A 64,883-nucleotide genomic window follows, 5' to 3' on the forward strand; every position below is an offset into this window, starting at 1 on the left:
GTATAACAGCTTTCCGTGATCAGGTATCAATTCTGTAATTATTCAAGAAATGAAAAAAAAAAAAAAAAAAACAGACAGAATGAGTATTTTCTTGCTTTTTCCATATGCGTGTTTTGCGTTTAGCTTCGTGGTCATAGTGATGAAGAACTGAATATTTATTTTGGATCTTCTTGTTGATCGATTGAATGAAAAACCGTTAAAGATCTGCAATTTTAGTATCAAGATCATACACCAAATTTCATTTATTTTGCTTGTTGTATTTTTGAATGATATTGTTCTCATGCACACCAGCTGGTGTGTTTAGACCAAAATTAAACAATTATAATGTTAGCGCAAAAATCATATACTGTTATTAATTCATCTAATTGTTGCCTTTCTGAATCATCGCAATCATTTACAACAGAACATACAGAATAATAGATAGTCAACCGCTAGGTGGGATTAGGTCTATAATTCTATTAATAAGGCAATATAGAAAAAATTCATGCATCTAACTCTTTGCATTTTCGAGTTATTGAAAGAAGGAACAGAAATTTTCCGAAGAAAGGTGTGATCAAAAATTTGTTAGAAATCTATAATTTAGGTATAAAAGAAAACCAATTTTTACTTGTCTAACTTGTTGAGTTTTTGAAATATTGTATTCGAAACCAGACAGACACAATTCTGAAAATGACATTTTTCGGACTCAAAGAGTTCTGAAACGTAGGGATCAATTCAAATAACGTGATCAAATTTTTTTGACATTAACAAAACTTTCTTATTGTGTTCTTCGTAGATGAGCGAGTTTAAAAAATAATGTTATTATAGTTGAAAGATTTCACAAGTGCAAACTTAGCTTCAAATTCAATTGTGGAGCCTAAAATTAAAAATGATCGTTGCAGACATGCAACTTTTAGACAATTTTTTATTGGTGAATTTTTTGGTACGTTATCAATGAATTTACATGTTAATTTTTTAAATTGAATTACGAAATATTTGTAAAATATTGCATATGTATACCTGTAAATCCTGAAAAATACCTACAAAAGGCTACGAGTACATACATCAAAGTACTTTTCATTTTGTTTGATTCTAAAGCTATCGTCTCACCACAGTTCTCATTTGCAATATTGGATAATAATGCTCCTAAAAACTGAAAACAAACAATATGTTACAAGAGTTTCAAAAATATTATCTTGATGATAAAATGTTGAAATGAGGTTTGTGACTCTGTTGAATGACTAAAAAAAATGCTACTGTTTTTCTAAATGTTCACCAACCTGACTCATCTAAATAAAAGCACACTCTTTGGAAAACAGCAGTAAAAAATTAGTTACAAAGACTAGACATATTTCGTCTCTAGCATCTAACAGAGTTCAGGTCTGGAAAACATGACGACAAAGTGCATACCCATTATAAATAGCCCACCACTAGAATATAATTGAATTTAACATGTGCCTTGGAAACCCTAACGTTCATAAGCCATACTATTTAGCATGATGAGTAAAACACTCCAGCAGATTTGGCACCAAATACTTCAATTGCGCATAATACACGACGTCCACTAATCGTTCAAACAAAAAGCAAAATCATTCTAAAAACTCATGTTTACAATCAAAATCATATCAGTAAATGAATTGATTTACATATTGTGTTTCTGGCACTATGAATGAAATTTAAATTGAAATTCTTGGACAAATATTGTGCATCTTGTCTGTTATTCTTGTCACCACCTTCATCTGCTGCAAAAATTTGCCGACATCCTATATAATACTCAAGCTCTTATTTATGACTCTTATTTACAAACACGTAACTTTTTATGAACAGATTTGTTATAGTAGTAGAATAATATAAGAATTAGAGTTATATTCAGCTACGGTGATCGGTAAGCATTCAAAAAATCAAAAAAGAAGGAAAGTGAATCAGCTTATTAAAAAGTTATTTTTCTGAGACATAAAACGGAATCCTCGGAAATGGTTGATTGTCTCCATTTAAAAATTGTAGGGCTGCTACAAAAAATTCTACGGACCAACTAGTACAACTATTTTAAGAAGATAAATTGGTAAATCTTATATTTTGAATGTTATAAATTAGTACATAAATATAATATTGTGCTATTTTTTAATATTTAAAATTACATAATTACAGATTTAATTTAAATTAATGAGGAAATTCTGTAACTAATTTATCTGTAATACTCAAGAATGGTTTTTATTACAAACAGAAAGTATAACAATCAATGTGATAAGGCACCATTATTCGTAAAAATGCTAACAGGATTACAAATAGCGGTAAAAAATAATGCAAAAATAATTGCATTTCCATAAAATATTTAATTATTCTTTACTGATATAGCAGAATGATTTCTCACAAAATTCTTTCATTACTAATTCTCACTATTTACTTGAAAGCACGGTCACTTTCGGCAGTTTCAAAAAGGAACTGTTATGTATAGCGTTTTTCAAGCTTTCATATAAAGCCTTTTCTTAAAACCTTTCTTTTGGATGTTTTTTTTTTTTTTTTTTTGGATGTGTTTGGAAGTATGCTTAAGATGCAAGCATACTTTTTCTATCATATCTGCAAGTCACGCAGTATCCTGCGGGAAATAAACTGCTTTGAATTTGATTATAAAATCTAAAGCTCGCTAAAACATGAAGATAAGTATCTTTTAAACTCAGGATCGTGACTTCATCGGCTTCATACAGAATAATATTAAAGTCCTGAAAATTTTAAAGCAACTTATTTCAAATTCTGTATTATTTATAAACTAAAACAGTTAAGGAAATCACCATGACCTAAATTATTTCGTTTAAACTCATTGAATAATTGTTTTTAATTTATTTTTACTTATCATTAATCATTGCTTAATTTTTGGACTCATTTTCCAGTTTCAGATTTCAATTCACCCCCCCCCCCCACACACACACACACACACACTTGAAAAAGATTTTGAAAAAGAAAAAAAGAAGCAAAGGAAAGGGGAAAAGTTTAAGAACCTATGATCTTTGAAATTTTTGGGACTTTGCATATCGAAATGAAAACCCACCACAAAAAATTAAAGCAAAATACTAAAACGTATAAAGGTCTCAAATAAAACTCTTTCAGTTAAATATTAACAGTAAAAACGGACAGTTTCAAAATAATAAAACAATATTAATGTGTTAGCCCTGATATTGATTTATTCTGCCTTACTTTCTTTAATTCTACTTAGAGGTAAGTCGTTGGAAACTAATGAATCCGTCGTTTTAAATGCCCACCGATTAGTATGGTGTGGAAGTTTATCATCTCAAGTTTCGTCCTCAAATTCTGACCAAGGTTTAAATGTACGAGCTCCATCTCAAATCACCAAGCTCCTGCATAACTTCGAAATTATACGGTTTTCTATCTATATTTATATATATATATATATATATTTAAGAATTTTCAATATATATATATATATATATATATATATATATATATATATATATATATATATATATATATATATATATATATATATATATATATATATATATATATATATATTCGAATCTCCTTGGTAAATCTTTATAAAATTCAGTTATTCCAGCTATGAATTTTGTCTTCCAGTCAGAATCGCACCAGATTTTGATTGTTACTCTTACATGTGATTAGATATAAATTGCTTATTTCTTGAGAAGATTGAAAAAAGCATGCTCAATAAACATTATTTCAAATTCGGTTATTTTTTATTAAAAATTTTAATGTACTATTATATCAAAGATCGCAAAGAGTCTCGTTAAGGACCTCTATTTTGATATGCACGGTTTCGACCAAACTCTCACTTTCTAGTTAAAAATTCACTACAAAGCTACTAAGTCTGCAATAATCTGTTAACGAGATATACAGCATGTATTTGTACATCATTATTCACAAAAATACCAATCTTCTTCAGATTGACTATCCCATACCTACTTTGCACTACAGTAAGTCATTTAAACGATTTTTTTCCCCGGTGTTAGCATCTACTATCCAGTAACAATAGTTTTCAACTCTTAACTATTTAAAAAATATCGAAAGTAACCTTTTTTCACTAGATAAACAAAAAATTAAAAAAAATTATTTCCTATTTCGAAAAATATATTTATTTCCATTTTATTCTAAAAATAAAATTTTTCACTTTTTATAGCAACAATTTTTACTGATCCCAAAGATAGAAAATGTAACTTTATTTTGCTTTATTACTATTTTTTATCATAAACTTTAGGTACTAAATTTCTTAGAATTTTAAAAATAATGGCATGTGATTTACGGTGTACCACGTTGTGAACTAATTTACAACATAAATTGAAGTAGAGGATATAATTTGTAGTTTGCCAAGGAAAAAAAAAAGAAAAAAAGATTAATTTGGATCAATTTTAAGTGAAAGATTTGAGCTGAAATTTTGAAAAGAATAATTGTAATGAATTTTTAAATTTTAATGCGATAGTTCTTGCCTTAACCTTCTTCTGGGAATTATTGATCTACTTACTATTTCATTTTTGGTAGAGTTCCCAGATGTCAGATACGATTTGCTTTCAAGGGCATAATTTGGAAAAATGTAATTGTTTTCGGATTGGAATAGGCAGTAATTATTGTGCATCTTTATAAAGACGAAATATGTGATTACATGATTTTGTATTGCCCCCCCCCCTTTTTTTTTCTTTTCCTTGAGCTGGAAAATAAGATAATAGTTGTAAGAATTCATTGCGTATCTGAAGTAATTTTTACAAGATATTATCAAAGAAGAAAAAACATAGAATTAGGAAGTTTCAGCTTTTCACTTTCGTCTCTGATTTAACGTCACCTGCCTATAGTGTCCTCTAATGAATATAGCCAGATCAGTGGCATACCGAGGGTAAGTAGCGCCCGGGGTACAATATTTTTTCACCTAAAATCGTCAGCAGGGACTTTCCAAGCGTAAATAGTGTATAGGAAGTGATATAATATTTTCATCTTTTCCTCATATTTTTTTAATGACGTTAATATACAAATGCTTTGTCTCCTTGGCGTCCCCTTAAGATTAACGCCCGACACATCTATAACTCCTGGTCACTATGCCACTGAGTCTAGTTATTGCAAAGATATAGGATATTAATTAAGTTCATCCTTTTTTTAAAGTAAATTAATATAATTCAAAATCAGAACTTTTTATGAATAAAAATATTTCTGAACCAATAACTCTTCCATAGGCGAGCTTGTTAAAACATTTTCTGTAAACTTATACGGCTTACGTGTAATGGAACAGTTTGTGGATCGTGTAGCTCAAAGAAATCACACAAGATAAATTCAAAAAACACCAAAAAGAAAACAGGAAAAAGTGTTTCGAGCAGTATGACTGCATTCCCGTTATCTTCATCTTAGATTTCGTCCATCACTATCGGTCATCTTTCCGAGGTAAATAGTAATATTACGTAATCAGCAATATTACGATAGAAATAAATAGTGATTGTGAAAATATACTGTCTTAAGTTGAGAAGCATAACAAAGAACAACTAAATATAATAATCGTAATTTTGAACAGAGGTCTTATGGCAAGGACGACATCTGTGACAGAGCCCTCCTTTCCAAACTTCCATTTTACATTAATAGAAGGACATTTGGCACCAACGGAATTAATAAGCATCAAATCGGTTTTCCAATCTAAATTCCTCTGGTCGCAAAGATCATAAATTGAAGGTTTTAAAATTATAACACGTCTGACAAAAAACAAAAATAATCTTACAAACAACGAAATCACGACAGCGGCTTCATATGCAAGTTTTTAGTCTAGCAGCGTGGAAAGCTAATAATATCCATAAAGTATTAAAATACCAGTAGCACGTAAGTAACCTAAATTATTCTTCATCTTGCTCCGGTTATTTCCGTATAAGAACTCATCTGATTATTGACTGTGGAGTAACAGTCTGTGTTTGTTTGATAGCCGATTCAAAAAAGCAACTAAACTTCCGAGTTTAATGATTGTAAATGTAGCTTTGGATAGGCTTTCTTTATCATGACTATTAAAGGATAATTTAGAATCTATAAACAGCATAAATATGTGTATTCACTTATTCAGGTACAAAGTGGCCGAAAATTTTTATTTAGGGTAAAGTAAACAAACTGAAATTCTTAGTAAAGAAAAAAGCGAGGTTTACTCAATTTTCTAATCAAAGAATCACAGTTCAAACTAGGATACGTAGCGAAGATTTTTACTTCCAATACAAAGAAAAGAAAAATGGAGAAGAAAATGGATACGGCACCAATTGTAATGTGACTCCAGTTTATCTCTACTGGCCAATTTTTATTAACCGAAAATTTATTTCTGTACTCATTTTTCAATTGTTTAACTGTATATAACGAATATTTTTTCTTTTGAAAATAACCCAAACGCTATTACTATTAAAGATACAATAATAAAGAAAATAAGTAGCAAAGATGAAATAATAAAGAAAATACTTCATTATAAATTAAATCTTCATATGAAATGCTTGGTGAATGCAGATAAAATCTACGATTTTAAATGAGTTTGATTTTTTTGTTTCGAACAGAAACGGATGCTTTAAGAAAGTAAAATACATTTTTTAAAAAATTTTACGGTGATTTGGTATATTCCTTGTACGGATACTAAATATTGCAGAGGTTCTAATGATACGACTGAAGGAAAATATTGTCACATTTCATCCTATCATAGTCCCTAGATTTTCATACCATTACCTTACTACTGATCAAAGGAAAAATAATTCAAATTAGACGAACACTTACCTCCTTCACGGCGAATAAGTTTTATACTACAAGTTTTTTTATAACTGCGATCCCTAAGAAGTTAACCTCAGAAGTAATTTTCAACCACTAACTACGAGTGCTTTTTAATCTAACCGTGTGACATCTCGTTGGATGCTTTTATAATTTACGTTTTCTTCCACTCTTATAGTTTCAACGTTTAAGAAATTAGAAGAGAAATGGCATTGGAGAAATTTTTCCTTATACAGACGAAGGGAATCTACCTCCACCTTCAGGTTTGCTGACAAGAATTTTTTCCGTCGTGATTTTCTTTTTTCAATAACTTTCTTTTAAGTTTCGACACTAACTAGTGATCACATAATAAGGACATTCGTTCGAACAGCTACCGCACATTTCAGATTACTTAATATGCCAATATGAGTGCAGCATTTGAAGGTGGACTTTATTTGTATCAGTTCAAATGCAAAATAGATCTTAGGGGAAGGAGCGTCTCAAATCTACGGTCTTTCAATCGTAAAGTCGAGATTCTACTGCCAAGCCACATAAGAAAATAAATTAAACAAATAAAATCTTTAATAAATAATAAATAAAAGAATAATTTATGCAATATAGTTTCTATTATATTTAAGAAAATATTTTAAATGAAGGTTCTCATTATTTGTGTTACTTTTGAAAGAATAAAAAAGTTGCCGACAAAAATTTAAGATCAATAATTTAGAATTTTCAACAAAATTTTTCCATAAGTCGATGTCAACCAAATTAATAATATCTTACATTGTAAAGATGGTAACGTACAGCCCTAGCTAATATTACAAAAGATCATTAACATATCACAAAATTCGATAAATTAACCACACTAACATCGTTGAACCTAAAAGTCGCTCTTCAAACTTCAGCATCGTAAGTTCAATCGACATTACAAACAACAACAGGTATTTTCTCTATTTTAAAAAGAAGTTTTAAATAACAATCCTACTTTAATAATAAAACAGCAGCTTGAAATTCATTTAAAAGGAAAGCGAAACAAACTGAAATCGTTTCCCTTCTTTGAATTCCTTTAGTAAAGCTAACATAATTTAACTTTCCGATTTCAAACAAATTCCTATATATTTTTCTTTATAGTTTTTCGAATAGCTAAATGATCAAGAAATAGAAATCTTCATTTCTATTCATTAAACATATTTTGATAAATTGACATGAAGCGATATGCAGTTTCCATTATTACTTTAAGAGTAAACCTTGTAACTCACAGCAAACACAATGTGGAGTATTTCTAAACTCAAGTGAAAGTCTTTTCCTAAGACGCTAGTTTTCTTTAAAACATCTTCAAAATTTTTAGCTCATTGCGAAATAGAAGAAAATACCTTTACACCAACTTTAAGAAATCTAAAGCAGTTTATTCGCATACATTAATGATAATACAGCTTCTTCGTTATACACTAAGAAAGTTATTTTATTGATATTCTTGTTGCCCTCTCATAATTTAAACTTTATGAGTGTGATGCCAGAACAATACTGAAAAAACTTTCAGTAGTTTATTTTGCATTTTAATGAAGCATTCAAAAAGTTATTTTGAACAAATATATATTTAAAATAAAAAAGGCACTTTATTTCCCAAATAAATGTAAATTTCCCAAATCATTTCAAAATAAACACATAATGGAATCATTTTAAAATGAACACATAATGGAATCATTTTAAAATGAACACATAATGGAATCATTTTTAGACTGCAATGTCTTCAACTCATTATTCTCACAGGAATATTAAAAACATGATTAAAATATGATTCATTAAACAATTCCTTTTAGATAAATTTATTTTCTGCAATAAAGCAAAATCGATTCAAAAATATAATTAAATTAAGAAAAAGTAAAATATAAGGATCTTGCACTTTAAATAGAATAGATAAAAGGAAAAATTTTATTTTGTATAAACTTTTTAAATAAAAAGAATTTTTTAAAAATTGATACAATGCTTCCTACAGTAAGTTACAATTGGATTTCAAATATAACAATAGACTTTTTTAAATGCAATTACATGAAATATGAAGTAGAAATGTACACAAATAGCCGGATTTTTTCCAGAAGCAAATGGAGAATATACTTTTTTATATTTAAAATATAGCTCATGTCTTAATATTTTAAACTGATGAATTCTATACAATGAAGCATTTCATTCAGCTGCCACTTAGGTTTTTTTTTACTGCACTTTACACATCTTAAAAAAATATCACAAGTTAAAAATAGAAAAATAAATCCGAACTTTATGGAAGAATATAGCACAAAAATGACATACAAGAAAACTTTGAAAATAAGATGACTTCACTCAAATATGCATGTACATAGTATGAAAGCTTGATTAATAAGGGAGTGGTTATGACAGCAACAAATATGAAGTGTCAAAAATAACGCACATAATTTTGAACATAATTTTTTTTTAAATGCAATGAATGCTAATATGAAATGGAAAAGAAAATATTGCCAATTTACTACTTTTCGACATAACCGCTATTCACACTGAAACATTTATTCCAGCGCTGGTCAATTGAAAAAACTGGGTCACACAATAACCATTGGCTGCGAGTAGAGCCACTATCGCAAGGCCCGCTTGAAGTCATAGTTGGAATCAAATTTCCGATCGCGATGGAATTTCTTCAAGAATCCAAACAGATGAAAACCTGAATCCTCCACCCCTCAGATGCTTTACGGCAAGTTTCGGAGAAGCCCCACGCTTTCGATTTTCAAACTATTTGTTTGAAAATCCAAGTTATAAATGTGTTATCACGAATGGCAGTTATGTCGAAAAGTAATAATTTGGTAATACTTTCATCTCACTTTCATTATGTCATTCACTGCATTCTTTTTTAATACGTTCAAAATTATGAGCGTTACTTAATGATACACCCTCATATTATGAATTAAAATAATGTAATAATTCATATTTTATTTTACATTAGTTGAATAGTAAAACACGGAAATTTAATATGTAATCATTTGCACATATTTCTTTCATAATTTTTGGTCCAAGTAAATGTAATAAAAGTGGAATTATACTTTAAAATTTCTCAGAAAAACTAAATGGATAAATGCTAGTTCAATACCACTTACATGCTTTAAATATTTGCATTTAGCAGAAAATTCAACAAGTTTAGGCAAGATTAAAGTCATAAGTATATACAAGCAATGAGCTGCAAGAAACAATCATAAGTAAATCCAAATGAAAATTCATGAGATATTTCATACATATATGAATAAGCAACAAATTATGCTTTGTACATTCATAAAAAGATGTTTTTAAATTCTTAACAATCCTCTTAGTACATTACTTTGCATTTTTTAACTTTACACTCCAATGTTTCCCGGACAAACAGCAATACCTTTTCAGGCGTACTTAAAAAAAAAAAACTACCAAATGCAGGAACACCAGAAGGACAATGGCAAATACTGTCTGTGCGAGAGGGAACATGAAGTGTCAAAGGACAATAAAAGATTCATATAACTCTATACTACACACATTTTCAATCTTACAAAAAGAATAAATCAATGCTTAAAAAACAGCACACAAGTCATTAAAAATTATTTTTAAAAAAATACCCAAAAGAGAAAAACAATCTGAAAAATTAAGATATTTACAAAAATTTTATGCAGAGTTCCATAGCTGAAAATCCATTAATGGCGAAATTTGTACTCTCTCTCTCCACAAATATCTTTTTTTTAAAATGCGGAAGGACGATGAAGCTTGAGCAAAAGCACTGCACCTTTAAAATATCTTATCTTAACAATGAAACTGCATCTTTAAAATGCCATAAGGTCATCAACAGTTGTTATTTCAAGCGTAACTGTGCCTGGTTTCTGCACTCCTTTTTCCTGAAGTCGACCAAACAATTCAACTTCTCTTGTTATTGTTGCAGGATTCAAAGGTGCTTCAACAGATGCTTTTCCTAAACATGTGTCCATAACAACATTGCTGTTCCAGACCTAAAATACAAAATGTTAATAGAAACATTTATCATAATTTCAGGTACAGCTATTTATATAAAAATGAACAAAACTTCAATACCAAACAGAACTAATCTGAAAAGGTTTACAAGCGAAATAAATTACTACAGTAAATCAATATCATAATGATGCAGACATATAATACCCAAAAGAAGCCAATATGTGGTCAGTTAAAAACTTTTATAAAACAAAAAATAAGCTTTCAATACCTGAATTTTGATTAAAGAATCGGCATGCTTTCGATAAAATAAGGCTGTCAAATTCCACTCAGGATCTAGAGTCTCACGACACACTGGACTGCGCACTCGCTCACTTTCACATTTAATAATGCAATAAGGATCAGCACCTACATAGAAAACAAGGGGAAATATATGTCATACTTAGCAAATAAAAATAAGTACATAAATAAATGACTAAATGATAAATTAAACTTTAAAACTAATCTTAACTTTTTATTTTAAAAAAAGAATAAAAACTACAGAGAATTTCATTTTTTACAGCATCACTTTGATTTTGAATAAAAATTTAATGAGTTTCACTGAGGGAATAATCTACATTGCCATAAACAGCTCTGGAGCAAATAAATAGCAATTCAAATGTTTTATAAAATGAAAGCCAAGTAACTCTTGTCAAAATTTTTTGTTTCATATTAGATAATGTTTTTATGATAAAGAAAAATTGAAACTTTAACTCCCCTTTCCCTAATACTTCGAAGGTATTGTTCATTTACTGAATGTACCACTTTCTGCAGACAAATACTATATTATATATACACTCAAGAGCCAAAACATTATGACCACCCCTACATTTTGCAATGAACTCGCCTGGATGACGTGCAAAGCACGTGATCAGGTGGAAGTGGTATTTAACTGCTGCTGGAGAGTCTGAAGAATCATTCTTTCACTTAATTCTGTGTGTGATGGGAAAGGCTGCGGATCTAAGCGACTTTGATAGAGGGCAGATTGTAATGGCTCGAAGGCTCGGAACAAGTATTTCCGAAACTGCACGACTCGTGGGTTGTGCGCGATCTACAGTTGTTAGTACTTATGCAAAGTGGGTAAATGACGGTGAAAGCAACAGTAGACGACATGGTGGTGGACGTCCACACGCTATCAAAGAAAAAAGTCGTCGGAGACTGTCTCGCATGGTGAAGCAAAACCGGAGCCAGACAGTGGGTCAGCTGACAGCCCAATACAATGCAGGGCCAAGTAGAATAGTATCGGAGCACACTGTTCAGCGAAAACTGTTGGATATAGGGCTACGCAGCAAACGTCCCACTCGTGTGCCTTTGCTGACCAAGCGTCATCGCCAACTGCGCCTGCGCTGGGTCCGGGAACATCGCGACTGGTCCATGGATAAGTGGGAGAGAGTTGCCTGGTCAGATGAATCACGGTTTGTCATGCATCACGCCGATGGCCGTGTCAGGATACGCCGTCTTCCAGGTGAACAGTTGCTCCCTCAATGTACAGTAGATCATACACAGACCTTTGGTGGCGGTATTATGCTTTGGGGGACATTCTCTTGGGCGTCTCTGGGACCCGTGGTTGTGGTAGAGCATACCATGAATGCTACAGGGTATCTGAACATCATTGCGGACCAGTTGCACCCTTACATGGCCTCTGTTTTTCCAGCTGGAAATGGGATGTTCCAACAGGACAACGCCCCGTGTCACAAAGCTAAAATTGTGTTGGAGTGGTTCCAGGAACATGATTCCGCATTCCAGTTAATGTCCTGCTGGCCGCCTAACTCACTGGGTCTCAATCCGATAGAACACCTTTGGGATGACATGGGACGGCAGCTCAGAGTTCAAAGACCACCAATTCGCAATATCTCGGATTTGCGTGCCCGTTGCTTAAACATTTGGTACAATCTGTCTCCGGCCATCTACCAAGAACTTGTGGCATCCATGCCAAGGCGAGTTGAAGCTGTGTTGCGCGCCAAAGTTGGGCCAACTCGTTATTGACAGGTGGTCATCATATTTTGGCTCTTGAGTGTATATACGCGTCGTAAAGCTCTACCACCATATTGTGTGTGAGGGGAGGTATAATTTTGGCAGATGCGTGGCCGAAAAGAAACTTTTGGAATAAAATGAAACATATTTCTTCATGGGAACCATAATTTATACAATGGACCGAAAGGCAAAACGCATTCATTCGCCCCAGGACACAAGAGCAAAGTTACGGAAATTTTTCCCTTGTTGATTTTAATAAAAGATTCTATTAGGAATTTCTTTGACACATGTCGATTTAGGAAAGAGAAACTTGGGCGTCAATGAAATTTTGTCGTAGGAACTTTTATTCCAGAGTGTGGGAAGTCCAGAATCAGCAATTTTTTAGAGAGCGTGTTTGAGTAATTAATAAAAAAAAAAAGTGGGATTTGGATAATGAAATAAGAGAAAATTTTAGAAAAAAAGGAGCATGGGCTAATTCAAGATAAAAATTAAGAAAGTAATTAGGATTTAAATGAAATTTAGAAATATCATTACATAATATTACACTAAATTCAAAGTGGAACAAAAAAATTGAACTTCATGAATAATGAAATGTGCCAAAGAAACATCGAAAAATGATTCATTGAATAATAAAATGAATACAAATAAAAAGATTTTTTATACAAAAAAAAATCTCTTAAATGTTAAAAATATTATAAAATTATAATATAAAAGAAAATTAATTGATATCAAGAATGATAAAATTCAATTCGGATAACGCGGAAATGTCTTGTGTCTGGAGACGACAAAGAAGGAAAATATAATATAATCTAAAGTAGGGAATAGAAATGCAATTAGTCAAAAGTGTGGATAAGGTAAAGTGTTGAGATCGGCATAGATCATGGCTTTTACTGTTAAGAATAAAACACAAGCCATGTAATTGAGAATATTATTCAAAGCAAAATTATGTTTAATTCTAAAAATATTGCGTTCTATTTATTTCCTGTCGGAATAAATCAAGTAAAGGCCCAGATATTTTTTAGTTACCAGTAGTCAATAGTAAAAAGAAGTAGATAAGAAAGAAGAAAGAAATATACTTCACATAACACCAAAAATGTAAGCAAACAGGATTAACAGGAAAATAATTTCAATTCACTACATGAAGCTAATATCATTGAACTAACATTGCATTGCATTCTTTATTGCTCTTCCCTACATTAGTAAAGCTACAACACAATATTATTTCCTACAGAAACAAATCAAATTAATTAAAGACAAATCAAAAAACAGAATCAATTAGCAGCAATAAATTATATAAGACATGCACATACACGATCATTAGAAACAATCCCCTCAAAACATCAGTTTTACATATTTAATTGACAAAACTATATTTATAAATGAAATCATAAAGAACTAAATGCTTGGTTACTAGTTAATTCTAAAAATATTCTTCATAAAAGGTGACATATTGTATTATATTTTTATACTATATATAATATACAAAAATGAATATCATGAAACAACTATGCTTGAAAAGCACGAATTGAAATATAGTATAAAAATTTTGAAAAGGAAACAAGCAATTCAAATAATTTTTTCTTTTAAAAAAACAGCATATTCTAATGACATTCTAACAATAGGCTAATTTAATGGATGTTTTAAAATAATTCAAAGAATTTCCTCATGACAAATTTATTTCTAAACATTAAAAAACGAACAATAACTGAAATTCTATCCAACTTGCTTTATACAGATTGAAAATGCACATATCTGCGTCACTATTTTATATTCACTTAAATAATGATTTTTTATTCGCGAAATTTTTATAATCTTTTCTATTATTTAATTTCCTACAAATATAACTTTTGAAAGTTAGTAATGACACAGGCGACCTAGAAACTGACCACAAAAATGACGTTCTTGTGAAGGATATGCACACATTATTTCTTAATTTATGTTTTATACCATATTATATTAATTAAATCTCTCTTCTCTTTTAATTATAGAATTTTATTATTCCAATTTACTCGGATTTTATTGCGCAATTTTTTGTTACTTTAGTATAGGGTTAGGCAAAATAAGTTATTTCAATCGAAATTTATATCGTTTATTTCATTTTTTTTTTTTTTTTTCATACTTCTGTTAATGTTCAGATCATTTTATTAGAATTTACGATTATTATCTTAGCTCTTTTGCAACAACTTTTTTCATTTTTATTTGTGTATGGATGAAGATGAAATGTTAGATTTTGTTTGTCTCTTGGGTGTATTTTACTTTATTCTTGCTTTCAACTTTCTCTCTCGATTATATATAATTCTAAAAGTGGAAATATAACGTAATACAAAATGCGAAACAAGGCGATAATTGCATTAATTACTCATCAGAAGATAAAATTAATGTAGGCCACAAAAGGAATTATAGCATTTTCTACAAAGAGTATCAAACAATTAAATGAAAAAATATTTTCACCCCAAATACGATTATAGCCAGATGCAGAAAGATGGAAATAGCAGTGTAAAATTGAGATATAATATAAATAATTTAAAAGAAAATTGCATAACAGACCAAGGAAAATGATATATGGACATATATTTAAAAAATTAAAAGAAAACGTATGTTACAAAAGAAAAGAAAGAGAACAATATGAAGGAACAAGCCTCTTTCTGCACCGGATGAAATCCCGGATGCATCAAACTACAAGAATCATAGTCTTTTTGTGAGTGTTGCCAGGTGAAGGCTATAAATTTTGGGTGTATTGAATGAAGACAGAAAAATCACACTGAAAATAAAAAGGTATAAAAAGGAAAATTAAACTGTCCAAATAAATGAAATATTGCAAAAAAATTTAATTATTTGCGACTCATAAATTCTAAAAGATGTATTTTCAAGTTTTGTTGATTTAAAACCATTTAAAATTGCACCAACATCGCTTTAATACGTAATCCTTTACTTACATCTTAAAGCCCTTAAATGTTCGGAAGATTAAAAAAAAGGGGGGGAGGATATTACTGACAGTAGTCTATTAAAGCTTGATTTGATTTTTGACTGAGTTAGTTTCATTGAATATTTTATTAATTCTTAAAAGTTGTAAATTTTGTAAGATATTAGATTTTCAAAAAATATATCGATTATCATTAAACTTGAATTCGTTCCTTTTATCAGAAGAATCAATTTTTTTGTCCAGTAACAGTCACATCTAAAAATACTGTAGGATGTAGGGATAATTACTAGTTTTAATTAGTTTTAGTGCATGTGGTAGTCCTTTCAAAGAAGAAATGCATTAATTATGATTTTTTTTTCACCATCTTTTAGTTTAAAAAGTTTTTCATTTTATATATTCCTTTGAAACCACTATCAATCAAGTATAACTTTTCTGTTTAGGTTCTATAAATACACCCAAAGCACAACCTTCACCTACCAATGCTCATAAAAAAGCGCCTAAGTCTGGCAGTTTGATTCATCATAAACATCCGGTATTTCGCCAGGTGCAAACAAAAAACATGTGCTTTGTACTGTTCTTTTTCTTTCTTTTGTGATACACATTAGCTTGTAATTTCTCTAATATATATCCATATTTGATTTACTTCAGCCCATTTTGCGCTTTTCATTCAAATTATTTATATTGTATCTCAGTTTCGCATCTCCTTTTCATCTTTCCGTATGAGACTATTATAGCGTTTGGACTGAAAAGAGCATGTTTTCACTTAACTGCTCGATACTCTTTGCAGAAAATGTTATAATTCCGTTTTGAGGTTCACATTAATTTCATCCCCTGATGAGCAATTAATTCGTCGATCGTCTTGCTTCACATTCTGCTTGTTTTATTTCCACCTTTAATATTGATTCATGATTTACTTCCACACGGTTCTGTGAACTGGTTCTGTAAATGCTCAACAGAAACTTGAGCATTAGTTTTATATCTTTTTAATCCCCCCCCCTTTTTTTTTAACTTTTAAATACGTTTCCTCTTTACTCCGGTATGTTTTCGATTTTCACTTCGTTGTTATTTTTATTTTTATATTTTTATTTATAGGATAATATAATAAACATGAAAAAGAGAAAATAGATTAGAAAAATCAAAAATGAACTCAGAAGAAACTCGCACCGAACCCAACTGAGAATCCTACAAGAACGCCATCAAGCGAACACATTTATGCAACAATAACCAACTTCGATATACGAGCCCAAAACTAACAATTCATATAATAAACGCAGAATTCACAAGGGATATCAGGTAGTATTTAATAGTCAATGGATTCAAATAATGCTGAAAGAATAAAAAGATTCTTAAATGTTACATAATATATTCGTAAATATGAACATACTGCAAGAAATTCGTATGCACAGATATTTTCACCAATTTAAATATTTGAAAGCAATAAAAATTTTCCCTTTTCTTATTGTATTTTTATAAGAAACTTATTACAATACATTTCTTCTATTAGCAGACAGTAGCAAAAAAAAAAGCACACGTAAACAATATCAACATTAACTAATAATTTATAAAACTTTTAGTAAAAGTTTTTAAAAAAAAGGATTACTTCCAAATCTGTCTTGCTTTTCTAAACCAGTTGCACCTTTCACAAAAACCTTAGTCAAAAGGCAAGGATATGACACACATGGCCACATACTCTGAGTTGGAACATCATGCACTAGTTCCCTAAGAATACAAAATCATTATCTTTACCTCATGTTTGAAAAAAATCATTATCTTATGCATAATCAATAAACATTGGTTATCTAATAACAAAGAAACAATTTGACTTGAAAATATTTCAGAATACCGCAATGCATTTATTGAATATAAAAAAATGATTTAAAGAAAGACTTATTGGAAAATGTTTAAAGCCAAAAATCTTTTTAAATTTACAAAATATCAATCTAAATTAATTTTAAAGGAACAAAAAATATTGATTTTAAATTTTTAAAAATGATAAATAATATTTCAAACTTCTTACTTTCCATTATTAGCCTTGCTTGTAAAAACTCTAAGGAGAAACTCCCCTTCCTGATTAGGCTCAAACGTAGTGGGTACAATTACATAACGACCAGCTTTTAAAGTGCAACGCTGAAAGACATTCCTGGACATTGCATACTCTGATCCAGCAGCCTTTTCTTTAACAGCATGCAATCTGTAACGGCGATTCGCTTCAACCTATTGAATTAAATCCACAGACAAAAGATCAAACATTTTTAATACTTAAAAAAGGGGGGGGTATATTTAATGAAAATAATATCTTAAGATTCAAAAAAGACTCACTTTCATAACATGAAATCCAATCACAAGATGTTGTATTCCCTTGCATCTCAAGGCTCTCCTGTCACGTTGCATTAAAAATATCATTACTGTGTCATCGTCCGCTTCAACATCAAAACGATACTACAACGATGACAAAAAAAAAACCATCAAAGATATGAAAACTACAAGTTATTAGTAAAGTACATTTCAGCTGAATGAAAAATAGGGAGGAGGGGATAAAATTCACTCCATATTAAAAAAAAAGTTAAGTATGTGTTCAGTAACAGATTATATAAAATGAGGAAATAAATGAACCCACAAAAACAAAGTACTTTAAGAAAATGACGCAGATAAAATGTTTATGCAGAATTAGCGTCCAATTCTTAATACTACTGCAAAACATACTTATAGCAATTACGAATATTTGAATAAACATATCTAAAGCATTTGAAATGCATCATAAGAGATATTTAAAAAATTCATATTGTCTTCTCCTTTGTACAATTTAAAGATACGAATTAAAAATCGCTTGATAACATCTACTAATCACAAATTAAATCTATAATTTTTAAAATGTTTAACTGAAGAATTTGTATTCAAAATTACTGTTTTCCCCAAAAAGTGCAGAAACTTCGCATTTACTAGATCGTAACATTATATCTTAATAAAACTACAAACAATTTATTCTGCAATGATAGCAATCTGACGCAAATTCACAGCACAAGAGCTGCAAAATGTTTCAATCAAACATCATGAAATTATTTCACCTCATAAATTAAAAAGACGAAGACAAATGTTAATGGATTATGAGAGTCCACTTTCTAATAAAATTAATTAAATATATCAAAAGTTTATACAAAGAACATACTTGAGGATTTCGAAGAAAAGTATCTTTGTGGTTGTAACATCCTCCAGCACGATCCGTTTCAGAATTCTGCGGCCCTGTCGTCCATTTGCCTTGAAATATTGCTTCATTCCAAGTTTTATTGAAACTGAACCAAGATGTATTTACCAAACGGCAGATAGATAAATCAGTAAAATACTGGCAAAAATCATCAAAAGTCATCCTAGTAAAGTATAACAGTCAGTTATAAAGTCATCTTCTAACAAATCAAATTTGCCATAAAAAAAATCAGTTCATCAAAATAAGAAGTAACGATGATAATTTATGATAATTCACTCTTTTTATATCGATAAATTAACTTATTCACAAAATCATTAGTGTTATTTAAATTAATTTTAAAAGGAAATTACAAATTTGAAACAATAAAAAATAATTTCCCAATTCAATAACATAAATCACAAAATATAATATACCATGCTGAAAAGACAGTTGCTTGAAAATGAACAAGGCATTCAATGTAACTTCACATACGAAAAATAAACACATTAAACTGGTGTGACGGTACCTTTCATCAACAACGAAGACAATCACAAAAGAATTTGCTTTGGATATTGGCGTAAAAATTAATTTTATATAATAATCATCAATTCACAGATTTTTAAATGGTTTGCTTGATTCAAAGTCAGATACAGAAGCAATATGAGAGCTATTTTAGAATGGATCTCACAATTTTGAACTTTATCAGATGATGAGAATGACAAATGAACCAGCATCTACCTCTCCAAACTTCATGTCACATCAGCAGGACACCTATATACCTGGTAGATTGTTGGTACAGAAGATTTTTAAAAACTGAACAACATACTAAAATTTAAAAGCATTTTAATTAACAAGTAAATCACAATAACGGTTTTGAAAGGAAAATCACAATAACTTCATTTTATGAGGGTTTTCTTTTAACTGAATATAAAAGCAGTTGCAAATTAAGTTAAACTTAAACAGTGATTTTGAATAATAGCAAAGAGTTAAAAATCCCATTTAATTTTGCCGTCTTACAGTCTAATAAAAACTAAAGCAAACTAAAGATTTTTAAGATTGTTTAATAAAACTGCAAAGTATTTAACGAAGAATATTAATGCATGATAAAAAATAATCATTATGAGATATTGAACAACAAATATACAATGCAATCTTTTGAATACCATAATAAAGATTTTAATGTGCATTTCTTTGGAAAATATACAAATAATTCTTTTCAATATTACAAGGAAAATTAATTTTAACTAACACGTATTCTATAAAAAAAAAAAAAAAAAAAAAAAAAAGGTCTAAAAAATAAACAGTAAAACTGTGAAAATATAAAATTTACCGCAAGAACAAAATCGCATAAAAACAATAAAATTTTTCAAAGAAATGAAGAACAAAGTTATTGAAAAAAAATTTAATTACCAAAATTCGCCATCTTCTTCAAACGTTAATCCTATTCGTTCCCTCTCGCTCGCAGAAATTTGCTCCCATTCCGCTGAACTTTGAAAATGAAATATCAAAATTGAAAATGAATTTAAATCCTTGAAGGAATTTGCTAAAATAAAATGATCTACTGCTTAAAATAAGTTAAACGTATTTTTTTAAACTAAATCAGTTGTTAAGGAAAATTGTGTGACAAATAAGGTTTGTAAAAATTGGTAAAATATATTTAAGTTGCGTCTGAAACAAAATGAAATAAAAAAAGAAAGAAAATTTGAGAAAAATCTGTTGTAACTGTATGTTTTATATGTCTGGTGTATATACTGAATCCTTATATTTAATTACAAAATTTAAAAATATAAATTGTGCTTGAATCTATGATTAAGCAATCTGAATTTTCCTGGTTAAATATATACACTTTAAAAAGTATTTCAGAGTTATAAAATTATCATGAACTTTACATGTTTATTTTATTATTTATTAATGCATCAAAAACACTGAGAAAAAAATATGCATCAAAAGATGAAACAGATTGCATTTCTGTTTCATCCTTTGATGCATAATTTTACCCTTCCTATTACAAAAATCAAAACATACAACCAATTTGATTTACTTAAATAATGATAACAATTTTAATACAAATTCAATTCATTAAATAAACTAAAATTAACTAAACAGTAAATTCAAACTAATATATTACTCAGCAATAATACTTTTATACTGATTTAATTCTAAATCCCAACCAACTAAGGAGATGAATATATCTTTTATTTTCCTCACAAGAAGAGCCAAGCAATAATTAAAAGAATGTTAACTTCATTTCATACATTTTCAAAATGACACTGGAAATTTTAACACTAAGTTTTATAAAATTAAAAAATATATATATCATTTTTTTTTTAATTCTAAACACATTGTGAAAACCCGATAGGCAAAATATTTTGAAAAATAATTCAACATTCTTTTCAAGAATTTTAATTTAATCACTGACAAATGAATGCACTTATGAAAAGAAGTTTTAAAATCAATGTTTAATTAATCTTTTCTATACAGGGAGCCTAAATTTTAATAACGTCTGCAAAGCGCCTTGTCTAAACGAACAGGGGTGAGATAATTGTAAAAGAACATCGAACATCCTTCACAATCTTGATAAAAGTATGTATTACATTCTTCCAAATTTGGAAATGATCTACAAATGAGGCATTTTCGACTGGCGTAAGATTACAACGTTTGGCGAAAAATACGTCCACAAAACTGCAGATTCCAGGGATTTGCACTGAAGTCCAGACTATTCTTTCTGATCCCATGGGCTTCTCATTCAAATCATGCAGATCTTTCATTTTGAGCAAATAAGGTTATCAAAGATGTTTCACCATTATGGTATTATACCTTTTTGACAGCTATAATACTATAAGAATGACCTTTTACTAGTCCCACTTTATAGTAAGGGAAATGCTTAGTCAAGAAACTTATCAAGAAAACAGTTTGTAGATAGGCAATGCCGACTGAAAGATATTATCCTAAAAGAATAGTCAACATGCAAGGGAAATTTCTTTTAAAGCAAGAAAAGTTGATGTGAGAGATCTAAGAGATGTCCAAATGGAATTGTTTAACAAGAAATCCCATTTTCTTTAAATAAATTCAGTAAAATGATAATCACTGGTATTGGAATGGAAGGGGATACAAAATTATAATAATTTCACATCACTTCATAATGCTAAATATCAGACAAAGGAAAAGCACCATGAGTTAAAATTCCCCAATAAAAAGGGTACTCACCCATCACTAAAAGGTCCAGACCATTCTTTTTGACCCCATGGGTTTCTCATTCGAATCATGTAGATCTTTTCTTTTTGAGCAAATAAGGTCATCAAAGATGTTTCACCAATATATACCTTTTTGACAGCAGTAATACCATAAGCATGACCTTTTACTAGTCCCACTTCCGTTCTAGCTTCCATTTCTTCTTGAGAAGCAGCCTAAAAGGTTTAAATTTTGTCATTCATTATCTGATTGTGAAACAGGGAAGATATGTCATTTTACAACAAAACGATATTTATAATAATATTCATTCGGGTAAAAAAAAATTCTTTCAAACACGTCAAGACTTCCAAGTTTCAAAGAAATATCCGAGTTTCTACTTTATACTAGTTAGCATTTACATTATTTTCAATAGCTCATTCCAAAGAGGATTTAAGCATTTCTTAATTGATCTGTTAATTTTTTTATGATAGAAATTTGACATTATCTCAAAAAATTCAATCAGAATTGTTGTGGAAAATTAAAAATTAGTACCTTGTGTTTTTTCAATATTTTATTATCGACATTAGGATCTTTCTAATTGAATATTGCTACTACATAAAAAGGCGAACTATTACGAGTTCACTAATGGAATTTCAAAAGACAACTGTTTTCCTAACAAATATTTGAACCTGTTAACTAACTGTGTTCATAAGGGGTTATTCGCATTTTTGGGGCGGAAAGGGCTTTTTTAAAAATGAATCATAGAAGATGAAAATGCTTTGCTTGCATGGTAAATGAATTTAACAGTATCTGTTTTTCCACCTCGAGCATCTATCTCAGCTGTAATCATTCGCAAGATGTTACGTTTTCCCGGCAGAAGCGGGGATAGAAATTTCGACAGGAGTGCAAATGAAACTTCTCTATTTTTGCTTCAAAAAGCACCAAGTAATTAATCTTATATCAAAGAAATTAAGTATTTAGTATCAAATTTAATTAAAATAAATAATTACTTGTAAAAATTAACTATTTGTATAGTGGCGTGGCATAACAATTGCACGAACGCATGATGAAAAATAACAGAAAATGAAGAATCAGTAACATAATTCTAAATTAAATGTACCATACAGATATTGAAAACAATTTTTCCTTTTAATTAAATTTTGTAACATAATAAAATACTAATCGAAACAAATGAAGATAATTAACTTATTATTAAACTCAACTACTGAACGGTGTATCAGTTAAGAATTAAAAGTATGTCAATTAAATTAATGTTGTTGTTCACTATATGAAGTGACAACAATTAAATAAAATGTTTAAAAAAATTTATCAAAATCAAACTTGTTTACAAAGTATCAATTATAATTACTGCTGTCATGTTTGAGGAAATAAATATCTATTCAAAACTAAATTACTGGTTCCCAATAAAAATTAAAGTAAATTTTTTAATTAAAAAATATTCTAGGGGGATATTTCTTCTGATAAATATTTAAATATAAATATTTTTAACTGCAAACTTCTATTATAAAGTCATAAATCTAAATCAACTATTAATTTTTTTTTAAAAAAAATTACATTAAATAACATGGAGAAGTATTGATATAATATAAAACTCATGAGAATTTTTTTAAAAAGGTTTTCCCATAAGTTTGACATGCGTCTAAAGGTAGGAGTAGAAGGTATTTACTTTGAAATATCAAAGTATCTAAACTATTTTAACTAAAACAAATTAAATTGAGCCAATTAAATAATTACACAGTAAGATGAAATTCTTTACCTTCATTTCAAAAAATATTTTGAAAAAATATGTTTCCAGCTAATGAACAATTGCAAACCGTCGTAATTTATTCATTTAAGATTGACCTGGTAATAAACGCCTGTCTCTAAGCTTGCTAACGTGAAAAAAATTATGAATCTTGTAATTTTACTACATTAAGACCTGGTGATTTCTTTCAAAAAATATTAATGAATTTAGAAGGATATTTTTTTTTATTTATTATTTTGTAATGCTAAAATTGTTACCAATAGTACTAAAACGTATAGTTCACAATGAAAGTACAATTTATAATATTGATTTCTAACAAACTATGTTTCAATTTCTGCTTTCTTGGTGCAAAACTTAGCTGCGCTAAATATGCATCAAACTGTGAAACAGTTAAATTAAAAATGCTAAACTAGAAGTCATTCCTTTGTGTTATAAAATCCACATGGTCCAGTCACATTAATGTGATCACCTGTCAAAATCCAGAATAACTACTTTTCGCAGAGCGGACAGCTGCGAGACGTGCAGGAAGAGAGTTTATTAGGTTCCTAAAAGTGTTCAATGGGATGTTGAGTCATGCCAACTCCAGTGCCGTGGTCAGCTGCGCTAGGTTACGCGGGTGATGACCCAGGGTGCAAACAACCCGATCGAGGTGGTCCCATAGATACTCAGTTAGGTTCAAGTCCGGGGAATTTGTTGGCCAAGGGAGTACGGTAAACTTATCCTTGTGCTCTTCGAACTACGCAGGTACACTGCGAGCTTTATGACAAAACACATTGTTCTGCTGGTAGATGCCATCATCTTGTGTATAAACAATTCGCATATGAGGTGAACATGGTCCGCAAAGATAGATGCATATTTGTGTTGACCCATGGTGTCTTCTATAATGATGAATGCACCCAGAGAATACTATGAAAACATTCCCCAGATCATAATGCTCCCTCCTCCAGCTTGGATCCTTCCGGCAATTGTTACTGGGTGTTTGCATTCAGACATTTCAAGCTATATACGCCAACGTCCATCTGTCCGATGGAGTATAAAACGTGGTTCATCGGAAAAAGACACCTGTCTCTACTCAGTGCAAGTCCAGTTTCGGTACTGGTGTGCAAATTCCAGCCATCGTCGTCGATGAACAGGAGTCTGCAGCGAAGGCCCATACGCAGCAACTTTCACTGAACCGTCGTTGAGGAGACACTACTGGTAGCCATTTGGTTCATCTGGGCGGTCAGTTGCTCAACGGTGGCACGTCTATTCGCCCGAAATTATCTCTACAGCCGTCGTTCACTTCTGCCATCTATGGCCCGTGGTGCACCATATTTGCCCCGTCGCTGATTCTGGATAGTGCCATTTTGTCAAGCACGGTATACTTTTAACATGGCGGTCCGTGAACAGTTTCCAAATTAGCCGTTTCGGAAATGCTTCCACCCTTGGCTCTAAAGCCAATGATCATGCCCTTTTGGGATCGGATAAATCGCTCGGATAAATCGCTCCGTTTCTACATGACTGCAAGAACTGAAATGTTTTCCGAATGCCTACAACACACTTTATATATCCACCAAATTTTCTGATAACACGTACCATCTGAAATTGGTTATTTAACATTGACGTCAAAAGTAGGCGGCGGTCACATTAATGGACTGGACTGTGTAGTAAACTTAACATTTCAATCAGTCAAAAATATCAAAATTAGCATCTAAAAATAATTAATAGATCATGAGTAAAATAATTGTCGCATCTTGATACATAATTTTCTACCATTTCTCATAAATTCTGTCTTTAAATTTAGTGTTTATCATTATAAATTCGGAATATAAACCAAGTCTTAAAACAAATCTAGTCCGTGCTGCGCGAAGAAACGCTGTCAAGATACTATTTCATATTAAAGAAAGTAAGTTATACAATGCTAGAACATCTCTCTCTCTCTCTTACACGACACCATATTACAATAAATTTAATACTTAAGTAAAAGAAGAGGTAAAAATATATACATACATGAAAAATGTATACGAAAATATATACATTATTGATAAAAAAAAAAAAAACACTTACAGAAATGGCACAACTAAGTAGAGAATGATTTTCAATTTCAGATCGCATTGTACGGAATAATTGGGCTTTCTTTTCCTCATTTTCATAATATTTTTCTTCTTGAAGTTGAAAAGTTTCTGCTATTCCTCCAGTGAAATCTATCAAGGCATCGCATAAGTTACCTCCATCAAGAGATTCGTAAGAACCAGCTACTCTGTTAAATAAAATATATTGCGAAATTACATCACATTGTATGACATTAAAGAAAAAAAAATGAAATAAATCTAAATGCATGTCATTTTAAAAATCATTTTTAAAATGTGTATATTTACATTCTAACACAACTCGCATACAAATGTAGATTTTCATTACAGGAATATTTTAGACATTATATTCAAACCATTTTCTCTAAAACATTGCGATAATGAGCACAAGTAATTTCAGAATGACACTGATTATATGAAACCACAGTCATCTATTGCATTTTGTACAATAGCAATTTAAAATACTGTCCGCTAATTTTTTCGATTGAAATGCATATTATAAAGGTGTGTAAAATTCGAGAGGACGCACTTTTATTGCAAAAACATGAATTCTCATAACTATGTGCTTGTTTAATATAAAACAATATTATCTACTCTTTTTTTCTGAGACTATGCGTTAACTATGTGTCGTTTTAATGTAAAACAACACATACTTAACGCATAATGTAGGTAATGTAAAACAACATTACCTACTCTTTTTCTTTATGAGATTATGTATAGTATTTACATATATGCTGCACTTACTTTACCTAATTGAAAAGTTTCCTAGAATCAAAAATCATAAGTCATATATTTGTTAATACAACAGAAATTAATCATTGCCACAAGTAGGGTTACAGATTCTTTCATATTACGAAAAAAATAAAGTACTGAGTCTTATCTCAAAATAAAAATTTTGAAAATATCGTTTATTAGAAATTTAGCCATTGAATGATAGCTGGTAAAATATAACTTTAATAAATGTCTTCATTTTCGACCAAAATGTTAAAAGCACTTACAGAAATAAAATATGAATATTCTGCAAAAACACTGATACAATTTTCAATGCATCAGATTTTAAACTCGCACTCATTTTTAACTTATTCATAATTTCAACAGAATTCTAACTACACTACTTCAGTAATGGAAAACTTTCAATTCAGAAGAAAGGAACTATAGACAGATCAAGTATTCCTAAAATGCCGGTTTATAATAATTTAGCTGTAATTTTGATCATTTCAAAGTAATGTCATTTTTTTTTCACAAAAAAAAATGTTACAATGATAATTTGACTATTATTATTAAAATATGATGTTAAGCCTTACATTCACTTAGCAATTATGTGAAATCTAAATATTAATCAAAATCTAAATATTACAAAAAATAAGCTAATTCAATTTATGTAAATAAAACGTTAACAAAATTTTAGATGGCAAAGCTACTATGAATACTACTTCAAAAAACGAATGCAAATATAGTAACAAAACAGTATTTTTAATAAAAATTATTAACTTCATTTGAATCTTTTATGCAAATAAAAAATTGTTCATATTTTTATTAAATGTTGCTGATTTACTTACATAAAATGAAGAAAACTGTTCAATAATTGCATATGCAATGAGAAAAATCTAAAAAATGTTGGCATAATCTTTCAAGCTAAAATTTATTAAACCATATTAGCTGTTTCAAATTATATGCATTTGTAATAAAACTTTAGAAGACAGAAGAGGAGTTTTTTTTTTTTTTAATCGGTTCTTTATTTGTTTCTTCACGATTAGACAGGATGTTCAGAATTTTAACAGCTTTTAAAAAAAAGCTTTGTTAAATCCATGCCCAGAGAGTGACACACTCACCACAGAAAAGTAGAAATCAGAAAAGGAAATATGTGAAAGCATTAACAGATTATATAATTTTGAGAAGGAATTTTACCGAAATATAACCGAACAAAGCATTTAATTTACGTGTGATTTTCACACAATACTGCAGCTTAACAATGGTTATTTAAAGTTACAGAAATTAGAGCCTGAGAAGCACGGGAAAGCCAAACTCAGCCCTTGTAACTCAGAAGTTTGAATTCAAGTGGTTAAAAAAATAATTTAAAGAATACAAATAATTGAATTTATTACATTAACTATAAAAAATAATTTAACAAATATTATATATGTAACCTTACTTTGCATATGCCTTTTCCAGAAGAGCACCCCAGAATTCATTCTTGTCTCTTGACTTAATATAAATCAATTGTCCATCAATAGTCGGAAGCCTATCATCAATCACAACATCATACCAACCATCAAAAAGCCAAAATCGAAAGTGAAAAATTCCTGCATAATTTTCAGGGTGCTCATCACTCCATTCTTGTATTTCAGAATCTGGTATAACCTATGTGAATTTAAGTGATATATAAATATACTGACAAAAATGATTAAGTTAAAAATATATAATCAAAAACCATTAATTGAATACTGAATTGTATATTTCTTTACTTAGCTATGATCCTTGTGCTATTGCTGAAATTCATCAATGGAATAAAAAGTTTTATAATTGCAATCCTCCAAAAGACGAAAATACCAAATGAATTTCTTCAGTTCAGTGATAGGTTTGTTTTTCAAATCACTTTTATAAATGGCCCATAATCTCTGCCCCTGAAGTTATTTCAAAAATGAAAGTACACCATTGGTCATTACTAAAATACCACATAACCAAATCCAGGTTTTAAATATGATTAGCACAATTATTATATTATTCATAGCCTACATTTTTTAATCTATCTATAATAATTTGCATTGTCATATTTTTTAAGTGACTACTGATGCAAAAGGTTAAAATATAAATTTTGAAGGAGAAATTAATTGCATCCAAAGAGTTGGACTAATTTTTCAGTGAAATAAATAAGTGTCAAAGTTCCCAACTCCTATTAATATCAGTATGCCAATCTAAAAGTGGATTTTGTGATTTTCTCCTGCTATTTTATAATACTGAAAACTATTACCATCATGAATATATGGAATAAAATGAAGCACTCAGACAAAATCTAAATGATTCTCAAAAAAATACAAAACAAAGTTGTGCAAACACTGTATCACATAAAGTATTTTGCTAGGAAACTATTAATAATGCCATTTATATTTTTTCTCTAAATTCCTTCAAGCTATTGGAACTAAAAAATTATCGGAATATAAGAGAAAAAGTTTCAAGTCTCCTACTCAGTCTCTCCTCCTCCTCTTATATTAAAGAGATTTCAGTGCCAATTAAGAAGTCTTATCTAACACAAAGAGTGAAATGAAAATAAAACCAAAATGCACAAAACTAGACATGTTTATAATATTTTAAAATATTATCTACATATAGGATTAATTTGAGTGTAAAATCTATTGATACCTATTTTTAGCTGGATATTGCACCTGAAATTAATCAAATTTAAAAAGAAAAGAAACTAAGTAATTAGCAGCAATTAGTAACACATTTTTGCTCATAGAAAAAAATTGCTTTCATAAGTCATAGAAAATTTATTTTTATCTCAAAAGATATGCTAAACAGAGTCCTTACAACATCGCTGAGAACTTGGAATATAAAAATTGGAACTTTTAATATCTATAGCATTCAATAATGAAAAGAATCAAAGCAAATATATAAATTTCAATAAATATTTGTCTCTAAATAACATGTGGGAGCTTTAAGTAGTTATTTAAAATATATATAAATGTATATAAATATTGAATTTAAAATTTACTTCTTAACTTATTGAAAGGCAATGAGGTTATGTGATGTCAATTCATTATGTGTTTCCAATCGTTTGCTGATCAAAGACCAGTCCATTTTAATTTTAAGATAAACATATTCCAATTATAATATTTGGAACAAACATAATTCCAATTATACTAGGGCCTATTATTAGATGAAAGCTAAAACAATGTTAAATATTATGATCCTAAATCATGAATTTCTTGATTAATAACTATCATAACAAAGTTTGTATTTCAACTAATTCTGCTGTTACAGAAATTACACTTTTAGAACATATATAAATATTTCACTTCTGCAACTCCCAAAAAAACGCATTTAGTTATAAGATACTTGTTCTCTTTGGAAACAGTTTAACTTTGTGAAGATTTAGTGCATAGAATTTCTTCCGATACTAAACCCCACTACGCTCTGTCCAGAACCAAGAAATGTTACTTTGTGTTGATAAAAATTAAGGTGAAAGGTAATCAATTTAAAATTTATTAACCCATAAAATGACATTTTTATGGTAATTGTGCTAAGACATCACACTTCAAATTCGTTACAATCATGCGCTTTTATAATTTCCTTAGCTATTTTCATTTGGTTACTCAATTTATGTTTCTAAAAAGTTATAAAATCAAGGAGGGGGAAAAAACCCTTTTCATTGCCAAACAGATTTTACAATCTGTTAATTTAAATGCTAAGTCATTAAAGCAAATTAAATAAGTTTTAATTTTTTTACAATAGCTATGCTAGAGTACTCCAGTGTTCTCACTTTAAGTAAGCACAGCAGGCAAAGTTTGTGCAACTTGAAAGAATTGGATAATGATCTTCCTGGTGAGTGGTTAGTGAGCAGAGATCAGAGCTCCCTAGTATAAATATTTAATGAATATTTTTTTAATCGATCCACAGTAGATTCTAGCATGTTTCCTTACATTTAACTGCACAAGGATATAACCCAGGTTAATTCATTCTATATTTATATACAATGGTGGCCAAAATTGTGAACACTTTTGAAAATTTTTATGTTTTCTAACTTTGTATGCTTATATAAAATGTAACGTTTCACAAAATGTAAACGCTTATATATCATTTTAAAGAGAATTTAATACTGATTTCAATACAAAAAGCAAAATTCAAATATTTACAATGCAAAAATAGTTGAGCGGTAATAATTATTGAGATACATTAGATGCTGATGACTGCAGTGAGTTATCTGTACTTACAGTAGCCCTTATTTTTTATTACATCTTCCGACTGATGTTTTATTGAGCTGACGAGAGGATATAAGCTCTTCCTTCGTTATTGCATGAAGTCAGGAAACAATTATAGCCTCAATTAATTCTCTTTGATTTGATGAACGCTTCATATGTACAAGAGTTTTCAAACGGTGCCATAAGTTCTCAATAGTTTTGAGGTCAGGACTGTTTCCTGACCATGATAATAATCCAATTATGACTCCTGCTGAAAAATAAATGTGTTGTTGCGAAAGAGATCACTGGTGAAAGGTGTAAGTTTTGGCTCTAGAATAGTGTCAATGTATTTTCTTGCATTTAATGCCCCATCAATAACATGAAGGAGACCAACACCATCTGCTGGTATGCATAACCAAAGCATAACACTAATTGAGTTCTTCATAGTTGTTTGAATACAGTCAGGATGTAGCTCTTCGCCTATTCTATGTCTTATATATTTTCACCATCACTACCGAATAACAATATCTTTGTTTCATCACTCCGTATCACTTGTGACCACTGATCATTTATCCAAAAAATGCGTTTCCTTTGCCAACTGTAATCTTTTTTATACGCTGCTATATATTGGTAAGGATTTTTTTCGTTGAATTCTACCTCATAATCCAACATCTAATAATCTTCTCCTGATTGTTCTTAAACTGACATAAATGCCAGCATCATTCAGTTGACTTCTGATAGCTGCTGATGACCTTCTTCTATCTTGGAGACATTGTCTTTTATTCTTCTGTCATCAGAATATGTGGTGAACCTTTTTCGGCCATTTCCTGCTTTGTTTATTATTGAATTTGTCTCCTGATATCACAAACAAAACTTTCGAACTCCAGATGTAGTTACTGAACCATCCACTCGTCTTGCAATTTCAGCATAGAAAAGATCACATTTATGTAACGCAATAATCTTAATTCTCGTTATAGGTGTCAAAATATATTCTCTTATTTAATGTCATAGCTTCTTGAATAAATATTAGAAATATTTACACAAATTCCAACTATATATTAAAAAGTTTAACAAAATTTCTAACTCGCAATTTGATTACATAAAAAACAGTTTTTCTTCTACAGAAAAAGCACAATAATGATTTGTTCCAATTTTAAACATGATGTCAGCTTCTGCTAGCAGTTATTAACATTTGATTGGTTGACAGAACAAGAATAGTGGTTTATCAGGAAAGTTAGAAATTACAATTCACTTCATCACAGTGTTTGTTATTCAGATTAAAGTAAGAATAATTTTTTTTTTTTTTTTTGTATTGCAAATATTTGAATTGTATTTTTTGAATTGAAATCAACATTAAATTATCTTTAAAATGATATGTAAGAGTTTACATTTTATGAAATGTAACATTTTCTGTAAGCATACAAAATTAAAAACGATTTTCAAAAGTGTCCACAATTTTGGTCACCACTGTATATATATATATATATATATATACATGACAGTAAAAAATAATTTAGTCATTAAATGTTTAAAGAAAATTTTCTGCTACTAAAGAACTTATTTCTTGAGATCTTTCATTTGTTAATTTTTATGATACCTAATGATTTTTATTAAAATCTTATTCAAAAAATATTACCTTATTCCATAATTCTTTTTCTTGAGCAAGTGATGAGCAAGCAGCAACAAACCAGCAATTTCCCAGCATTCCCTGAATTACATCACAGCTGCATGCCCCATCAACAAAGAGTTTGGGATTATGATGAATTTCCTATATTTTACGAAAGGAAAAATCAATCCTTAATGTAAATCAGAAATCTGAAAATGTTTAAAAGAAATGAAGGTAATAAAATAAATTTGAGAAAATTATATGAGACAATACATTTATTAACTGTAAGTACTATAAACAATTAATAGATTAATTGAGAAGTTGCACAGATAATCAAGATGCAACACATTTATAAGAAGTTGCTCCATGAAGAACTATCTCTAACAGCATTAAATACTGGATATTTCAATAATGGTATAACTGTGCATTTTCATCACATTCGTGATTACATATATTGAGCTACCACAAGTTGTATCCAGAAGGATTATTTGAAGTGAATTTATAACCATAAATTTTCTTTAGAATTCCTATGAGGACTAAATAACCCAGGTAAAAAAATTGTTAGATTATTAGAAATCAAATCTGAGTAAAACATAACTGCAGGTTATGATCATATACTCATCTAGCAAACAATCATTGCTTTTGGCTAAGCATGCACAATGACCATAAAGATCAATGCACATGTTTGAATCAGTCATCCCAATAAATACAATTCTACTGCAGTGATGCATAGACATGTGCATCACTGCAATATCTGACAAAATTTTGTGCATTAGACACAAAATTATGCCAGATATTAACTTTTTCTTATATACTCAACTTAAGTGCACAGTAAATAAATGTTATAAATATGCTTTAGCAATCTAAAATATAGTTTACATAAATAACAATGTTTTGTTTTCATTTGCATAATATCATAACATGACAACATATAAAAAATGCTTAGTAAATTAGGCATATTTGCAAAAACCAAAACCACCTTTTAAAATACAAGCAATATTCCTTCTCACAGACATTGCTCAAAAATAAAATCAGGCCAAGAGCATAAAAAAGACTGATTCAAATCAGACATTGAAATTTTCAGAATTCCTAACACGGCATTTTTTTAAAAATGAATTTGAAGTTAAAAGTAGTATAATCAAGTAATAACATTTCTTTTCATTAATTGCTTGTTAAATACTGATTAGTGTCCATATTTATTTTATCAAACATTTTAAAGAAATTTATGACTTCATATTATTCTTAATTTGTCTTCTATGTGCATTAAATAGGGCGTCCAGTCTAATCATAAACCAATAGCAAATTTCTAAACCATAAGAGATAGATATATACTTCCTGTAAAGAAACATCTTTAAACGATGCAAAGAATTATCTTCTGAAAAAAATTACGATGCAAGAAAATTCTAATCTTGCAAAACAATTAAAATTTTTATATAATTCCTCTTATAAAAATAGTCCTAATTATGACTAAATTAGGACTATTTGGGACCTCATTTCGAAAATTTTGACCAAAATTTTATCCTTAAAAGTCTTTATAAAATTTTGCTAATTACAACTAAAAATATAGCCGTTTTAAAGTCATAAATAGCAAAATATTTCTGGCATAATAGCATTTTTACAACTAAAACTAAACAAATTATGAAGCTCTGAATGTCACAATTTTCTATATGCACCTTGAGGAAGATCCGCAAATCAACTCATAGCAATTCCTAGCAGCAGACATTGATTGGCCTAAAATAATGAAATTCAAAGCTTTACAAACTCACTCAGTTCTAGTCGCAGAAAAGTAAACATTTTTGTTTGGAATATTAGAGTGACAAGAATATTTTACTAAATATAACAAATAGAGCTGGTGGACTGCATTAAAATTTAGGTAGTCCTTTCTCCAGGAGCACATTTATTGCCTCAAACAACATAAAATATAAATTTTCATCGTATAAAGCAATTTTCCAACTGAAAGTTAGTGCCTGTCTCCAACAGTTCAGAAATTAGCTTTTTAGTCACGATAAGAGTGGACACTGGATAACATCTGATTTTTATGCTAATAAATATAAAGATGAGTTAAATATCTCTGTATTTTCGTAAAGAATTTTTTATAATTTTTAATTGTAATCATCTTTTAAATGAAATTTGCTTCTTTCGTCTAATACAAATAAAAAAAAATGACTATCAAAGAAGAATTAACTTTTTAAGCTTAAGAAATATCAAAATTAATAATAGCACAATGAAGCATTTCAGAAGTCAATTCCAAATCCACAGAAACAAATGACAATCTGCAATTAATGTCAAATCTAATAAATAAAGACGACCAGTTGGTTCAATACAAACACTACTAATTAAACACTTAAAATCAGAATTATTTCGATCTTAAACTTATAACCATTTCTTAGATAGAATAGTGAAATTTTTTCTGTTTTTAATTAAAATTTTGAGATCTAAAATATTAATTGACTTCCCTTCCATCCAATTTAAAATTATGATGCACTTTTTTTTTCTACCAAAGATCATTGTGCTTAAAAGAAATAAGCATATCAATACAATGATATTGCAGTAATTATTTCAATGGCAATTACTTGACTCGTAAACTGCTCTTTATGTTCAAGTTTAAAACCCATTTACTTCAATAATATTTCAGTATTTTAGTATAAGACAGGTTTCATCCAATTCTAGGAATTGGGGGGGGGGAGGGCTCATAATAAAGAAGTATCCATATATTTCTTCAGAGTCCACCATTTGCGTTACATCTATTCTTTTTAGAAAATAAGATAATACCTTAGGGCGCTTCCATTCTACTGGACCAGGAAGACTGTTTTTACTATAAAAAAGGGAAGAATTGACAGCAGGAAACTCAGGATCTTCGAAGAGTTGTCCTGATTCTTGTGCTTGACGCTTCAAATCTTCGTAAACTTGGTTTTTAAAAGGTTTGATGACAGAACTAAACAAGTTCGATGCAAACGGTCTGAAAAATAAACAATCCATGAGAAAATTGAATCTCACATAAGCTAAACATCCATTTAAAAAAGTTATAATTAATCGGCAATTTAAATGCACATATCTATAGGAGGATTGCCTTACGTTCGATTCGATAAAGTTCTGGTTAGCAACTGTACCATATTATTTTCAGCCGGGGCGCCTTCGGGCATTGCACTGAAAGAAGATAAAGCCAAGAAAAATTAAAATACAAAATACCCATTTTAGACTATAATAGGCAGTTTAAATAAATGGGACAAATGGTGAAAGTGAAATTTTGGGTTCTAAGTTCTACCTACAGACGAGAAGTGCCCAGATAAAGGATGAATCAAGTATACCTTCTTACCTAGTATTTCCTAAAGTTCTAGTAAGGAACTGTATCATACGATTTTCAATAGGTATGACCTCGGCCATTTTTCTGAAATTAAAACAATATTTAATAAATCCAAATTCAAAAGAAATATTATAACAATTATGGTCAAAGGAGAATGATTTTGAAGAGAAGAAACATTCTCAAACTATTTATAAATAAAAAGAAGAAAAATAACCTAATAAGTTTCAAACAGAACATAAAATTTATAAGCAAGTAATATTTATTGGCTACTCTTAGAAAAATAAACTCTTAAATAGAATATATCAAGACCACAGGAAAACAAAATGAGCAATTTAGAAGTTTTGCACAATTCAGCATAAGATTTTAAAAAATCACAGAAAAAGAAAGAATTAAAAAAGACAACAAAAAGCAAGACATCTCTGAAAAAGAAATAAGCATTTTAGAAGTATGTGCATCATATGTTTCTCCTAAAAAGTATCCTTTAAAATACTCGTGAATGCTTTGTTGTTAAAAATGAACTGTTAACTGTAAAATCGGCATTTCCAATACAAATTCCTAGAAGCAGGGGAAAATCTTTTGGATAAGAACCCAAGTGATAAGCATCCCAAAATTCCTTACAATAGCACAGAATGAAAAATGTTTACAAATGAGTATTGCCTTTCCTTTCAAATGATATGAAAACACAACAAAAATATAGTTTCCTTTTCAAACCTGCCCTAAGAAGACGTCCAATGTTAAAACACTTAAAAGCAATAATAGCTAACCTTAATAAGACTTCCTCTTTATCTAATGTAAGCTACAGAACAAATAACTCTGAATTAAAAAGACTGTTTCTAAGAAAATTCTGTAACGATGTAAACTGAAAAAGTTATAAATAAGAATAAAATCAAGATTCATTTAAAGAAGAAATATAATTAGTGTTGTGAAATATTAACAGCCACTGCCTAGTAATAAATAAAAACATTTTAAAACACATTTTTATTAGTTTATTAAATGTAGATTTTTTTCCAGTTAAATGTTATCTTTTTTTATTTCTTACATTTTTATTTTTTTTTTCATTAATATATTTCTCTATCCTTTGTCTCAGTCAGATGAAAGAAAATTTAATTAAATGACTTGATAAGTTCTGTAAATATGAAAATAGAGTATTGTCATTAAGAATAAACAACCATGCAAAATTTCAAAACTCCAGCACAGCAAGAAGCAAGTGAAAAATCAATTACGAAATGCCATCTTTATAAACATGAAACAAACAACTCTAGTAAAATAAAAGAGTTCAAAAACTGCGATTCATACTTCAGTGTCAACACGGGGGAAAAATGGAGCTTTGCTTATATCAACTACAGAAAGATAGATTAAAATTATAAAGAACTAATATTTATGTATGTAATGCAAACAACCATATATGAATGAAACAATGACATATTGCGCGATTTTATATCCTAGTTGATTAAGGATCAACATGTAAACTACATTACATAGGAGCGTCAACAGATTTCAGGAATAAAACAGACAAAGATAATACAAAAAATATTCAGAATTGAAGTATAGAAGGTGTGTATTATGGTCTACAGTAAGTGAGCTCAGGAATAACGAATGAAATCAAAACAAAAAGATAACATTATTAAACATAAGCAATATTTAAAACGATGGAAGATGCACACTTTTTTAGTATATTAACAACTGAACTTTTTTACACTATAGTTGCCTCAAGTTTCAGACAATGAAAATAAATGAATATAACTCTTTGCTATCCATACTTATTGTGTATTGTCATTCATCAACAAGATGACATGTGAAGGTTATGATCTTATTAGGGAATAAAAATTGTATATTGTAATAATTTCACATGATTTTTGCTTATTTCGGAAGAAATGTGCAACTAGAAGTTATGAACCGATTTTGGTAAAATAAATTTATTACTTTTACTGAGCTGAGAATTTAACAGATAATGTTATAATAAGCAGACAGAAATTTTTTAAATTAATGGAAAACACTATTTTTGCCACTTTTTATGACTTTTATTTCCCATACGAGGGCAGAAGATAATTTTATTAATTTTTTATTATTTTTTTTTCCGACACTACATTCCTCACCAACTGATAACTTTTCCAGGATATAGTGATATGGGAAGAAAAAAAAAAGAAGAAGAAAACTTACTTTTCAGCCCACCTTAGTACGAGTGCATATGTGTAATAAATTCAATTCCGATTATTTACAATGAATATTTACAGTTAAAGCAGATAAGATTAATAAGAAGAAATGTCGAAGAAGTATTGAAAATCATTTGCACAAACACTTAAAAGAACTAGGACAAACGAGCGGCCACACCCTGGTCCTTTGTCTCGGCAAACAGATATTAAGTAAGAGACAACGGCAAACAGATATTAAGTGCCTCGAGTCGTAACTCTCCTGCGCGCCGAGACGTACAAGCTTATGCAGTCGACAATTTTAACATACTGAGAATGTTGCCCTCCGTGAGAGATGGAACACATTAGCAATTACAAATAAAAAAAATAAGCAAAGCAGACCAATCCTATATAGTATATTATACACACACACACACACACAAATCATCCGAAATAAGCTTAGCTATATAAGCATATAATTTTGAAATAACATGGGAACTATTTGTGGTTATATGGGATAGTTTTAAGCAGTGATCAGATGATGAAACAAGCACTAGAGCCAGGCAACCCCTCTCCCAAACCAAATAAGCAAGAGGGTATTTGAAATCTAATTTAAAATGCACTAGATCCATATACATGATGGATCTTTTGTGAAATTGTGTTTCAAACTGAAACCCTATTTTCAATAACAGATTTTACTATCATAGCCTGTTAGAATTAAAAAATTCTTATTTGCTGACTGTATAAAAAAAATACTACTGGTCTTGATGACAAGCATTTCAGAATATGAAATAAAAATGATGTGAAAAGAAAAATAAGATAAAGAAACATATACTACGAATACAGCTTTTTACCTCAGAAATTTTGGTCTTGCATTACTTAATGAGAAATAAAATGACAACTGGATATTTATAATACAACTGTTTAGCATCTATTGCATTCCTATAACACTTATAACAAAATTATTGTATGACAAGGATTAAAGTATACTAGAGAATGTTTCATATTTTACTCTGTTGTTCTGTTTTTAGCATATGTGTTCTTTATTTGCCAATCTCTTGAAATGAATATTATTAATATTAAGAATTCTTAAGACCACTACATTTTTGTTGTAGTCATTTGAATAGAAATCCTTTCATACAAACCACCACTATACTGTAAGTAACACACAAGTAACAAAACAAATTTTGCACACAAGTAACAAAATTTTGAAATATGAGATTAAAACCAGCATGAATTTTTTCATAAGTATTAAAAAAAAAAAAGGACTAAAGTCTTTAAAAGCTCTGCTAATGGTTTTAGTCATCAAAAAACTTTGAAGTGGATGAGGTTAATGGAACACATTACAAAAAAAAGTTATATAAATTATATTGAATTATCAATAATAAAAGAATTTTTTTTTCCTACCATAAGTTACTTTCTTATACTCCAATATGATAGAGCAAATTGATATCCATTATATATAAAAGGATATCTATATGGATACATACAGAATCGAAAGAAATGTTGACAAGCTTTCAGCTATTTTATCATTGTCCTTAACACATACTAAATCTCCAACGTGAAGTTTGGGAATAATACCTGAACTAAATATATGAAATATAATTAGAAAATAATATAGAAAGTGTATGATAAAGATGCAAGTTAAAGTTACATATTGTATGTGTCAATGATAAAATTATCTTAATTCAGAGATGAAACATCTACTTCTTATTCACTAATTTAAATCATCTTTAACTATGCAATATCAGCAAGATGCAGACACTGTTTGTCAATTCAAACCTAAGTAGTATAGCGAAAGCTATAACTTTCTTAAAAGTTCAAATTGACCTTTTTTTTTTTTTTTTCCAGAATTATTACATTCGATAACAACTGTTCAACATTTTATAGAATTATTTCAAACTGGTCTCTGTCCACTCTAGTTACATTAAAAGAAAATAAGATTTGAGAGATTGTGTGACATAGCAATCTTTCAGTAATATATAATTTGCTGCGATTGATTCTTCATTAGCCTTGAATAACAGATCTAAAAATATGCCCCAAGATATGTATTTTGCTTTTGAATAACAAAAAAAACTATCTTAATGCAAGATCTTGTGCAAGATAAAACAACCATAATGCATGTAGGCTATAAAAAAATGGTGAAAGTTAAATAAATTCTTAATTAATAACTGATAAATGTCTTGCCTTGAATGTAAAAAAAATTCATAATTCTCAACTTATAAAATGATAAGCAAAATTATGAAAACTTATAATCAAAATAAGAATGACACAAATAATTGAAGTACAACAAGTCAATTTGTATTTTAATTTTGATCAACTAATACTGTAAAGAAACAAGAAAAATTAGTTAGAACAAAAAAAATTATTTGAAAGATGTGAAGTTCAATCAATAAGATAAACATATTTACAAATAAATATCAGGAATGAAAATAAACTACTGGCACAGTTACCTTTCTAATATTTACATTTCCTTCAAAAAGTAAGTATATTCCATTCAGAGAATTTCAAATCAATGAAAAAAGTACTTAATAAAAATAAATTAATATTGCACTTAAAATTTATAAAAATCCCTTACAATTGAATACTAACAACTATTACCATACCATACTATATCATTGAGTTGTTTATTCAATAAGTGTATCATAAACCAACGAGATTCATAAGAAATGGAAAAAGTTTTATTTACAGATGAAATGCAACAAATATTCATTAGATTTTTTTTAAGATGAAAAATGTCATAATCAATTATTACTGCAATTTTAAAATACTGTAATGTACCAGAAACGCACAATATGGGGAAAAAAATCAGGGAATAAGAAATTCTTTAAAAAGATGAATAGGAAAGCACACTGAAAACTGCATTTACAAGTCACACAGTACAACCACCAACACACAAAAGCAATACCAGCAACAGCAAAAGCTGCAAAATATTTGATAAACACATTATATTCACCAACAGATGTTTTGAAAATATTCTTAATTACGGAACAGTTTAAAACAGGAAAAGTTTTACTTACAGATGAAATGCAACAAATATTCATTAAATTTTTTTTAAGATGAAAAATGCCAATCAATTATTACTGCAATTTTGAACTACTGTAATGTACCAGAAACACACAATATGGGGGAAAAAATCAGGGAATAAGAAATTATTTAAAAAGATGAATAGGAAAGCATACTGAAAACTGCATTTACAAGTCATGCAGTACAACCAACAACACACAAAAGCAATACCAGCAGCAGCAAAAGCTGCAAAATATTTGATAAACACATTATATTCACCAACAGATGTTTTGAAAATATTCTTAATTACGGAACAGTTTAAAACGGGAAAAGTTTTACTTACAGATGAAATGCAACAAATATTCATTCGATTTTTTTTAAATGAAAAATGTCATAATCAATAATTAATGCAATTTTGAATTACTGTAATATACCAGAAACAAACAATGTGAAAAAAAATCAGGGAATAAGAAATTCTTTAAAAAGATGAATAGGAAAGCATACTGAAAACTGCATTTACAAGTCATGCAGTACAACCACCAACACACAAAAGCAATACCAGAAACAGCAAAAGCTGCAAAATATTTGATAAACACGTTATATTCACCAACAGATGCTTTGAAAATGTTCTTAATTACCTCAAGAAGCCTAACAGCATTTAAAACTATAAGTAAATAAAATAATAAGTATTTCCATTTCCTGAAATATACTAAAAAAAATGATAAACAATATTCCATTACTTAAATTGAAATACAAAAATGTATAAAATATGTTTCAGGTTAAAAGCAGAAGACAAAGTAATTTAATAATCTGTACTACTACACAATATTAACCATTTAAAAACTACAGAAAAGATAAAAGAGTGTAAAAAATATACTAAATGATTTCAATTTGACTTAAAAACTATATATTGATTCTAAAATAAATGACACTTTTAATTTCAAAGATAGCTTTATCTTATTATTTGAAAAGGTTCATTAGATATTTCAATACATTCATTAAAACAAATATTACATTTGAAAAAAAATTTTATGAATGTTCATATGACATATTTAATCTTTATAACTACTACTTTTTAGCTACTCTGTTTACAGTTGATAAAATATTTCAAGTAGGAACATTTTTCCTCTTCATTCTCCTAATACTGCACCTGAAAACATGATAATTTCAAAAATAATAGGTGGGGGAAAGGGCTCATAACTAAAAAAAAAATGTATTTAAATGTGATACTTTCAAATGAAATAGAAATATTAGGAATAAAGCATATTAAGATAGTAACAATATTTGAATAATAGTTATAGAAAGTAACAGCAGTAATAATAGTAGTTGAGGAATTATATATTTTACTTCCTTCCAATATCATTTCATTTACGACAGTAACAGAAGTAAAATGTGGTATTTCCTTTCCAGCACAAAGTAAAGGCTAACTTAAAATAAAATCTGCAATAACCAATTAGCAAATCTGAGAAACTAAAAGGTTTTACTGATTAACATTTTAATATTTAAGAAGGCTCAAACATATTCTTAAAACTAGGGGAAAAAACTAATTTTATTATAGCTAAAAACACAACTTTATAATTTCAAAAACTCAATTTTAAAACAATTAGTTATGTTTTTTTTAATATTTAAATTTGCAAATCAAATATCAAAAAATAAATTTTGCCCCACAATTTCGAACATAAAATATTCGTATTGAAAATTAAATCCTGTAAAATAATAATATAAAATAACTAATAATAAATGTGAAGATATCTCAAATTATGTATAAAATTGTAACTAAAAGCTTATTTTTCAATAAACTGCTCAAATTTTTAAATTACTGCTCATTCAAAAGTTATATCATAATGCCTAGTCTTATAACTAAAATAATAATAATAATAATAATTTAATTCTTAGTAAAAAGCAGAAATTTAATACCAATTTCCATCATCATTAACATGCATACTTAACCAAGAGTGACAGCAAGTTATGCTATTAATATAGGATTATTACAAGTTCATTATCAAATTCAAGCAGTTTAAGATATTCTAGAATTGAAGTCCTGCAACTCAATTTTCTCAAGATTACAAAAATATATTGTTAATCTGAATATCCAGCAAAGATTTTTAAAAGCATTAAAAATTGCTTTTTGAATGAAAGAAATGGTTATTTAAATCTACTTGCCAGTAGATTTGAATATGTATCCTGTACACAGTTAGAATAATAATTTTCAATTAGCTTATTTATATCACAATAAAAATGCTTTACCATTTTTCATAAAATGTGTATAAAGTTTCAGATATAAAATAGACTGCCTCACAACATAGTCTGAATTTATACCATTATAGTCACTGCACAAATATTATATCAAACAGTGACAAATGCTTTAAAAAATGATACATTAAAAATTAACTTTATAGGGATTCCAAATTAATTAAAATTTTTCTTAAGATGCTAAACAATTGATAGAAAAAATTATTCATAAATTATATTATAAATAAGATTTTTTGTTTGTATTAAATGCATCTGTACATATGTTTGCTAATATTTTGAAATATATTATTCTGATACTTTTTCAGAATAATAACAATTGTAACTATCAACCTGAATTTATAATGAAGGTCCTCCAAAAGCAAATTGAAAAAAATTGATTAAATGATATGAAATGAATATCATGATATGATTAAATGATATCATGATTAATTTAATTCTTTTCTACCAAACTTACACAGCACATTTTTCTTTTCTTTTATTAGTCAATTCATAGATTCATAAATGAAGTTAACATAATTTTAAAATGTAAAAAAAATCAGGATAGTAATTCTATGTATATGAATAAAAACTAAATTCTAGTACTTACAAACATATAAAAATTATAATTATGGAATATTAGATTAATAATATCAAAATATGAGAAATTTCACGCAAAAAAGAAGTCTTCAGTTTAGAAAAAAAAAAAAATGTAACATCCAGAAAAAAAAATTCATAATTCTATACAAGAGAGTTTTCTATTTGAGTTTGTTTGCCTGAGAAAAGTTGAATAGTACTGAGAAAAAAAAAGTGATATTTCCTCTCAGTTAAAAACTTTTTTCATTAAGGCATGATTTTTTAATAAAGCTTCTTACGGTTCAAGAAGATGTCAAATATAATGCTATTAAATTACACAGAAAAGGTTACTTTATCCCTAGTTATATAAAATATATCATGAGCAATATAAAATAAGAATAACAATGCCTGTATTTTTTATTTGAAAAGCTTTAAAAAATTACCAGAATTCCCACGAGTCTTAACTTTCAGTAGTAATTGAAACAACTTTTTATGCATGGATCTTTCAGTTTTTACATCAGAAATAATAAGTATATAAAGCACTAAGAGCACATAATCTGCAATTAACTTTAGATGGTAAATATTGAAAGTTTAGATTGAAGGACAATTATATAACTGGTTTGGGTGTAAAACACATCATCTTAACTTGCATAGCAAGATATCATTCATATGAGGGAAAGGCACTCAATGCATATTCTGAATATAGATGTAGTGAAGTTAAGCAATTAATGTAAATTATTTAATAAACCTTAAGCATTCTTCAATTCATGTTTCATAAAAGTGTTTTCAAGGTTGGAACAAATATTAGCATAGATAAATTCCAACGAAATTTAAATTAATATAATATTACTTGAAAAGAAATAAAGTATGCACATTTGAACTGAAGATTAAACGATTAACTTACGTTGTTTAAAGCTGAGCTCACGGATTTATATGAACTGTTTAAAAGGGAGCGACAATTTCGGAAGTATCGAAATGACAGTTGACTATAACAGAGATTAGTGAGTAGTGACAGCAAAGTCGTTCATTGAAAACGAATCCGAGGAACCGAATCCGATATATGAACGACAATTAATGGATCTGTTTCAAGTTATAGCTGAATAATTTCACATTGTTTTAAAATTTTCTAATCTTACATGTTTAACACAACGTAAAAAAAGAAAAATTAAAAGAAATAATTCAGGTGAACAACTGCAGCAGAGTTCGATCAATCAAATCCTCTTGATTCAAATTTAGCAGAAACGATTGAAGTTAAATCCTGATCCTAATAGATTTTGAAGCCTATAATTTCCTCCTCAAATCCATTAAATTTTAAATAAAATACTCCGATGCTGATTGAATTCAAATCAATTTAAAACTCTGAAGGAAACAAGAAGGTTTAAGTATCTGGTATGTTTGCTAACAGATCCGCAATAATATCTAATAAACTACAGATATGATTCTGAATTTTATTTCTCTGTTTCGTTGTCCTTTCATTTCAATAATTACTTTTCACATTCCTTTAATGCAGAAATAAAGTATTTCTTATACATAAATTGAACACCTCTGCAACTTTTTATTTCATTGCTTGTAAAGAATTTTTGGTGCGTGGCTTAACACGCATTGCCAAATTTACTTTAAAGTATTAAAACATTACTAATTAATGAAAGACTGCCAGCCATGCAGGATAACAATAAGAAATGTTAATTACAAATTAAATAAACAAATATAGATAATGATACATTGGACGTATATCCATCGACCAGCACTAGGCAGAAATTCGGAGCAAGCCGGCGAAGCCAGGAAGTGAGTCACTGGTTTTCGTTGGGGAGCAAAGTTCATCTCCATAGGTGTGAGTGATGCTTGTCGCCATCTGGGAAAACAAACAATCATTTATCGCCTGTTTGGCTGCTGCACACTCCCTCCGCAGTCTCATTGAAAATTGACATAACGACGTGGGGGTCGAACTTGTCACCCTGTGCGAGTTGTTTGCCTTGCTGGAACGAGGATGGATGTCTCAGCTGGAAGTGTCTTAGTACACTTAGTAGTGGAACTTGCTTCTTGCTTGGCTGGTGTTATACTTGAACACTCAGGAGGAATTATAAAAGCAGGTTTCAGACTGTCTATAGAAATGGTATGAGAAGCTTCCTTGATCTCGAGATCAAAAGTTTTCTGTTGCCTGAAAAGAACTTTGTACGGTCCATCATATGGTGCTTGTAGGGGTTTACGTACACCATCATGTCTCACAAATACATGTGAACACACGTTGAGGTAAGGATGCACAAAGATTGTTCTTTGTGCATGACAGGAAGTTGGAACTGGTCTCATCGTTGCAAAATGGCGTTTTAAGTCCTTCACGAGCTGCTTGGGTGATGCGTCTCCAGGTGTTGGATCGAAAAATTATCCCGGTAGTCGCAGAGACTTGCCATATACCAGCTCAGCAGTCGTCGCTTGTAGATCCTCTTTGAAGACGGACCGGAATCCGAGTGACAAGGTGGGCAGTGCTGCAGACCATTGGTCCGTGTTGTAGACTTTCAAAGCTGCCTTTAATGGGCGGTGGAACTCTTCGATCTGGCCATTGGCTTGAGGATGATAAAGAGAAGATCTGATCCTTTTAATTCCTAGTAGCTGAGAGAGACCTCGGAATAAATCACTCTCCAACTGTCTGCCTTGGTCAGTAGTATTTCTTACAGGACAACCAAATCTGGCTATCCAATACTTAAAAAAGTTTTGTGATACTGTCTACGCCGGTATGTCTGGAATGGGGTCAATTCACGGTCACGTGTCAGGTACCAAACAAACCGCTTCTGTTCAATTTTCAACCGTTCTGCGCATGTCGTGATGTCTGCCGATAACGTTGACGAAACCATTGTTTATTAAATATTACGCTAGCTGATCAATTATTAAAAACCTCTGATTAAAACGGCTTCTGGCCATCTTGGGAACCTATCCATCATTCTTAAAGAGTAATAGTTTCCTTGAGAAGGAGGTAGAGGGCCTACAAGATCCAGGTGTACATGTTCGAACCTCTGTGAGTGGTCTACAAATTTTCCTACTGGGGTCTTAGTATGGCGAATTACCTTCGATTTTTGACACGGGATGCAATGCTTAACCCAATTGTTGCAATCTTTTCGAATGGAGGCCAAATAAGACGCGATCGAATTAATTTTGAAGTGCTACGAATGCTAGGATGAGATAAATTATGTAGTGAGGCAAAAATGTGTTGACGAAAGGATTTAGGAATATAAAGTCAAGCTATACCTGTTGATACATCACAATAAATGGGCGTTTCACAATTTGGAAAAGCAATTGTTTTAAATTGTAATGTTGTTAAATTGTAAATTGTAATGTTTTTAATTCAGAATCAATTGTTGCGCTTGTGCAATTTCGTTATAATCTATGGGATTTGGCATGTTTATAGCGTTTATCATCGAAAGTGCATCTGCTAATATATTCTCAGACCCCTTTATGTGGTGAATATCAGTAGTAAATTGGGGTATAAATTCTAATTGTCTAGCCTGTCTCGGAAAGCATTTGTCCAAGCTTTGCTGGAAAGCGTAAGTTAACGGCTTATGATCCGTAAACAAGGAGAAATTTCTAGCTTCAAGCATATACCTAAAGTGTTTGATGGCAGCATAAGCTGCTAATAACTCTCTGTCGTAAGCGCTATAGTTTCTTTCTGCTGGGGAGAGTTTCCGAGAAAAGAATGCGAGCGGTTGTAATTCTTCATCTGCTAATTGAGACAATGTGTCTCCGATTGCAAAATCTGAAGCGTCGACTTGTAAAATCAATGTGGCATCTGGTTATGGATGTGCCAATAAAACAGAATTTGTGATTAACTGTTTACAACTGTTGTTACAGTTAAATGTACCTGATATTTTGCTATGTTCGGTAAAAATTTACGGAAAAAATTTTAAAAACTTAAAAATCTTTAAAGATCTTTAACTGTTTTTGATTGTGGATACTTGAGAATCGGTTCAACTTTATGGGGTAAAGATTTAGTCCCCGAACTAATAATTAAATGACCTAAGAAAGGAATTTCTGAGACGCCAAATATGCATTTTGAAACATTTATGGTTAGTCTATATGTGTTTAATCTCTCCAGTACGATTCGTAAATGAACTTTATGCTCTTCTTGGTTGGAACTAAATATTAAAATATCATCCAAATAGGCATAGAAAAATGTAATATCCCCCAGGATTTCATTCATGAATCGCTGAAAAGTTTGTGCCGCCCCACATAGTCCAAAATTTAAAAATGGGAACTCAAACAGGCCAAATGGTGTACAAACTGCGGTTTTTTGTATATGATCCGGATGCACTGGTATGTGAAAATAAGCGCGGGCAATATCAAGTTTCGAAAAAATATTTTCCGTGGAGTGCATTGGAAAAATCCTGGATATGGGGTATGGGATAACTGTTCGGTACAGTACAGGCATTTAATCTCCTATAGTCACCCACAGGACGAATGCATTAGTTCTGAATGAACATGGCGATCGGCACTTCAGTGTCTTTTCTCCGAAACGCGAATGAAAATAACAATATTTTTTTCCACGATCACCGGAAGGCCCGCGAGAAAAGCTGCGCTGTCTGTCTTTCCAATGGAACGGGCCTCTGCTTCTGTCGCGTGGAAGCCGTTGTACCTGCTTACTTAAAGCGGCGATTTCGCTTCGGAGTGCAGTAAACTCATCCAGAGTGGAAGCTTTCCGCATGGCAGTACTTTCTGCGCCTCGGCTGATGGCGAAGACGCTGTTATCTGTTAAGGAAATACGGATCTCGGCAATTTTGTCGGCCATGTTGGTCAAATTGTCCAGGTTTCAGAACTTTTGATAAAATTGCCTGCATTTCTGACGGAAGTCTTTACAGCCACAAAGTTTTGAGGAAATCATCTTTAATGCCTGTGCCACCACTGAGTTCGAGCATCTTTTGGAGTAACTGCGATGGTTTATCAGCACCCAAATGTATTTCAGAAAGCAGTCGACGGATCTGTTCATTTTCCGAAGCGAAAAATTCGGCTATAAGTCGCGCCTTTAATGCATCGTATTTGTTGGTGTTGGGGTGTGTGAGTAAAATATCAGCTACCGCTGATAAAGTTTCCGGGTCAATAGACGCAATCAAATTATTGTATTTTGGAAGGACGTTAGTTATTTTAGCTAGAGTGAAATTGCTTTCTACTTGGATGAACCACAATTTTATATTGTTCCTCCACAGCGGCGGTATTTTCACCGAAAGATGGGACACCTGCGACTCTGTCGGAGCGCCAGCATTGACAGTTTCGTTTTCTGTATTAGGCATTTTTGGTTACTCTTGGAAAACTGACAATTTTTACAATATTTACGAGTATTAGAAGAAGTTATGATTATTTAAAAATACACATTTAAAAAAAATTAGAAGTTAAGAATCATAATAATAAACATGGTAGCAAAACGAAATTAATAAGAAACTAAATACTTCGAATACGAAAAATAATACTAAATATAAATAATAATATTTCTTCGCCAAAATAATGAGGAAATAAAATATTGACCAATCATAGATAAATGGAAAGAAAATTCGAACACATATCTACTCCTTGATGCATTACTTCTCGGCACAGTAATCGAAAATAATCCATAACGAAAAATACGTACGTACGAAAAATAATTGAAGAGCTCAATCACTAAAATCTGATTTGAGCATATTTTAGAAATTTTGAGGCTGGATTTCGCAAAATTCAGAAGAGTAAAAAAGAAATTACCAGGTCACCAGTTTGGTGCGTGGCTTAACACGCATTGGCAAATTTACTTTAAATTAAAGTATTAAAACATTATTAATTAATGAAAGACTGCCAGCCATATAGGACAACAATAATAAATTTTAATTACAAATTAAATAAACAAATATATATCATGATACATTGGACGTATATCCATCGACCAGCACGAGGCAGAAATTCGGAGCAAGCCGGCGAAGCCAGGAAGTGAGTCATGGTTTTCGTTGGAGAGCAAAGTTCATCTCCATAGGTGTGAGTGAGGCTTGTCGCCAGCTGGCGAAACAAACAGTCATTTATCGCCTGTTTGGCAGCTGCAAATTAATCTTATATCGATGAACTTAATTTTTTCTGTCAGTTTTAATTCCTACCGATGTGAGTAAATTATAATTAAATAGCTTTGTTTAATAATAAAATATTTAAAAGAATTTTAATATTTTATTATGCAATTACATTGTACAAGCAATCAGCATTGTACACTGCAAGTCTTAAGACTATATTATTGTTCTTAGTGTTTGACTATTAACTAGATAACAAATTTTTAGTGGGTTTTTTTGGGGGGGGGGGATTTCCACACTAAAACTATCGTGATGAGCCTGCATCTCCAATTATTCATTCCATACCAGCGGAAGGGCGTCAATACTTTCAAATGAATTCAGTTGTGCAAACCATGGCAATGGGTACAGTGGATATTTCAGAGACCCACAGGAAGGCAAAGGCAATTCAGTTTGTCCAAAGATATGAAGAAAAGAAAATGCAACTCTTCTCACTACATCATCCCCCCCTCCTTTTATTTCATAAGATTAGAGCTATAAGGATGAAAGATGATAGAAGAAAATGCAACTGATAATGATCATCCAAACAATGTATCATAGGCATAAATTAAAAGGCAATAGAAGGTAAATATTCAAAATCATTTTACATCCGCGTACTTTTAAACTATTGCAGCTATCGAAAAAATTTCAGTGCAACGATTTTTCGGTATGATGGAGCAGTAATACGTCTAATTTGAATTACTTTTCTATTTTCAAACTTTAAGAAGTTACAGGGAAAGAAAAATTTTAACCCCCACCATTTTCAGTCTCTTTGAGTTGGATGACATATCTACGAATCCGATATAGAGAGCTTCCCTTTCCCCATAGCATATTACTCACCAGTTCAAATCCAGTCAAAATTAACTTTAGTTCTATGTACATGGTATCCTAAAACATCATTTACAAATTTGAAGCGTCGCTATTAGCAACATCTTCATGATGTTGTCTGATGTTTTGCCGGACAATATCGTTAATTACCACAGCAATGTTTTTTGAACTTTTGTGCTAGCAGAGTCCGATCAGGCATTTAAAAAGCAATTAATAACGGTATTGTGAGAGAGCTGCGGATGATTAGAACCAGAAAACGAACTGAAGGGAAGAGTGTGGAGAAGTAGTACGGCGGGAGAGACGGTGCCGAGAGAGTAGAAAGATGGATTTTCGGAGCTCTATGAGGTTCACGTACTAAATTTTGTAATAGTGTTCTTGTGTATTATGTTTCGTCCTACGTCAATTAAATGTTGTCAAAAAATTTAAATATGGTGTCATACCAATTATTTTCGTTTACATTTACTTACTAAAAGGGCAGTCTTTGCCTTATTAATTTTTCTGATGAGAAATAAAAATTAAAAAAGCTCGGCAGCGCCGACATCTTGGTGGCAGCTAATGGGATCTGGATTAATGAAGGTATATATTATATTTCTTTTAATTCAGAAGGAAATCGAGGTAACCCATCGAATCCAGGTATGTGATGAGGGAAGTTACGGCAGTAGCTAAAGGAACTCAGGTAAGCTAAATGTTTACTGATTTGGTGCGCGTGTAAAGATATAGTTTTGCTCCGTCAGGAATATAATTTATTGTATCACGCCAGTGATTTTGTTCCGTCAGGAATATAATTTGTTGTATCACGTAAGTGATTTTGTTCCGTCAGGAATATAAGTTGTTGTATCACGCCAGTGATATCCAGATTTGTAACTTCTGCATGTTGTGTCACCTTCTAACATGTTTTTAAAATATCTTTACAGCACAAATAAGTATTAATTTATTATAGTTTATACTTTGTTCCGCCAGGAACTTGCCATTTTATTTGTTACGTCAGTAATAATACCGCGTCAGTGGTTACGATGATTAAATATAGTTTACGTCAGTAAAATAAAGAGAGTAAAAAAAAAAGAAAAAGAAAGAAAGTTGATTATTGTACCTTTTAGAGAAATAAAACTAAAACATGCTGTGTTAAAAATTTATTTCTATCAAGAAATGAGCTGAACAACTGTTGACATTATCGTTTCGTTTTGAAAGGGTGAATGCTGTCATAAATAATTGTATATCATTTTATAATATATTCTTTATTTTTATAAGAATAAAACTGGTGTTCTTTTGATATATTTTTTTAAATATATAATAAAGTAATTGTTCCATAAACATTGCAACGAATTAATTCTTGGAAAATACAATAATAAGCTCTACGAGTTTTTGTTTCACTTGTTTTGATATTTATGTTCTTTTTTCAGATATTCTGGACATTAAAGAATTTATTTTGATTGTTGTCTTAAATAAGTGATATGTTTAATTGAATTTTATGCTTGATAATTCTGTATTCTAGTAAATAAGGGATATGTTTAATTGAATTTTGTGCTTGATAATTCCGTATTCAAGTTGAAAAATAATTACCAGTAAAACTTTCGTTTCGATTCCGAACGAAAGATATTTTAAAAATAATACTTTTCTGATTGATATACGTATTTCCGGTGTTCTGGATAAATCATTCTTGTTTTATGAATCCTGTTGACCACAGTTAAAAAAAAAAAAAAAACAAGAAATAAGTAAAAGGAAAGAGTAGATTTATGGTTTTTTTAATGATCTAATTTATGCCATTTGTGTTTTTTTATTAAAAGGATATTTCTTAGAATTAATACTATTTGCTGTTATTCGGGAAAGCATTCTAATACTCTCTTCATTTTATGATTGTTTATGTACTAAATTCTTTCAGTTATTGTTTCGTAACATTTGACTATAGCTCAAATAAATAATTGTGGTTTAATATTTTAATATGAATGATCTTTATTAATGGAAGATTTATTACTTTTGCATTTTCTTTTTTTATTGATATAAGTATAAAGGGAATGTTGTATTAGAGATTATATTTTATTGTTGTGAAATAGAACGACAACAAAAGTTGTTAAAAGTTAATTTGTGTTACATTATAAAAAGTGTGTCACAAATGCATAAACCATTTTATGTTTAATATTTTAAGGAATGTTTTCAAATAAAACAGAAATTGTTTGGAACATGTACTTACATTTTAGATTGTTAAAATAAGTTTTATGAATTTAAAAATTAACAAGATAATATTGTTAGCAATTATTATTATTTTACTTTATTTTCGTTTGAATATTTTTTTTTTCAATATTGTAAATAGTATCTCCGCAGTAACATAATTCTTGTTGCGCGTTTAAAGAAAAAAATTGTATAGTTTAAAAGAAACAGGGTAAATTTCTATTTTCGGGTCAGATTATTTGATAATGGCGTTTTTGGCAAAGGGTATCAAGTCTGATCTTATAGTGTTGGCAACTGAAATGGGGGAGGAACCGAAATCTGATATGACAGTATATGGGCTAAAAACATTAATTACTGGCAGTCAGGTCTATGAAGAAGAATTTGTCAAAACTTTACTAGAAACAATAATCTCTACAAGAAAGGAGCAAGAGTTGAAATTGCAGATGGAAGCGACAAAGAAAGATAACGAGTTGAAATTGCAGATGGAGATGGAAGCAAGGAAGCGAGAGATGGAATTTGAATTGGAAAAGATAAAAAATAGAAGCAGAGATGGCTGCATCTAATGCTAGTTCAGCTAGTGGTGGACAATTTCATATCAATCCGCAGATTGAAATTTCCAAGCCCATGCCAAAATTCGACGAGAAAGAATGTGACATTGTCTTATATATGTCATTGTTTGAGAGACAAGTCAAGAGGTTGAAAATTGATGAGGAAAACTGGTTGTCATGTTTAATACCTCTCATGCCTGCAGAGATAGTGGAACTGATCGCAAGAATTCCAGAAGAAGAATTTTTTAATTTTGAACATGTGAAGGAAATCTTGATGAAGAAGTTTAAATTGAATGCGGAAGGTTTTCGGCAGAAATTTGTTCAGCACCAAAGAAATCCAGAGAAGAGTTGGAAAGATTTCATTTATGAAGTTACAAATTACTTTCAAGGCTGGATAAGTGCTTTGAATGTCACAGATTTGGAGGGACTGAAAGATTTGATCATTACGGATCAAGTAAAGAAGAGAGTTCCACAAGAGATTCGTGACCATTTTGTTGACGTATGGGGGACATTAGTCAAACCCCAAGATTTAGCAGACAAGCTAGACGAGTACGAGTGCATTCGAAAAACTTATCGGAGACCGTCGAATCCAAATCGCAAGGCACATCAACAAGTAAATGTTAGAAATAACGCCTTTAGCCGTGATAACAGAGACTATAATAATAGTCCTAAACAGATGAAGCAAGATAAAGGTTTCACACGGAATAGATACGAACCGAAAAACCGTCCAAAGTTTACCTGCTATTTCTATGGAGTGGATGGTCACGTAAAGAAGTTCTGTCCCAAACTTTTAAAGACGAACTCAGATCAAGATAGTAGAAGAAAGGCAAATGTTCACAGAACTGTCGTGGACCCAGAACCGGTAACTAAGGAAACGGCAGTAGTGGCTAAAGTGATGTCTCACAGACGACCTTCTCTTGATAAAGGTCTTTGTAATCTAGAAAAGATACGTATAAGTGTGAATGGAAAGCCTGCACCAGCTTTAATTGATTCTGGCACTGAAATAAATGTAGTCAGAAGAGATATATTGACTGATTTTCCTGTTGAAGATAAGGCTTCAATTTATATAAAAGGCGTTTTTGGTCCAGCTGAGAAATGTTGTCTTGTCAATATTCCAATGGGTGTCATCGTTGGCAAAGACGGGAACATGATTCACCAAGAAGTGCTGTGTGCAGTTGCTCCTACTCTGGTGGATGATGTACTGTTGCCCCCAGAAATAAGGGACAAGTTGCAGGGTGTTCAAGAAAATTATTTCATTGATACTTCCGAAAAGAACTCGGAACCGAAGACAATTAAAGATAGAGAAATCGTCGATGAAACAAGTTATGACAACCCAGTCTTGGGAAGTGAAGAAATAAGGGCATTTTCTGTGGAAAATTCAGAAAAGAATGCTAAAGAACTATCAAGGTCGGACGAATTTCTTAAAGATAAAGTGGGTTGTCCAGATTTGGAATATGCTAAAAAATGTGCAAATGAAAAGTCCGGAGGATATTATTTCCATAATAAATTTTTGTTTCACAAAGAAAGAGTTTTAGGGGAGTCCGTTGCTCAGCTAGTTTTGCCTAAGAAGCGTAGACTTGAAGTTCTAAATTTAGCTCACTGTTCGGTATTTGGAGGTCACATGGGTGCAAGAAAAACTGCTGAAAGAATAAGGTATTCTTTTTACTGGCATGGAATATCCAAAGATGTCAGAGCTTTTTGTCAACAGTGCAAAGAGTATCAGTTGACAAGGCGAATAAATCAAAAGGACAGAGTACCAATTACTCCTGTGGCAAGACCAGAATTGCTGTTCCAAGTGGTAAACATCGACATCATTGGGCCTATAGATCCGCCGAGTGCAAAAGGTCACAGATATATATTATGTCTAGTTGATCAACACACGAGATGGGCTGAGGCAGTACCACTGACCAGTTTAACTGCCAAAGCTACATGTGAAGCACTGTTAACCATTTTCATGCGGACAGGTGTGCCTAATATAATAGCATCAGACAATGGGACTAATTTCAATGCTAGTTTGATACAAGAGTTTGAAAAAAGAATGGGATCCAGCCCAAGACTTTCGACACCATTGCATCCAGAGTCGAATGGGCTGGTAGAAAGATTTAATCAGACGTTAAAGCACATGCTACATCATGTCATTTTGGAAGAGCCACGTACATGGCATACAAAAATACCATTCATTTTGTGGGCCTATCGAGAAGTCCCCAACAGCACGACCGGCGTAGCACCTTTTCAGTTGTTATATGGACGAAAACCAGAAGGACCCTTATCTATTCTGAGGAACACTTGGGTGGCACATGAAGAGGGTTTGCAGTTGGATACTACTCCAGTACCTCTTTACATGGAAAAGCTTAAGAAGCAGTTAAAAGACGCAGCTGAGAAAGCAAAATTGATTTCAACAGTACAGCAAGAAAGAATGGCTCGTTATTACAATTTGAGATCTACGAAGAAAGTCTTTAATCCAGGAGACAAGGTAATTGTTCTATTACCTGATTCTAGAAACAAGCTTTTAGCTAGATGGCAAGGTCCATGTACCATCGAATCACGAAAGAATGAACATTCATTTTTAGTGAAGATGCCTGATGGTAGTCTGAGGCATGTGCATCAAAATAAAATGAGAGAATTTATTGCTAGCTCCGGAAGTGTGAACGTCATATTTGAAGGGGAAGAAGAATTTGGTGACATCGAAAATACTCCATTGAAAGAAGACTCCTTTTGGCAGGAAGTAAACTCCGTAGCCTCACCTGACATATCAACTACGCAGCAAGCAGAATTGGAGACATTATTAAAAGAATTTGAACCCTTATTCAAAAGACCAGTGCAACCAGTTGCAATCGGGGAGCACGTGATTGAACTTTTGCCCAATATTACTAGACGGAAACCGCATTCCTACAGTGTTCCAATGTCTTATAGAGCAGAGGTGGACAGACAAGTGAAAGAACTGTTGGACTTACACTTGATTGAACCTTCGAATGCAGACATTACATATCCTATAGCATGTGTGGCAAAGAAGGACGCATCCATTCGAATGTGTATTGACTATAGAGCCCTTAATGCTGTAACAAAAGTTCCTAATTACCCCATGAAAGATACACAAGAATTAGTTTTTACTGCGGGGATGGCTCAATGGTTATCTTGTCTAGATTTGCTAAAGGGATATTACCAAATTAAAATGAATGATGAGAACAAAATTTTAACAGCTTTTTTTACTCATAACGGAGTATATCAGTGGAAGGTTATGCCTTTTGGTCTATCGGGAGCATCGGGTACATTCCAAAAAATAATGAATAGTGTTCTTCAAAACCATTCTAGTTATGCTCAAGCTTACATTGACGATATAATAGTGTACTCCAAAACATGGAGCGAACATTTAATTCATCTCAGAAAGGTATTGCAGGAATTAGAAAAGACAGGGTTTTCTGTAAAATTTAAAAAATGCACTTTCGCGGCCCGAGAACTACAATTTTTAAGCCATAAGATAGGAGGAGGTAAGCATGCACAAGACGAGGAAAAAATTGCGGCAATAAAACGACTAGAAAGGCCAAAGACGAAAAAGGAAGTAAGATCTGTGTTAGGACTAATGGGGTTTTATCGATCATATATTCCTAATTATGCGGAAATTGCAACCCCTGTAACTGAACTAACCAAAGGGAAAAAATCAAGAGATGTAAATTGGGGAAAACGCGAAGAAGAATCTTTTTTTAGATTGAATAAAGCTTTATGTGAGGCGACAGCGTTAAATGCCCCTGATTTTGGTAAACCTTTCGAAGTTCACTCAGACGCTTCTGACTATGCAGTTGGTTGTTGTCTAACCCAAAAAGATGAAAAGGGAAATTATAAACCCATCGCATTTGTAAGCCAAAAATTTAACAAAACTCAAAAAAATTGGTCAACCATTGAAAAGGAAGCTTATGCCATTTTGTTTGGATTTAAAAAATTTGATAAATGGTTGCATGGAACTACGGTAGAAATCGTAACTGATCATAATCCATTAAAATACTTAATTGAAAAAACTCCAAAAAGCCCTAAATTAACTAGGTGGGCATTGGCTTTGCAACGATGGAGTTACAAAATTACTCATCGTCCTGGAATCTTAAACAAAGACGCTGATGCTTTATCTCGTCTACAAACTAAACATTAGTTCTTTTTCTTGTTAAAATTAGTTCTCAATATCCATTGTGTTAATGTATGTTTTGTTCAGTTTTTATTTCAACATATGTACGCTATATTCTTATTGTGTTTAATTATTTTCAATATATGTATTCATTTTTATTTAATATATGTATGCTATGTTCATATTTCGTTTAATTATTTTTCATATATATATATATTCGGAGCTTTCATTGTTATTTCAATATGTGGATGAGATGTTCTTATTTCGTTTAGTTGTTTTTCCTTATATGTTATTAACTTTGTCCAAAGGAATCAGAGAAAAACTTTTGCCGTTTGAAGACCAGTTTTTCTCTTAGGGGCGGCGTGTGAGGGCGCTGCGGATGATTAGAACCAGAAAACGAACTGAAGGGAAGAGTGTGGAGAAGTAGTACGGCGGGAGAGACGGTGCCGAGAGAGTAGAAAGATGGATTTTCGGAGCTCTATGAGGTTCACGTACTAAATTTTGTAATAGTGTTCTTGTGTGTTATGTTTTGTCCTACGTCAATTAAATGTTGTCAAAAAATTTAAATATGGTGTCATACCAATTATTTTCGTTTACATTTACTTACTAAAAGGGCAGTCTTTGCCTTATTAATTTTTCTGATGAGAAATAAAAATTAAAAAGCTCGGCAGCGCCGACAGGTATTAACATTGCAAATCATAGACAGCATAATTGATACGATGTCAAGTAGAGCGCAGAATCAATGCAATAACAAAAAGACTTGCCGTCTGAAAGGTCACTGCAAATAAAAAAGGTACATACAAGTGTGTTGCTCTGCTATCTGAATTTATAATCCTTTGAACCATTGATGTACATTTTTTTTATGTGTTCGATTCTTTCTCTCAATTCACTGACAACCCTAGTAGCACACATATATTATACAATATTGTATGATATTAAATAATATCCGCAATATTGTATAAAATGTTAAATATTGAATAATATAATATAATATCTCATAATATTGTACAATATTGTGCAACAGGCTGTGCTACCAGAGAAACAGCCATTCACACAATGGCAATTTTCCACACAGACGATACAAGAAGACTCGTGCCTCTAGATCTATGGGGTTCTCAAAATCTATATCGATGTATATTATAGCCGATGGAGAACTTTCTTGTTCACAATTTCCCTTTCAATCTGGTTAACAGAATTTTCCCCTTTACTTTTTCTTTTTTGTTCAAAGTTTTATCGCTGCTCAAGCCGAGTACTTCCATTTTCAGTAACGTCAGATTACTTAAAGTAGTGAGAATAATATGACAATTTTTTTCCTGAATTAGTAGAAACATTCTTTAGACAGTAAGTTACAAATGCTAATTAAATATTTAAGTAAAAATTCTTTGATTATTTTTTGTTTTGTTTTCTCTTAATTGAAATTTAGTGGTAAGGCATGCCAAATTTGTACTCCAAAGTTGAGAGAGATCACTTTCTTTTCTAAAATAGTCAAGAATTATTTGAGAAATAGTGTGTTAGTTACCTCGCTTTTTTTTATTGAAAATAGTGTTATCAAAAAATTATAAACAAGTTCTCCCATTTAAAAGAAAGAAAAGTGGTATTTTTGTGTATTTTGATTAATTTTAGAATCTTTTTTGTCTAAGTTTGTAAAATTTTACTCTCATTTTTGTTTTCATTTCTTTTAATACCATATCAAAAATATAAAATTTATATTACTCAATATACACTTTTGTACCTCCCACTAAAATTGAATTTAATTTTTTCTATTATTTAGTATTAATATTTCTATCATTTTCTATCAAAAATGCTTATTAACTGTACTTTTTTTATTAGAAAATATGCTAGAATACAGAATATGCCATTCGAGTTACAGAAAGTTGACAATGATTATTTCAGCTCGAAGTTTAGAAAAAATATAAAATTTCATTTTAATAATCCTCTTTTTATAATAAAATTCATTATAATTCACAAAAAAGTTTAATGGTTTAAATATCCCAGCCCATTTTTACTTATTTGTATAATGAAGTATATAAAGAGGAAGTATTGCAATCGTTGAAAATTTCGAGCTTGAGATCTCAATATTTCAAATTTCCCCGAGTTCGTAAAGCATAGTTTTAGAATTATGTTTGTCTATAAGTCTGTAAACAAGATAGCTCAAAAACACCTTGAGCTAGACAGATGAAATTTGGTGCGTGGTCTTTTGAAAAAAATCCAATTTAATGAAGTATGTCTGTCTGGCTGTCCGAGTATAAGTGAACACGATAACTACAAAACGTAAATAGCTGTTTAAATAAAATTTGATTCACAGATTTATAATAAAGATTAAGATAAAAAGTAAATATATAAAATCCAAATGTAATAAATGACACCATTTTATATTAATGTCAAACATTCATTTAAATATTTTGTGTAAGAATCATACCACCAAAAATAACATAATGTACTATTAGGGGAACACCTAACGAAATTCGAGAAACTTTGCTGTAATGCCCTCACTTATTTTCTAAAACAGTATATTTCAAATTGAAAATTCTCGCAACTTCCTTCAAGTAAAAAAATAATGAAATAAAGTAAATTTCTTCGGAGGTCGAAAAAACCTGACTTAGAGCATTTTTCAAATCAGCAGTAAGTAATTCAATATTAAAATTTACAGGAAAAAATAAGTAAATGGAAATGTTTGGCTTTCGAGCTTCTAACAATGACAAAGATTATAGAAACAAGCAATGAATGTGACAAAAACTCTTGACTGATGTGTTGTTACTTGAGTTGCCACACACAACTCACACTTTATAATAATAAATATAATAAAAAAGGAAGTCGTCTTAAAATAGTATACAGTTGCAAATTTTGCCAAATAGTTTTTAAATTAAATTTGTGTCGATTTAGCTTTGATAAATAATTCATTTGTATAATTTCTATATTTCCAACCATTTTAGAGTCGTGAATTTTTTTCCAACTGTAATAGGTGGATGACATAAAATATTTGAGAAGACCTGCTATAACAGATAAAGTTCCTTTTGCAGGATTTCTTTTCTTGTATTAAAAACTGAGGGTGTGAAAAGAACCATCTCAATTCACTTTCGAATTATTATTTTTGTCATTATCGAAAATGTCGCAGCAAAGGAAAAGTGACACTTGGGTACAATGTGATTTCTTCGCCAGTTACCCTAAACGGCTTGGTAAATATACATGGTACCATAGGAATAACATTACTTTTTCTCCTCTCTCACCAAATTTCACTTTAAAAAGTAGCATAAACGTCCAAACGTTTTGTCTACATGGTGTTCTATAATAATGACCCGGATATCTATACTCTGCAGAACTCTTTATTTTGCTGGCAAATGATAAACAAATAAAAACGTTTCTGAACCAAATGCATTGCAAAAGAAATTTGCGCTCAGTTCGGATAGTGAAAAAACTTATGATACTGATTTCTTTTGAGATGACCGAGGTGCTAATTTCGTTCAAAGTCAGTGTAATTTAAGGAAAAAGAATCATAAACACCCAAATCATATAGTTATACATCAGATTAAAAAAAAACCATTGATCACTTGTTCAGCTTTCATTATTCTCGGGTTTGGAGCTGTTCCAATATCTCATGACTGAGATTTGATCCGTCCAATAGGAAAGTATTATATCAACATCATAGTTCCGAAAACCGTCCCAATTAATGAAACAAGGGTCCCAATTAATGAATAGTTATTAACTTTAGGGAAGACCCACGTGAAGTGAATGATTTAATACCAAATAGGAAGAAATTTCCTTTGAAAAAATGCAATAGGATTCGTACATCAGAGGCATAACTAAATAAAATAGCACCCTGAGCAAACAACAAAATAGTGTTCTCATCATTTTCTTAAATAGCAATTTTTGTAATCCTCTCCTTCTCCCAAGGCTTTACTCTCGGGGGAAATTTGAAATTAAATTTAAATCATAGCATTTTAATTATCCAAACAGATTAATTAAACAAATTACAAAAAATAAACAATATAGGCAATTATTCATAATATTAATATAGTTAAAATATGTGGAAGTCGAAATATTATATTTCATACCATTAAAGTGCTTTCACATACTCACTCTACTCTAATACTAAAAACAAAAATGTACCTATATGTTCCTTGTCTGTCCATTGACACATTCCAAGATAATCCGTTTGATTTAATGTTATCAAACTCGGCACAAATATACTTTTGAGGTTGATAAACTGTACCTTTAAACCATTTTATCGAAATCTTAGTTAGAGCTTTAGTTAATCAAAAATGAAGCAAAATTTTAGTGATTACTTCTGAAAAGATTACCGCACAAAAATAAATTTTACACTATCGTAAAACTGAAAAACTCATCTTTTTAATTATATATTCAGTTGTTGTGTTGTTTTCCTAAACTTTAAGAAAATATTTAAATATGACTTGCTACAGAAGTTTTCAGTATTCAAATTTAAATCAACCTTATTTCATTGTTCCTTCAAATATTTGAATCGTTTATTTTACTTCATTTGAGAGAGATTATCGTAGATAAACTTTTAATCAAGAATTTCATTTTACTTTTAAGCAGTGAAAATTTAATAATTTACGAATATTAGATTTTTTTTCCTATGTATGATCGCAAGCATATTTTTATTCCAGGGTTTCATGTGATATTTCTCTCTTACAAGAATACCTATCTCAATTAACCAAATTTTGCAATGGAAATAAAAAAAAGGAATTTTTTCAAACAATAGAGAATATTTCTTACCTTTTTCATATTTGGTATTAACAAGTTTTGGTTTGGTTTGGTTATATTAACGTCCCGTTTGAAGCAACACTAGGGCTATTTTGGGAAGGACCTCGTAATTTTGAACTGCGGTCAGATGACGAGGACGACACCTGAGCTGGCACCCCGCTCTCCACACCACACCACTCCAGCGGGAGGACGTTTGGTCATGACGGATTTAATGTGCAACAGACCCCCTTACACGACGGTTCTTCGGTGGAATCGGGTCTCGAACCTGAAACCCTCCGGTTCCAAAGCCGAGACCTTACCACCAGGCCACCGCGGCCCTTTTGGTATTAACAAGAGAGAACATGCTCATGCCTGATGTGAAAAAAAAAAGAAAGCGAAATATTCGTATCAGATGCAAAAAAAAATAAATAAATAAATAAATAAATATTTGTTTATTTTATTTTACGGCATTTTGAAAATTGAAATAAATGGTGTTGAATGTGAAACTGCGATTTATTAAGGGAATTATTTAGGAAATTTCTATAACTTATAATATTATAGGAATTTTTAATATTATATTTCATAAGAAAATGACAATTCCTCTAAGACTTAATGAAACTGTAGCTTTTAATAATTTATGTTACTCATTTATGAGGTATGACTAAATTAAATAGGTAATTTCTACCTAATAAATGAAATTATTGAATTAACCATTTAGTATAACATGCTTACAGACTTAAGTGGTAAAAGATATGAAAAATGGCTAAAACAGCATGATATATATCAGATATATTTTTTCCATTAAAAATTAAACAACCTTATATATTTTGCTGCTTATGGATGCAACAATTTTTCCTAGGCCTTTTGTTATGACCATATGATTATTTATTGTTCAAAATTATATAGGGCTGTAATGTATTGTTTTATGTAAAGGATTGATTTATATTGTTGTCATGATTGATTTTTTATTCTAGATATATTTATTGTTTATTTCATATGATGATAATTTTGCTTTCATTCTTCAATTCAAGGTTAGAATTTGCAAAAGTATACTCTATAATTATTTTATAAATTATTTTAACCGAGAATTGTTTTACAATAATTTTTGCATATTTGTAGTATTGTGCTTTTATCTTGACACAATTTTACAATTTAGTCCGGTGGGCTATAATCAACATGAAGGTTCTTACTCCACTCACACATGCATAATGTTTTTTCCAACACAACTACATCATAAAAGAGTTTAAATATTTAACAAAATTGATACCTAAAATTTGCCCCGCAGATATTGGAGCCATGGCGCTTGACCACCCAACCCTAACCTAGTTATGTCAATGTCGGACATTATAAACCACGTTTTTAAGATTTTTTTACAACAAACAATTTATAGTAGGATCTTCTATAGTATATGCTAATTTATAGTAGGATCTTCTACTGCAGGGATGTGCTGTTTTAAGAGCTGACCCAAAAAAAGAAAGCAAGGAAAGAAAAAAGAATTTAGAGGGCTAGTGTGGTTTATTATAAAACTCAATAAAGGCTCAAAAATATTATTTCAAGAAATTCTACAATATTAATACAATGAATGAAGCTTAACTGAATTTCTAAAAGTCCCTCATAATCTGTTTCGAATCGATTATGTTTACTATTATTTTAAATTATTATATTATTGTTATAAAATCTGCTGAGGGCTAGACAGGATCTCTAAGTAGGCAACATCAAAACTAGGGTCACAAATTTCACATCACTGCTCTAATGAAAAAATACTATATTCCTTTTCTTAATAGAGTGAGTTGAACAAATCCAATGCCTTCAAGAATTTCAGTTAAAAAAATCATTCTTTTGAGGGAACTTAGTCTGTTGAGTGGTTCGGGTAAATAATTACATTGATGATAGTCTCTTTCTACGTGATGTCGCAGTTAGATGATAAGCAAAACTGTTGGTCATCTGACTGCATGCTGGCTTACACTATACTGTGAATTCACATCATTTTTCCTCCAACAAAATGAACAATTGGTTCCAAAATTAAATTGGCGCTGCACATCTAACTTTTGTATCACTTGAATATGTACGAATACTATTTTAATTTAAGGACGCATGATACCTGATTTTGCTGTATCAAGTGAAGGTTGATACTAGTTATCTAATACTTTTGTACCCGATACAACTTGTAATCGATTCTTTCCCTGTCAATACGCATTAAACACTATCTACTAATAAATATTAGCTTTAAAGAATGTTATCTCCACTAAATTTCTCGTTATCTATAGTTTTTGTTGTTAATTATTATTTAATTATTTTATGCGTTTCTGAATCCATTATTAAAATTTAAAAAAAAAACTTTTGTAAAACTTCTGACTCATAACAATAGTTTAATTTTTATTTTGTTTTTAATTATTTCGTCATAAATTTATATTTAAATTTAAAAATAAAAATATTCCTTTTAAATATACTCTTCAAATCATCACATTCTGAAAAAAAATTTTTAAATCAAAATGCCCTTATTTATTCACAGAAAATCCTCTCAGTCTTGTATACTTAATAAATATTGAAAAGAAAGGTTTAAAAAAAATGCATCACAAATACTTTCATTCCAGGTAATGATAAAAAATATGTATATGGATAGTTAAATAATTTTTTGAAAAACCTAAAGCATGCTAATAGTGTCACCAAGACAGAAATGGCGGACTAGTGTTGGTTGATAACTGAATCGATACTTTGTATCAGTTAAATACAATTATCACCCAACCGAAAACGAACGAGTTCGAGGAGATTCGAGGGTATCAATCGAGTCCGAGAACTTTTACCGAGTACCTGAACTATCGGTTTTGTTATTGGATACTTTTCCCGATATAGTGTATAAGTGAAACAGTATCATCCCACCTTTATTTTAATTGGATACCTAATCCTTTCCATCACGTTTCCTTCACGTTTCACAAATTCGGAGAAAAGGTCATAGTATATCATCGTTTACAGA

At 30.5% G+C, this 64,883-nt stretch overlaps 1 protein-coding gene across 3 annotated transcripts; it reads right to left on the reverse strand.

The window, feature by feature from the left end:
- Positions 1–8,590: 8,590 nt before the first annotated feature.
- Positions 8,591–44,531, reverse strand: LOC129958935 (calpain-5-like). Of its 3 annotated transcripts, none has more exons than XM_056071679.1 (15): positions 44,416–44,531; positions 35,584–35,655; positions 35,343–35,414; positions 35,040–35,226; positions 32,298–32,429; positions 27,916–28,124; positions 25,741–25,933; positions 21,966–22,165; positions 20,169–20,246; positions 18,744–18,942; positions 17,897–18,016; positions 17,595–17,791; positions 17,178–17,296; positions 10,913–11,049; positions 8,591–10,682 (listed from the first exon to the last, which is right to left on the reverse strand). In XM_056071679.1, the coding sequence occupies exons 2-15, from the start codon at positions 35,649–35,651 to the stop codon at positions 10,500–10,502; spliced, it is 2,094 nt and encodes a 697-aa protein (XP_055927654.1). In that variant the 5' UTR covers positions 35,652–35,655; positions 44,416–44,531; the 3' UTR covers positions 8,591–10,499. The 3 variants fall into 3 exon arrangements, with proteins under 3 accessions (XP_055927654.1, XP_055927655.1, XP_055927657.1); XM_056071680.1 differs by lacking the exon at positions 44,416–44,531 and adding an exon at positions 36,062–36,080; XM_056071682.1 differs by lacking the exon at positions 35,584–35,655 and having other exon boundaries at positions 44,416–44,504.
- Positions 44,532–64,883: the final 20,352 nt, after the last annotated feature.

The sequence above is a fragment of the Argiope bruennichi genome, chromosome X1 (genome assembly GCF_947563725.1).
Source record: "Argiope bruennichi chromosome X1, qqArgBrue1.1, whole genome shotgun sequence".
Classification (NCBI taxonomy): Eukaryota; Metazoa; Arthropoda; class Arachnida; order Araneae; family Araneidae; genus Argiope; species Argiope bruennichi.

Excerpts from the sequence above, each read along its gene's own strand:
- LOC129958935 (XM_056071679.1), bottom strand. The coding sequence starts at position 35,651 with ATGGCCGAGGTCATACCTATTGAAAATCGTATGATACAGTTCCTTACT. Across the intron at positions 11,050-17,177 it reads AAAGCAAGACAGATTTGGAA|GTGCTGATCCTTATTGCATT; the intron begins GTAATCCTTTTT and ends TTTTCTATGTAG. Across the intron at positions 10,683-10,912 it reads ATTCTTTAATCAAAATTCAG|GTCTGGAACAGCAATGTTGT; the intron begins GTATTGAAAGCT and ends TTTGTATTTTAG.